The sequence below is a fragment of the Peromyscus eremicus genome, chromosome 19, assembly GCF_949786415.1.
Source record: "Peromyscus eremicus chromosome 19, PerEre_H2_v1, whole genome shotgun sequence".
NCBI lineage: Eukaryota > Metazoa > Chordata > Mammalia > Rodentia > Cricetidae > Peromyscus > Peromyscus eremicus.
Window position 1 is genome coordinate 1,621,754 of NC_081435.1, and position 69,506 is coordinate 1,691,259.

Sequence of the window (69,506 nt, forward strand, 5' to 3'; positions counted from 1 at the left end):
ATGTATACAGGGTTCTGCCTGCATATATGCCTGCAGGACAGAAGAGGGCACAAGATCTTATTATAGATGGTTGTGAGCCATCATGTGGGTGCTGGGAATTGAACTTAGGACCTTTGGAAGAGCAGCCAATGCTCTTAACTTCTGAGCCATCTCTCCAGCCCTTCTTTTGGTTTTTCAATACAGGGTTTCTCTGTGTAGTTTTGGTGCCTGTCCTGGATCTCGCTCTGTAGAACAGGCTGGCCTCGAACTCACAGAGATCTGCCTAGCTCTGCTTCCCGAGTGCTGGGATTAAAGGCATGCACCACCATCACTTGGCTGGTTCATAATAATTTTAGTTCAAATTTTAAATTATACATTAAAAAAATCAAGTGATCTACCCATTTGTACATAGTCTGTACTAACTGGGATCCAGGGGCTAATTATTATCATCATTCATCAAATTGGGAAGGAGACAGACTCAAGAGATAGGGGGATTGAAAGGCAGTTTTAGGGGGAAGATAAGATAAAAATACAGAGTACAGAGGTGGAATTTTCAAAGAGATAATAAAAGTATTATTTTTTGAAAGTGGTCTAGTAAACACTCATCATTTATCACAACCTGGTTTCCCTAAAGGCCTGACAGCGCTTGCTTACTCTTGAGGGATCTGGATGTTACAAAGGGACTCTCTCCCCAAACTCTTCCCCAGTGGACCTGCAAAGCCTAGGATTCTACCAATCACTCTGTGAAATCTCACGGATCACTGCTGCTTAGCCATCCACTGAACTAACACCCCACTGCCTCCTAGGAGCAATAAGCCTCTAACAGCTGACTGCTCTGTGCTGTCAGGGCAGGGAACAGGGAGAGCTGATGAGAGTTCCAGTTCTTTTTTTTTTATTAAGAAAAAATTTTTTATTCATTTTTCATACCAATCGAAGATCCCCCATTTCTTCCTCCTTCCCCTCCCCTCCAGCCTCCCCCCTCAACCCACACCCATTCCCTCCTACAAGAAGGTAAGGCCTCCCATGGGGTGTCAGCAGAGGCTGGTACATTTAGTAGAGGCAGGTCCAAATCCCTCCCCCTGCCTCAAGGCTGTGCGAGGTGTCCCATCATAGATAGGGGGCTCCAACAAACCAGCTCATACACCAGGGATGGATCCTATCCTACTGACAGGGGGATCCTTAAGCAGATCAAGCTGCACAACTGTCTCGCTATGCAGAGAGCCTAGTCCAGTCCCATGCAGGCTCCACAGCTGTTGGTCTAAAGTTCGTGAGTTCCCACTAGCTTGGTTTGGTTGTCTCTGTAGGTTTCCCCATCATGATCTTGATGCCCTTTGCTCATAGAATCCCTCTTCTCTCTCTTCGACTAGACTCCTGGAGCTCGGCCTGGTGCTTGGCTGTGGATCTCTGTATCTGCTTCCATCAGTTCCTGAAGAAAGAGAGTCCCAGTTTTTATAGAGCAGAGTATGGAATAGGGAGCTACACAATCTGTCCTGTGTTGTAGCTTTGCCTAGGGCGTTTGCTGTATCATAATGATTCAAAAGATGCCAACAGAGTTCTTTTCTTGCTTGTTTGTTTTTTGAGACAGGGTTTCTCTGTGTAGTCCTAGCTGTCCTGGAACTTGCTTTGTAGCCCAGGCTGGCCTCGAACTCACAGAGTCCTCCTGCCTCTGTCTCCCGAGTGCTGGGATTAAAGGTGTGCGCTCCCTGCTCAGCTTTCACCTTTGTTAGTGTATTTTGTTTTTGTTTTTTTTCTCATGTATCCCAGGCTGGCCAAATGTGCTGTGTGTCTAAAGATGACCTTGAACTCCTGATTCTCCTGCCTCTTCCTCCAAAGACTGGATTACAAGCACGAAGCCCCAGCCCAGCTTTCCACAGTATTATCTTAGGTATCCTTCCTTGGTTCTTGCTGTTTTAGAGCATGTGTGAGCCCAGCTTCCTCTGTAGGTCTTGCCCTGTTTCCCATGTATTTGGGGGACTTCCAGGAAAAGAGGGTTGCTGTGGCACATGATGAATGTCTTTCCTTAAATAGGTCGCTGATTCTCCCAGATGGGGAAGAAATATGGACTGCCCTGAACAAAACAATGGGAAACAGAAGCAGTAATGGTCCTAAGCTGACTTCAGCAAAAATGAAAGAAAGTTGACATTGTATTTGAATGAGCTCTTCAGGGTGGCCTTTGTTGCACTTTCTCTCTTTTCCTTCTGTGGTGTGACCTCATCCTTGCTTGTTTTGGAAGGCCATTCTATTTCTTTATGTTATACCTAGTCAACAACAAAGGAGACTGCTCTTTTTTCCCCACTAGGTGATATTTTGATTTTAATTTCTAAGTTGGCCTCATTTTTAAGATTTATTTTATTATTTTGTGAGGGGTGTGTGTGTGTGTGTGTGTGTGTGTGTGTGTGTGTGTGTGTGTGCCTGCATGAGTGTAGGTGTTCTTGGAGATCAGATGCATCAGATCCCTGAAGCTGGAGTTACAAATGGTTATGAGCTGCCTGATGTGGGTGCTGGGGATCAAGCTTGGATCCTCCAGAAGTGCAGGGTGCTCTCTTTGTCTTTCTTTCTTTCTCTCTCCCTCCCTCCCTCCCTCCCTCCCTCCCTCCCTCCCTCTTGCCTCCCTTCCTCTCCTCTTTATTTTCTCTCATGTATTACATCCTGACCTCAGTTTCCCCTCCCTCCTCTTCTTCCAGCCCTCCCCTCCCCAGTATGCTTTCTTAACAGCTGAGCCCTTCATTATCTCCAGCCCCATCAATTCTTCGTTTTAGTGACACATATTCATGTTACAGAGAAAACAACCCTAACACGACTTCAGCTTTAATCGCACATTTCTATGGCTGCTCATATGGATTAAAGGTTCTGGGAAGTTGTTCTTGAAACTGATTCCTTAACATTAAGAAGCCGAAAACAAAAGAGGGCTGTATCCTGTGTCCAGCAGAGGAAGTGGAAGGTATTGTTGTGCTTCAAGTACATGGTATGTAGCTCTGGCTGGCCCTGGAACACACTCAGTAGACCACACTGGCTTTGTACTTTCGGTGGCCCTCCTGCTCAGCCTCCCAAGTGCTGGATGACAGGCATGTTCCCCTACGCCTGGCTTCAGGTGCTGTGGATGTGTAATACATTCTTTATTTTACTTTGTTTTTGTTTACAGGGAGATGTGTGTCTACAGAGGCCAGAAGAGGGTGTCAGATCCATGGGAGATGGAGTTACAGGCAGTTGTGAGCTGCCTGATACGGATCAGGGAACTGAACTTGGGTCCTCTGGAAGAGTAACAAGTGTTCTTAACCAGGGAGCCATCTTTCCAGCCCAGCCCCAACAACTATAAATTTTAAAAGCTGTATAAGGAGATCATTGTATGTACTGTGAATCATGTATTATGAATGACCTTGGGATTCATGTTTTTAGCTTGGAGTCTTATCTAAACTCTTCCTCATCATCAAAGTCTTCAGCTCATCCCACAAGCATAAAGAGAATAATAATAAATGGAATGAAAAGATGAATGAGACATGTTGGATGCCCTTTAGATCTCACAGTCTTGGAGAGCCAGTGGACACAGTGACGATGAGTTGGTTGTCTTTTTGAGATTTGCTCTGTGTGTGGACTGACTCTCAACAGGTTGCTGGTCTCCTGTTTCTGCCTTTTTATCCATGAAATAGAGGCAGGATGGTGAAGAGATTGCCCTCTGGGCTGGAAGACTAGTGTGATCATTGGCCAAGCTTTTGAAGTTTTCAGGCCTTGTTTTCCTTCTCAGATGCTCTGGATAACAACAGAACCTAACTCACAGAACTCACAGAGCCATTTGGAGAATAACATTGAGATAATATTCAAAGAGCTTGGCTTATAGTACAATTGTTGGAATGTAAATGGCCCCTATAAGCTTATAAGGAATGACACTAATAGGAGGTGTGGCCATGATGGAGTAGATGTGGTCTTGTTGGAGGAAGTGTGTCACTCTGTGGAGGTGGACTTCAAGGTCTCATATATGCTCAACCCATGCCCAGTGTCTCAGACCATTTCCTGTTACCTGCAAGTCAAGATGAAGGACAGTTGGCTCCTTCTCCCACACCATGTCTGCCTACAAGCCACCATGTCACATCATGATGATAATGGACTAAATCTCTGAAAATGAAAGCCACCCCAATTAAATGTTTTTCCTTATAAGAATTGTCGTGGTCATGGTGTCTCTTCACAGCAATAGAAACCCTAAATAAGACAAATAGCAAGTGTTTGCTGCTGTCACCACCATGGATACTCCTATCTCTGGGTACCTGGGGAAACATTTTCATATCTAAAATGATTGGCACATTTGTCGTCGTTGTGAGGATAGCCTATTGGAAGGAAAACAAAACATTTCTTTCTTTTAAATCAGAGGGTTTAGTATCACACCGTCTAATGTAGACCCAATGCTTCAGCTAATACCTGTTATTCAAGATGGCGAAGAGATTGCAACGTTTAAGATCCCTCTAATGCATGAAGTCCGCATTTGCAAATTCTCTACATGCCCACATTTATCATACCCAGTGCTCTTCCGTTCATTGTCAGACATTTGCAGAGTGGTAAAAAGATTTGAGTTGTTGACATGCACGTTCACAGTAGAGGTTGGCAGCCTTCTGGTTTTCAGCTTCCACACTGAAAATAAGTGTCCCTTTCAGTACCTGTAGTGGTGCCATACTTTGTAGCTGAAGTTTTCCTGGTCTTGCCTGGCTCCCTCGGCCCTGCGGCTGCTTGGACCCAAGTAAACACATAGAGGCTTATATTAATTAAAACTGCTTGACCATTAACTCAGGCTAACTATTGACTAGCTCTTACACTTAAATTAACCCATAATTCATATTTATGTTTAGCCACGTGGCTTGGTACCTTTTCTCAGTTCTGCCTTCACATCTTGCTTCCTCTGTGTCTGGCTGGAGACTCCTGACTCAGCCTTTCTGTTCCCAGAATTCTCCTCTCTGCTTATCCTGCCTATACTATACTTCCTACCTGGCTACTGGCCGATCAGCATTTTATTTATCAACCAAATCAGAGAAACACACATTCACAGCATATAGAAAGACATCACCAGCATTTCCCGTTTTCTTTTTTTTCAAAAAGGAAGGTTTTAACTTTAACATAGTAGAATTACATATAACAAAACAATTATCAAGCAAGAATTATAGTTATAATATCTAGTCTACTTGTATTTGGCAAAATTAAAGAAGATATCCACTCTATCCTATATTTGTGAGTCTAAGGTTTCATATCTAATTTATCTTTTATCATAACTAAGGAAATTATAACTGTCTAATCTTCAACTACATCAAAGAATTCTGAAGGATATAATATTATCTAAGTAAACAGGAAGTACATTATAAGCAACTTTCAAAAATCTAGAATGACAGAGACAGCTGGCTGCCTGGACAGTCATCCAAAGTTCCTCGGTAAAGTTGGGGCATCTGTCTTCAGCCCACAGGTCTAGAGTCTCTCAGTCACTTCTCTCTGTGTCCTGTAAAATGTCTGGCAGTTTCCTCTGTGAAGCAGGAACCTGAAGGACCATTTTGCCAACAAAGTTCAGTGGTCACCTTCCTATGGGTCCTGCATGTCCAGTTTATACAACATCCTGTCAAACAGTCCAGGCAAGAACAGTTTCTTACTCAAATGACTATTTCTGCCAAGAAGAAGATAAATTCCATATAGAGTGTCTTCAATGCCCATCCTCCTCTCTGAAGTAAATTGGTGCTGCCAGGAGCAGACATGTCTCACTGTCCAGAAAGTCTAAACTTTTAAAACATTTTAAATGCCATATTCTATAGGTCCTTGAAGTGTTTGAAGATTACCTACCTAATTGAATTATATCTATGTATACCTAGAAAACTTAACATGACTATAAGTTTGACTATCATAGAAGACTAATTATTAATCTGTATTTTTTAATTATCCATTACAATCTAAATGAGTTACATAAACATAATACCTCAAATGAGAGTAGAAATATATATACAGTATAACAAAATTAAGTTTAAACTTGTATCAATAAACTAAAATCCATAGCAATGTAAAGCATTTCTAAACAAGTTGTTGCTCTTTAAAAGTAGGTTCATTAATCTACCCTTTCATCCTATCATATCTATATCATATCCCCTTTTCTTCTTTAGAAAGAGATTGCAGTTATAATCATCCTGCTTTAAATAAAAATATCAGTTTTCCTCTGTTCTACACCAGAGGGCTCTTCTGATTTGGGACACAAGAATCTCTCAATCTTTTCTTTTAGCAATATGCTTGGGTTTAGAGAAGGAGTGAGCCAATTCCATCTCCAAAGCCAGCTTGGTATATTTGGGAATTTGGGCGCAGCTTCTCATACTACTTCCTGCTGGATGAGAGCACTGTATTCTTAAGGGAAAACAAAGAAAATTTTAGAATTATGGAGTAGTCTGTAAGGCTGTATTGTCTAAGCCAGTTGCTTTGAAACTGTTCTGGATGCTGGATCATCTGGGCCATGGTTTCATCAGAGAACTTTCAGGGGGTCTTTGCTTGTCAAACCTGATGTATCTTAATCTGGAACAAATACATAGCCTTTTGCTTTCTGTGGAAACAAAAGCAGAGCCTCCTTTCCAAAGCAACATATCCTTAGATTCAAATTTTGAAGTCAAAGTACCTTTAAAATTTACATATTGGTTTAACTGAGCAGCCTTTACAATCAAATGTCTCTCTGCAGTTAAAAATCCCAAAGACAATATAATCCAGACTCTCTGTGTAATTTCCATCTTTACGTGGCTTATTTTTTATATTACTTTTACTTTTTCTTTAAAGACTTTATTTTTTAAACTATTTCTTTATATAACTGCATATATTACTTTTTTTCTCTCTTCCAAGCCTACGTACATTTTTACACACATTGTAAACTGTTTAGAGGTATATCCCATCTGAATCTGTCTTATTGTGAATCTATTGCTTTAAACTGCAGCATTCTCCACCCACCTCAGCTTCCCAACATGGCAGTGGTACATTTACCACCAGCTCTGGATCTGGGAGCTATTTGTACCATCAACTCTCAGAAGCAGTGGCTCTACGCTTCTATCAAAGCAGTGTGTAGCCCAGAAACCTCTCTCTCTCTCTCTCCCTCTCTCTCTCTCTCTCTCTCTCTCTCTCTCCCTCCCTCTCTCTCTCTCTCTCTCTCTCTCTCTCTCTCTCTCTCTCTCTCTTTCTCTCTCTCTCTTTTAGTAGTAAAAGCTAGATCCACCACGCACCATGCTGCACGGCTTGCAGAAACCTCTGTGTAACTTGGTGGGAATGTGCCATGCTGTAGCTTCAGTCTGCATGCTGCAAACCTGCCATAGAGTAGTTCAAGCTCACATGTTGCACCATCTCGCTGCCTGCATAAGACATGAAGCAGGAACCTGTTTTTGGCTGTGTTTAGAATTGCTTATTAAGTATTCCCAGGTTTCAGTTGGAAACTCGAGCTGTTGGGTGCCATTTGTAGCTGAAATTTTCCTAGTCCTGCCCGGCTTCACAGCCCTATGGCCACTTGGACCCAAGTAAACACATAGAGGGTTATATTAATTAAAACTGCTTGACCATTAACTCAGGCTAACTATTGACTAGCTCTTACACTTAAATTAACCCATAATTCATATTTATGTTTAGCCATGTGGCTTGGTACCTTTTCTCAGTTCTGCCTTCACATCTTGCTTCCTCTGTGTCTGGCTGGAGACTCCTGACTCAGCCTTTCTGTTCCCAGAATTCTCCTCTCTGCTTATCCCGCCTATACTATACTTCCTACCTGGCTACTGGCCGATCAGCATTTTATTTATCAACCAAATCAGAGCAACACATATTCACAGCATACAAAAAGACATCCCCAGCAATACTTCTGTGCTTTTGTCTTTGTGATTTTTCTGTCTAGTGTTCCTTAGTGCAAGAAGACTACAATGGGTCTTATAACACTTTTAGGAAATAAAGTGTCTTTACCTTGAAATAAGTTTAAAACAGGACTGTCAAAAATATTGTAATTTCAGACTTATAAAGAAACTTAATTTTTCTAGGTATACATGGTTATGACCCCAGCACTTGGGAAAATGAGGCAGGAGGATCAGAAAGTAAAGTTAACCCTTGACTATGTGGTGAATTTTATGTTGGCCTGAGCTAAATAACACCCTATCTAAAGAAGAGGAGGAGGAGGAGTGGGGGATGGGGAGGACAAGGAGGAATGTTTAAACTGAACCAGGTACGGCAATGTCTGACTGACTGTCCTTCTCAGGAAACGGGGGGCAGGAAGAGGAGGGGGATCAGGAGTTCAAGCAAGTTCTAGGCCAGGGGCAGCCAGCAGTTAGGGCTATTTGAGACTCCAAACACCAATAAAAGAATAAAAACACAGAGAAACGAGGTAATAAAGACAAACCTAATGTAGCTCCTCTAGCAACTGTATTGATGCTAACTAGGTTTGCAGGAAGTTAACAGAATGGACAGCAGTGGTAACCTACTCTCATGTGTGTTAGTTACCATTCTCATTGCCTTGATGGAATACCTGACAGCAGGCAGCACAGGGAAGGCGCATTTCCTTTGGTCTCGGGATCGAGGGTGGCCTGAGGTGGCTCACATTGCTTCCTAACTCAGGAAAGGCAGCTGGGTTCACTTTCTGGTTCCTCCCTTTTGTTCAGTCTAGGACCTGAGCCCACAGGATGGTGCAGCCCATACGCAGGGTACTAGTCCCCCTTCATGTCCTTTCTGGAAGCACCCTTACAGATGTGTGCAGAGGTGTGTTTCCACGGTGATTTCAAATCCAGTCAAGTTATTTGTTCAGGGTAAACATCATGGAATAATTGTATGCATAAATGTGCAGTGCTGTGCATATAAATATGTGCACATCTTGGAGGGTTTTAGCATTTATTATTTATTTATGAGTATGTATACCATGGCTCCTGAGTGGGCTACTTTCTTTTTTTTTTTTTTTTTTCTTTTATTGAAAATAAGTTTTTTTTTTTTTTTTTTTTGAAGACAAGGTTTCTCTGTGTAACAGCCCTGTCTGTCCTGGAACTCCTTCTGTAGACCAGGCTAGCCTCCAAGTCACAGAGCTCCACCTGCCTTTGCCTCCCCAATGCTGGGATTAAAGGCATGTGCCACCACCTCTAGGCTTTCTTTTTTTTCAGCCAGGCACTGTGGTACACACCTTTAGTCCCAGCACTGGACACTCCAGAGGCAGAGGCAAGTAGATCTCTGTGAGTTCAAGGCCAGCCTGGTTTACAAATCAAGTTCCAGGACAGCCAGGGCTACATGGAGAAACCCTGTCTCAAAAAACAACAACAACAACAAACCAACCAACCAAACAAACACAAAACTGGAAGCCATAATATAAGTGCAGACCCGTGCAGACTGCCTCACTCTCTGTTCATGTTGGTTTAGAAGGCCTTGTCTTGGTGTCTTCCGTCCACACTGGCTCTTACACTCTTTTCTCCTCTTCTCTGAGAAGGGATTTGATGGAGACATCCCATTTAGGGCTGAGTGTTCCAAGGTCTCTCACCCTCTGTGTAATGTCTGGCTGTGGGTCTCTGTATCTGTTCCCATCAGCTGCAGGAGGAAGCTTCTCTGATGATGGCTGAACAATTCAACGGTCCTGATCTGAGTATAACAGAAGGTCATTAGGAGTCATTTTATCACTATGTTTTTTGAGGGGGTGGGGAGTTGGGGGTTGGGGGGGATTATTTTGTTTGTTTGTTTTCTAGTAGCATTTGGTTTTACTCTGAGTTCCTGGGCTATCTAGTCTCTGGTTCCTCACCCAAGCAGTGTCAAGTACGGAATTCATCTTATGGAGAGGTCCTCAAGTCAAATCAGATATTGGTTGGTACTTCCACTCGCTTTTGTGTTACCATTGTCCCAGCGTATCTTGCAGGCAGGACACCATTGAAAATCAAAGGGTTTGTCGCTGCCTTTGTGTTTACATTTCTCTTTTGGTAACGTGCTGAGAATCTTCCTGTGCCAAAGATGTTAGAGCCTAAGGGTGAAGGCTCTGTGCAGACACTAGCTCAACTTCTCTGTGTTCAGATTGCTGTGTAGATGTTGACTTCAGCAGGGGGTCCTTGTGTCAGGCTGTGGAGAACAACTTATTGTCTAGGCAACAGCCTGGGCTGTTGGGGATTCCCATGGGACCTCTTTGGCCAACAACTCAATTAGATGTAACCCAGTCCCATTGCTGGAAACTTCATTTGATGACAACAGACAGCAGGTGAAGACTATCTGTCTCCCCCACTGTCTGGCAACTTCCTTTAGATCACCTTCATATATGTGTATATTTTAGATAGTTTCTACTGTATTAAGTTTCCATACTACCCCTCAAATGCCCCTTAATTTAAGCTGTCTTTCCCCATATTCCCTCCCTCAACCCTCTTGCCCCTCCCAACTTGATCCTCCTATTTCAGTCCCCCAATCCATAATTATCTATTCTATTTCCCTTTTCTAATTATATTTATCTCTACTTTCTAGTCCAGTGTTCTCAACCTTCCTAATGCTGCGACCCTTTGATATGGTTCCTCATGCTGTGGTGACTCCGACCATACATTTATTCTGTTGCTGCTTCATAACTGTAATTTTGCTGCTGTTGTGACTCATTATGTAGATATCTGATAGGCAGCATAGCGTGACCCACAGGTTGAGAACCACTACTCTAGTCCTTTACTGTATACCTACCCTCTGTGTTTCTATGACTGTAGCTTGCTTATTGTTGACTTAACAGCGCAGTTCCACAATTAGGTGTATATTTTTGAGACAAATTCTCAAATATCCCAGACTGGCCTCAAATTCCTTACATAGCCAAGGCTGACCTTGAATTCCTAATCCTCCCCAGTGCTATGATCATAGGTGTGTTTAGGGAAGGTGGGTGGGGAAGGTTCTTTTTTCTTTAAGGGCATAACCAAAAGGTTGTACACATTCACTGTGTATAGCCTAGTCTCTTTGCCCCCTTTTAATTTCAAGAAAATCTAGAAAATCTAGGATATATACATATATATGTATATGTTTTTTTGTTTTTCGAGACAGGGTTTCTCTGTGTAGCTTTGCGCCTTTCCTGGATCTCGCTCTGTAGACCAGGCTGGCCGCGAACTCACAAAGATCCGCCTGCCTCTGCCTCCCAAGTGCTGGGATTAAAGGCGTGAGCCACCACCGCCCGGCTGGAAATAGATTTTTTAAGTTGGGCTACAAAGTATGTAACTAAAATGTCTGCTGCAGGGGAATGTTTACCGATACAGGGCTAAGGAGAAGGTTGGACATGTAAAGGTGCCTGATGCCAAGCCTGAGTCCCTGAGTTTAATCTCCAGGACTCACGTGCTGGAAGGGAAGAAAGGACTCTCCTAAGTTGTCCTCTGATTTCCACTAGTGCACCACGGCATAGGTTTACACACACACACACACACACACACACACACACACACACACACACACAGACACACACACTAAAGAAACAAACAAGGCCTTGCTATGCAGTCCCAGCTGGCTGGAGCTGGCAAGACAGAGCTCAGTAGGTAAAGGTACCTGCTGACAGGCCAGACAGCCTGAGTTCAATACCTGGGACCTAATGGCGGAAGGAGAGACTCCACTCTTAAAGATTGTCCTCTGACCTCCACAACCATGGTAATGCAGACCCACATATATAGACACTCAATAAATAAAGTGTAATTTAACTTAAAAATGAGGGCATGCTGGAGATGCAGCTCAGTTGGTAAACGCTTGCCTAGCATGCACAGAGCCCTGGACTTGATCCCTGCTGTCCCAGAAGCCAGGTTCAGTGAGGCCCCCGTACTCAGAAGGTGGAGGTAGACGGATCAGAAGTTTAAGCTTATCTTTAGCTACACATGGAGCTTGAGGCCAATGTGAGCACAGATTAAAAACCCTGTCTGGAAAAAAACAAAATCATATTAATTTTTTAAGCATTATGGCCTTGAAGGAAAATCAATAGGGAATAGAGCAACTTAAGCCATAAATGTTGAAATTTACAGCCAATTAATCATTAGTTTGAATTGGAGAATTAACAACTATAGTCTAAACGAACCAGAAAACTATTTGAACGTCATCACAGAAACAAGGAGAGCTCTTATATACTGGGGTTAAGTCTGCACTAGAGTATGCTGAGTATTGGGGCTGTAGAAAGGAAGCCTTTGCAGGGTCCTAGACAATGACTACTGTGTCTGTCCTAATTTCTCAGGTGAGATTTTAGAAGGGGGAGAATTCTAGGACCTGGGGAAGCCAGAGCTGAGGAAGGAAGATGAGAAGTCTCGAGGTTGGTAATCCAAGTGTGAATGGCAGCTAAAGAGTCTCCTAGGACTCCAGTGCAGGCACCTGCCACTCACTTTCTGGGTGAGTGATGGCCAGGGCCTGGTGAGGAGGTGCACAGCCAGAAGCAAATGCACTGAGGATGTGGCTCAGTTGGCAGAGTGCTTGCCCAGCATGCATAAGACCCAGGATTCTCAGCTGGGTGGTGATGGTGCACACCTTGACCCCAGCACCCAGGAAGCAGAGGCAGGCAGATCTCTGTGAGTTCAAGGCCAGCCTTGTCTACAGAATGAGCTCCAGGAGAATCAAGGACAGCTAAACCTGCACAGAGAAACTGTCTCGAAAAACCAAAAATTAATTAATTAATTAAATTTTAAAAAAGAAATAAAATAATTAATTAAATAAGATAAACAAAAAAATAAAAACCCAGGTTTCCATCTTTAGCACCAAATTAACCAGACTGGTGGTACACATCTCAGCACTTAGATCCAGGGGCAAGATGATCAGGAGTTCAAGGCCAGCTTTGGTTACAAGTAAGTTCCAGGCCAGTCTGAGTTACTTGAGATTGTGTCTCAACAACCAACCAAATAAAACAAAACAGAAAACGAAAAAAAAAACAACAGAGGTCAAGGAAATGGCTCCACAGGTGAACGCTCTAGTTACACGAACGGCACGACTGCGGTGAGGGGTGGGAGGTGGAGATGGAAGAACCATCCAGACATTCTCTCTAGCTAATGCTTTCTCCCCTCCCCCTCATATACACCAACCAACCAACAAACAAACAGAGCAAGGTGTGATGGCACACCTCTGTAATTTTAGTTAGCACTTGGCCATCAGAGGCAGGAGGATTATTTCTAATTTAGGCCAGTATGGCCCACATGGAAAGTTCCAGACCAGCGAGGACCGCACTGCCAGACCTTTATTCCAGTTTTGTTTCTGTTGCTGTGATAAATACCATGACAAAACAAACAAACAAACAAACAAAACCACAACAACAAAGCACCAGGTTGGGCGGGGACTCTGTTTCCAGGTTATAGTCCGTTACCAAGGGAAGCCAAGACAGGGACTGAAGCAGAGCTCACGGAAGGAAGGCTGCCTTGCTCGGGAGCTCTGCCTCATCCAGCTTTCTTGTAAGGCTGTGGACACCTGACCAGGAGTGATGCCCACAGTGGGCTAGGCCCTCCCACATCAATCTAGACAAGGCCCCCAGGCCGATCTGATGGAGACAGTCTTGCATTGAGGGTCCCTCTTTGCAAATGTGCCAAATTGACAACCAGGATTAGCTACCATACCTTGTCTCAACGCCCCTCTCTTCCCCTCTCCCATAAGCCTTAGAATTTGGCAATAGGCTGTGTAGACATAATCCCACTACTCAGAAGACTGAGTCAGAAGGATATGTTCAAAGCCATCCTAGACTATTTATCAAATTCCAGGCCACACTAGGTTAAAAAACCAAGGTGGTGGTGGTGTGATATCTTAGTCTGTTTTCATCGTTTTAAAAACATTTTATTACATTTATTTACTTACTTGTGTGTGTTACCCTCCCTCTTAGTTCATTGCTAAAACTAGATGCCCGAGACTAGAGACTTTATGAAGAATACATGTTTATGTGAAAACTAGAAAGCCCAGGGGTGTAATGCTGGCACCTGGGGGGGGGGCACTTGCTGCATTATAACCTGTGTAGGGGGCTGGCTTGCTGGCTTGGGGCTCCTTCTCTTCAATAATGCTTTCATGGAGCCCTGCTCTTGTGAGCTATCTGTCCTGAATTATCTCTCAAAGGCCTCACCAAACACCACCAAGCACATGAGTTTGAGAGTTAGATTCCCAGAGGTATGTCTATGATGACATCTCTAGGGGCTGGTGATACAATGTGTGTGTGTGTGTGTGTGTGTGTGTGTGTGTGTGTGTATCGGGGGGTGGTGGTAAATGACAAACTCACAGGGTGGGGACTTCATATGTCTTAATGTGACATTCATTCATAAATGAGTACCTACTATGTGCCGGACTCCTGGTCTGGACTCTGGGAAATCCTTGAGCAGAAGAAACAACCACCTTAGCATCATTGAGCCTGAATTCTAGTATTACATCCTAATGTCACTGTTTGGGGCTTCAATTTAATGTTCCAAATCTCATTATACTGGCTTTGGGAGACTAAGCTGTGGCTTGGCCCTCACTGGTACATTTGTCTCTGTTCAAGGTTTTAACCTTAAAGTAAATTTTCTAGGCAACAGATTAGATTTAGAGATTTGAGAATTCTTCTTAGTTGATAGTTATTGTTTGCCTTAAAGAACACAGTTTAGTATAATATTTTTTTGTTTTTTCTTTTTTGAGACATAGTCTCATTATGTTGCTCTGGCTACCCTGGAATTCATTATGTAGACTATATTCTTTTTTTTTGTTTTTGTTTTTGTTTTTTGTTTTGTTTTTTCGAGACAGGGTTTCTCTGTGTAGCTTTGCGCCTCTCCTGGAACTCACTTGGTAGCCCAGGCTGATCTCGAACTCACAGAGATCCGCCTGCCTCTGCCTCCCGAGTGCTGGGATTAAAGGCATGCGCCACCAACCGCCCGGCGACTATATTCATATAGATCTGCCTGCTTCTGCACCAGAGTGATGGGATTAAAGTTGCGTGCCGCCGGGCAGTGGTGGCACATGCCTTTAATCCCAGCACTCAGGAGGCAGAGCCAGGTGGATCTCTGTGAGTTCGAGGCCAGCCTGGACTACAGAGTGAGTTCCAGGAAAGGCGCAAAGCTACACAGAGAAACCCTGTCTTGAAAAACCAAACCAAACCAAAACAAAAAAAAGTTGTGTGCCACCATGCCTGGATAGTATAATAAATTTTATAGTGAAACAATCTGCTGATACATCGAAGTCTTGTAACCTCATTTCTTTTATTGACTGATTTATTGATTGGTTGATTGATTAGCTTCATATAGATTAAGGTGGCCTCAAACACATCATGTGACCAAGAATGCTCTTGAACTGATCCTCCTGCCTCTACCTCACAAATCCTACCAAAGTCTGAAATCACTCGGAGTGCGCTACCACACCTACTCAGAGCAGCTCTGGAGCAAGGATTTTTTTGTTGTTGGTTTTTTTTTTTTTTTTTTTTTTGTTCTTTGAGACAGGGTTTCTCTGTGTAGTTTTGTGCCTTTCCTGGAACTTACTTCATAGACCAGGCTGGCCTCGAACTCACAGAGATCTGCCTGCCTCTGCCTCCCGAGCGCTGGGATTAAAGGCGTGCGCTGCCACCACCGCCCAGGGTTGCAGCAAGGATTTTAAAATTCTTTTAAACACATTTATTTGTGTATGCATGTGTGTGTGCAACTTTACACTCTCAGACACATAGCACGATGTTCTTGTGGAGGTCAGAAGACATCTTGTGGGAGTTCATTCTCTCCTTCTGCTGTGATGGTCTTAGGATAGAACTCAGGTTTTATTTGTCAACATGACTAGGTCTGGACTTTACTAAAATACAAGCCTCTGGGCACTCTCGGGAAAGAATTTCTTGATCTGATAATTTGAAGCTGGAAGACTTATCTATCCTAAAAGTGGACAGTGTCGGACAGGCGTGGTGGCACACGCCTTTAATCAGCTGGTAGATCTGAGTTCAAGGCCAGACTATTGTATATAGAGAGTTCTAGGACAGCCAGGGCTACACAGAGAAACCCTGTCCTGAAACCAACAAAACAGGAGTGGACAATCTCAGCCCTGATGAAAGGAAGTGAAGAAAGAGGCTGGGCTCTGTGCATAGGCAGGCAAGTCTGTCTACTGTTCCTAGTGCATTCTTTTGTGATATTAGAGTTACCTTTTTTGGGCTTCCAACGTACACTTAGGACCAGCAGTTCTCGAAGAATCCTCCATGTCTGCGTGTCAGATTGGGACTGTGGAGACATCCAGCGTTGTGGACTCTTACGAGGTTCTCAGTCTCTCCTGTTCGACTCATCACCGTTACTCGGACCACATCCTGTAAGTGAATCAACCAATACACCGTATAATATATATATACATCTACGTTTCTGTCTCTTCATCCCATTAGTTCTGTTTTCCTAGACAACATCCAACTCCATAGCAATCATCTTTCCTGGTTGAGCCCTCACGATCCCCCATTGAGCAAGGAGTTTTGGTTTTGTTATGTAGTCCACGTTGTGTCCTCAAACACTCCTTCTCCTCAGTCTCCATCAACACATTCGGGCTTTTTATGGCCTTCAGTGATCCCAGTCGGTTACATCTCATCTTTTCAAAGGCCTTGTCTCAGGTCTTCTTTGATCAACTTCCCTCTGAAGTCTCTGAGCCCTTGATATCCCTTTCCCTCACTTCCATCCCCGAGAAGCAGCCTGAAATAGACGTTCATCATTTTTCTTGCCGTTCAAACGGCCCACTGGGTATAGAAGATACTCTTATCACTTTTGTACAGATGAAGAAAATGAGAATCAGGGATAGTAAGGGATTTGCATAAGGGCTCACAGCCAGAGAAAGGCAGCAAGCTGTCTCTGGGATTTGAACTCATTACTCTAGGCTTTCAACCTTTATGTTGGTTACTGTGAGCTTTATCACTTTCAGATGCTGGTTCACATAGGCTCTTTTCTATTCACTAGCTGTTTCCACAGCTGCTTGGTACACATCCAATTCTTGACAGAGAGGTGCCTTTGAAATTTGAAGGCAGAGCCCAGTGGTGATACACACCTTTAATCCCAGCAGAGGCAGGGGGATCTTTGAGTTCGAGACCGGTCTGGTCTATATAGTGAGAGAGTGAGCTCAAGGACAGTCAGAGAAACCCTGTCTGAAAAACAAAACAAAACAGAAAGAAGGAAGGAAAGAAAGAAAGAAACAAAGAGAGAAAGAAAGGAAGGAAGAGAGAAAGAAAGAAAGAAAGAAAGAAGGAAGGAAGGAAGGAAGGAAGGAAGGAAGAAATTTGAAGACTGACAGCTTTATTTATGACCTACCTTGTGGTTTTGGCTAGACTTTAGCTGGGTGCTGCTGTGGGGTAGTCTTCATAAATGATGTAACATTTATACTGTTTTTGTTGGATAATTACATGCCTTTAATTTGTGGTACTGTAAACAGAGTAGTAATCCGACTCAGGATGTGCCAGGAGAAGCCATTTGATAGCAGACTATCTTCAGAACTTCTGCAGAGGCCAGCACTATGGTCAGAAAGAAGCGACTTTGTGATATACTAATGGTGTCACCTGACTAGAGCGGTAAAGAGTGCCTTCTGGTTTTGTTTTGGTTTTCTTTCCTTTTGTTTACTCTTATTTTCTGTGCATTGGATGTCTATGTACTACACACCACGTACGTAAGGTGCCCACAGCGGCCAGAAGAGGCTATCGTACCACCTAGGACTAGAGGTATAGATGGTTGTGAGACATCCTTCATGTGGGTGCTGGGAACTGAAACTGAGTCCTCTCTGCAAGAACAGTCAGGGCTCTTAACTACAGAGCCACCTTCATGGCCCGGGTTTTTGTTGCTTTGTTTTGCTGACAGGGTCTCACTGTAGTCCTGCCTGTCCTAGAACTGTGTTAACCAATCCGTCTGGTCTCGAAGTCACAGAGATCCACCTGCCTCTGCCTCCTGAGTGCTGGGATTAAAGGTGTGCGCCACAGCCTGGCTCCCCCCCCCCCCCCCAAGGTTTTATTATTTCTTCCTCAGACTTATTTTTGCCTGGACTCAGACTTGGTAGTGGGAGCTCCCAGCAAGGACAGCGACATCTCTTGGCCGTCTCTTCCGGCATTTTTTTTTCTTTTTTCATTTTCTTGGCCAAAAGTTTGTCACGTTCTTCAGCCTCTTCCTCGTTTGTTTTTAGATTGTTTCTTCAGAGCATTTGTGTTTCAGGACAGCTGGAGTAACCAGTCACTGAATCTTGGGGACTTTGGTTCTGAGTTTCTTACCTTCTTTGTTTAAGGGCCTTCTCACACATGTTGGCAGACGCGCTCTTTAGAAAGATTGGAAAGTTTTCGGACACCAGGAGCACTGTCTGTCAGTTCAGGAATGACTTCTCTCCTTTAATGATAACCAGGGCGAGAGCACCCTACTTTAGTCACCGCTGCCTTCGTCACTTTACCTCAGTTAGATTTATTTAGTTGTTTGATTGTGGCTTGGTTGGTTTGTGGTGTTAGGTATCAAACCAAGGGCCTCGAGCATGCTAAGCATGTGCTCTCTACCACTGGGCTACTCTCCCACCCTAGAGAATTCTGATAATTTAAGATAAATGAAAATGTTAATTTGAAATGAAAACGCAATAAATAAATAAATGCTTAGTAACTACACCTCTCACAGTATCCACACTAAGAACAAAGGGTTTCCATCTTTGGTGATCACATTTAGTCTGTGTTCTCTGGTTTTGCTCACTTATATTTATGGGAAGAAAATAAAGCATCTAGAAAGCATCTTCCACCGGAAGACATTTCAGTGATATGGGAACCTGAGTCTAAGTTAACCGAGCAGCCTTTAGAAATGAATCATTCCTTTGTTTAGCCCACTAGTGTAGTATTTAGATTAACGTCTAAATCTGTAGTGGACCTGACAAGAGCTAAAGAGCCAGGCCAGATATACGCATGCTGTCTCCATGGAGCCTAAAAGAAGGCATGTGGAAGTAGGACCCTGGTCATTAGTCTGTGATGAATGTTTGTGCAAAGCAATATTTTTACCATTTTATGGATGGAGCAACTGAGGCACCTTGAGGTTAAGTGTCTTGACCTTGATTCCATTGCTGTTTAGTAGATTTAGAAAATCCAGCCCTGCCTCCAGCTGTCTAGGACTCTGCATCCCATCTTCATCTTAGCCAGTTCTGCACATGGCAAGCTCAGGTCCTTCACTTCTTACCCACAGGTCTTGGGGTAAGAAGGGACTGAGGTTTGCTAGAGTAGCAGAGGAGGCAGGGGTACCCTGGCATTCCCTGGCCCTCTTGGACTAGCTGCCTCTTCTGATCCCTGGAGGCTTCTGTCCATGAGGATTCAATCAGCCTCAGCTGGCTGGCTGGCTGGGGTGGAGGGCAGGAGGACTGTCTGTCAATCCTGGGAAGCTGCAAGCACTCAGGGTCTTGAACTTTATCAGGTTTGAATGTGTGATTGTGAAAGTAAAGAGCAGAGAAATGACAGCACTCAGTAAATCAAACAGAGAAGACCAGGACTGTGGAGGACCAGAGGAAAACAGCCGAGAGCTGGCCGAGAGGAGAGAGACTTCCACGCTCACTCTGGATCGGCCCTGAGGATACGTCTCTTTCACTATATCTTATCTAGAGAACAGTATGCTTTGTCGAGGGTTGGAAATTGTTTTAGAACACACAGTGGAAGGAGGAAGAAGAGAAGGACCAGAAAGAAAACAAGGCTGAAGATGTCTAGAGTGGCCTGTGATGGATACTGTGCTCTCGAGACTGGTGTAACAGCCTTAGCAGCCTTAGCACATGCCTAGCATGCATGAGGCCCTGGGTTCCATCTTCAGCATTAAATAAAGAAAAAAAGGGGGTGGCTGGAGGAGGTAGGAGAGGAAAAAGAAACTCACAAAACAATAATGAAAAATTAAAGTGGGATAAATCTCCTGCAATACTAAACTAGAAGACAGAAAGTTTGAAGTTCCTCTGGCCCCCAATCTATCCCCCACTCTCCTTTGCCTTTCTAGTGGCTGGGTCTAATTCCCTTCTATCTCCAGAGAGGAGCTGTGGTGGAGGACTGGGATTCTTTTTTGAGATGCCTCCAGATTGCTATCTTGGTCCTGCAGAAGATGTTGGAGTCTGCTGCTGGCATTTGCAAGGGGGGCAGAAGGAGGAATGTCTCCTCTTCAAAGGCACCAAAAGTCAGCAAAGGGCCCATGTTTGTCTCACCCCTCACCCTCTTCCCCCCCATAATGCAATAAATAAAAGTCCTGGTGCTGGTACACAGAGGTCTCAAAGCAGCTCCCTAAGTCAAATAGTACTGCTTTCCTGGGAATTCATTCAGTACAAGGGCAGTTAGGTCACATATGAAATGTGGTGCCCTATATGTGAAGGTGTTAGTAATAATTCATACAACTTACCATGTACCAGCATCACTGCCGAAGTTTTTAGTCTTTGCAATGATCCCCAAAGGGAGTTCCTCTCTCCCTCTGTCTCTCCCTCCCTCTTCTTTCTTTTTCCTTCCTTCTGTCCTTTCTTTCTTTAAATTTTTTATTACATTTGTGTGTGCATGTGCCCTCACGTACATTAGTGGAGGTTAAGGGGAAAGTTGTGGGATTTGAGTGTCTTTCCTAGTGCGTCTCAGGTCATTGGTTTATCTGGTTAGCAAATGCCTTTGCTCTTCCAGCCCCCACCCCCACCATGCTTTGTTTGTTTGTTTGTTATTCTGGAGACAGGGTCTTACAGTGCAGCCTTGGCTGCCCTGAGAATTGTAGTCCTCCTGTCTCAGCCTCTGGGCACAGTGGATACAGACATAGTCAGCACACCCTGCTTGGTTTTTAAGCTTTTTTGTTACTGAAGAGGGAACTGGAATGGAGAAGTTGGGTGACTTGCCCTCCTCACACAGAAAATAGATGGTGGCAAGTATTAAGATCTGGCATGGTAGCCCCAAGTCCTGGGCTGGCCCAGTGGCTCTTAGAAATTCCCTAAGTATATGAGCTAGAGGAACTTGCAGACTGGAGGATGACTGTAATCTAAGCACCCTTTCAGAGAAAGACACATGGGTGCTTGTGGGACTTTGCCTAACCAGCTCTAGAGAGGTGCGGACCTTCTAGACTGTAAACACTCGTGAGCTTGGAGCTGGCTGCCGCCTCTATTCTCCCTGCAATGCGTACTCAGGACATGTTCTGTTGGTGAGTGGCAGGAAGCTGGAGGGCTGTGCAGCGGCAGACAAACCCTTTGGTCCTAATTCTCCGCATATTTGCTACATAGCTGAATGGAGAGGTCATATTTCTGAGTAGTAACTTTTCGTGGTCACTCCCCCCTCATTGACTCAGGGATGGCATTTATAATTTAGCAAATCTCTCAAAACTCATTTTTTCTACTTCCCTTTCAATCGCTTCCTGGCCTTAACAAAAGAAAATAAAAGGGCAAATGCTGCTCAGCAGGGAGGAAGGGCTCAAAGCCACAGTTCCGGGGCAGTGGGATCTAAATCCCAGAATTCACGGAGCCTGCACTCACTCTCAGGTGCCCGCAGGTCTAGCTCATCCCACGGGATGGGAATGTAGGTCTCTTTCTTGGGAGCCGAGTTTCCCTTTTCTTTCCGAGGCTTCCATTTCTCCCTCTTCACAGGCTGGTTAGAGGGTAAGGCTACATAAAGAGGGTGTTTGGGAAGGAAACTATTTGGAAGGGATAGGAAAAAGGGGTGCCCCTAAGCTCATACCCCAGTGTGATGCACAGAATGAGTAGCCTGGGAACAGACAAGCCCTGTCCTGGGACTCCAAAGGACTCAGCTGTGCCTCCAGCCCCACAACCTTTCAGCCCTTCTATTTCAAAGCACCAGAAAATATCAGAACATTGTCTGACCACCCCAGCTACCCTGTCAGTGCTTTCAGAACCAGAGTCTGAGAAGCAGGTACTGCTTCACCCTTTGAGAGGGTGGTGGTGACTTTGGCTGGCCCACAGTCCTGGGCTTCAAGTAGCCTTGTAGGCTGTAATTAATCATGACTCTAAATACTGCATTCGACCAAACCAACCTTGGGGAGTCTACACTCTTCCTGGGTTCAATCCCAGGGTGCAGATCCACCACCCCCAGGGGGTCAGCTCTGCTCACGACCCCAGGAAATGAGTGCCTCTCTGCTCCTAAAATGAACCGGGGGGGGGGGGGGCGGGGGGTAGGCAGGAGTGATTAGGGTTTGCATTTATTACTTAGTATTAGAAAATAATAAAAAACGACAGGACAAGACTACACTTGTAATTCCAATACTCCACAGGCCTGAGGCTTGAGGATCATGAGTTTGAGGCCAGCCTGCCATACATCATGAGAGAATTTGTCTCAAAGGGAAAGGGTTGGGGGAGGGGCAAATTTAAAGCTACTTTGGGTTTCCTTGGCCTTGGTTCTTCCGCAAGCTTCTCAGGAATGTTTTAGGTCCCACTGCTCCAGGGACCTCAGTGACCCCCTCCCAAGGCCTAGCATCTCCAGGCCTGGGACCCTAGACACCTAGACATCGCCTCAATTGTAGCCACAGGTCCCAGTGGACCTTTGAGGTCCTGATCGCAGGGTGTGGGACGCAAGCAGGCTGGGGAGGGAGCCCGGCGCCGGCGTGGAATGTCTTTATCGGGATCCGAGAGCCGCCAGCTCCGCTTCTTTAAGCGATCCCAGAGAGACACCTTTCGATCTTTTGTCAGACATCTTGGCCCTTAATAGCTAAATTTATTTGGTTTAAAGCGGCGATGGGAGACGTGGGGAGGGAAGATCTTTCGTCGGTCATTGGGTGGCCCAGATAACAAGCTTTAAGAGAGAGAGGGAAGAAGAAAGTAAAAAGGTTAATGGCTGAGGGTGGGCCGCAGACGCCCAGCGTGGGGCTTTTACGGCGACCCTCCCTGGCTCCCCCCTTATCGCCACCGCGACTTACCGCCGCGTAAGAAGTACATTAAGTCACGTAAACAGCGCCCAGAGAGGGATGCCACCGCGTTGACCTTTCCGGCAGCCGAGAGCCCACCGCGGCGTTGAGTCGGCGGCCGCCGGCCGGGGTCACCGGGTCTGGGAGCGCGCGGGGCAGGATCCCTCGAGGGTGTGGCTTGATTCCCAACGCCTGAGGACGGAATTGGGGAGACCTTCGCTCTGCCACCGCCACCTGATTGCGTCTGGAGCAGTTTTGTTTGTTTTTAGGAAATTAAGAATAAACGGGAGAAAGGGAAGGGAAGAAGCGGGGTTAAAAGAAAGGAAAAAGGGGAAGCAGGAGGAAGGAAGAGAGGGAGGGAAGGAAAGGCTAACCCTGGTAGATGGCTGGCCTTCCGAGTGGGGACACACAGTCAGTGCCCCTCTACTGGACTGGGACACTGGGGAGAATGGGGAGAGCCAAGATGACCTGTGTCGTTGGGTGAAAGAGTCCCCAAGACAGTAATAAATGTGGTATAGTGGACAAGGCTTTATATATGTGTATTTTCTTCTCCTTTTGGAGTGCGTGGGAATCGAACCCACATCCCTGCACAATAAATAACTTGCCAGTGAGTTACAGACTCAGACTAATATTTTTTAATCTGATGTTCAAACCATATTTAAGACAGAAATAACAGAAATATAGTGTGTTCTTCCCCTCCCCTTCAGAAGCTTCGTGAAATGACGAGGTAATGAGCTTGAGTTTGCAAGGCTAAAGGTGTACAGCGACACGAATCCAGGCCCGGGTCTGCGGTGCCCGGAAGCCCTGCGCCACCGAGTCCCCAAACACCCCTTCCGTTTCAGCTGTAGAGCCCCCGCCCCCTGCCCAATTGGCTGCTGTGTTCCTGCTGGATTTGAAGGGCGAATGGTGGCGTGGCCCGGCCCAAATAAATGAGCCTAGGGGGACAGGCAGCGCCCCAGAGCCAGCCCTCTTTCAGGGGTAGGAATAGGGTCCGGAGGGCCTGCTCCTCGGGCCCAAATAGTTCGGTGCGATTTCGTTCAAGATTAGCAAAGCCGGGGAGGGAAGACAGGAGGGGCCGGAGAAAAGGAATTGAAAAGAGAAAACAAAACAGAAAAACACTGAAAAGAAACTTTCAGAAGCTATCTGGGACATGATGGGGGCCACCTCCAGCTCTTGGGGTTCCCTAGTTTGGGGTGCTTCTCTCCCCTGGGATTCTGCTGGCCTTCCATTCCCCTACAGCGTCTAGCCTGAGGCCAGTGGGGACGGCTTTGAAATGTGACTTTGCCTCAGGGTGTCGTCACCAGAGTTGGTGAATCCGAAAAAAGCCAACTGGAGTCTCCAGACAGCTCAGGCTTTTGTCTTAGTCAATCAGACGGGCTAAACAGTTTTATTTTTACGTTAACTGACATGAGGAATTATTTCTCTAACCTATTTCTCGTTCGGAATGCCAGGTTTTTTTTTTATTTGTTTTTTTTTTTTTAAAGGTGAATTTTGTGGCCCTGAGAGGAAAAAGAGTGATCTATCTTCCTCCTTTGTTTGGGGACACTACTAAAATGATTGGGGATGTGGAGGATAAAATTGTGGGTCCGTTCCCGAGCCCCTAGAGCCCGAACGTGGTCGAATCTGTCAATATGGGTCGGCTCCTCACCTCTGTCCCAGCGGCGCCGGGGGCCAATGTGCTCCCCAGGCTCGGCTGCCTAGCTGCGTTCCAGAAAGCAGATCAGTGGGGGTGGGGGTTGCTATTGTCCCAGGAAATTTACGCAGGATAACCCCGAACTTTCCAATAAAAATAAAAATAAAATAAAGCCCCGGACAAGAATCAGGCTCGCGCTGGAGCTCGATCTCCCTCAGCCCTGAAGGCCATTCACAGCGAGGACGCCAAATATAGTTAGCCGAATCATTTATTATTTTTTTTTAGCAAATATGAACTGTCGAAATTGCTTTTAAGATCAAACTTGAGACATTATTTCGGAACAATTGGACTCAAAAGAAAAATGTCCAGAGTTTTAATGAATTGCTTACAAATGAACTTCGCAGAACCCAGTCCGTTTAAAAATTTGGTCAGAACTTACCCAACAACCCAAAGCAAGCCGTTGGAACCTGCGGTGGGAATTGGGCCGGCCCGTGCCAGTCTCTTGTGGTTGTAACTTTCGATCGAACACTGGTTAAAATTTAAAGCCTCCGAATCCCACTCCAGCCTCTAGCCTCTCCGTTCCAGAGTTTTCTATCTTCAGCCTTTCAGAAAGGCAGCCGCGCTGAAGACACAGTGACCGGGGGAGGCAAAAAGGAACGTGGTAAAGTGACGCCGTTAGACAAGAACGGTTTATAGACCTTCTCGGTAGCAGGTCTAAAATTCAGAAGTGTTTGGCCGCAATTTACAGTGAAGAAAGAAAACAGAGAATTCTCGGTAACTTCCTGGATTCGGAGTCCCCCTCCCCCTCCCAGCAAGCTCTGTCCCTTCTCCCCCAGCGCACAGGTACAGTTCAAGGAAAGAACTCCTTCTCAACGAGGTCTCACACCCTCCCGAGATCGTATTTTACAGCGCACCCACGTTCAACTCTGCTTGGACCCCAATCCTTTCTCCAACCGGAAAAATAACAAAAATAAATATCAAACGAAACTAAAACAACAAAAACAGCTCAAATGCTTTCAGGAAGTTCTATAGAAAGCATTTACTTTGATTTACCTGGGGTGTGTGTGTAAAAATCCATTCCGGTTAGAGAGTTCCTCCTGTTCAACTATCTTTCCTCAGCCTTCCAGTGTCCAGCTTGTCGGAAGGAATCCTTTCTGTGAGCCCGCAGGAACAAGACGTATATCACTGCTGCCTGGGACGAGCAGTGCACGACTCGCTGCTGACAGATCGGCGCTGATAACCCCGCCAATGTTCGTTTCCAGTCCTTGGCCCGCTAAGGGCCGTATCAGTTTGTACACAGTTGTGATAACCATTTGGAGGGAGCGACTAAGGGGTGTGTGTGAGAGACTTGGGGGTGGAGAAACAGCTTTTCTCTCTGGGTCCCTAGTCGGTACCCGGCTCCTTCCCGACGCGTTATCTTTGAGTTACCTGAAGTCCAGGGAAAACTCAGAGAGAACGCCGCAACCCGAGGGGTGTCCTGGGACAGGACAGTTTGTTTTCCTCCCGCCACGGTCCCCAGCACCTCATAGATTTAACCTTTCCGCACACCACGACCCAAAGGTTAGCTAGGGAATGTTGTCCCGAACTCTACAAAACCTCCCAGGAATTTAGTATATGTTTTAAGAGCAGGGGCGAGGCAGGAGTGTGCGCAAGGGCACCTTTCCCAGATGACACCTTAGATCCCAAACGACCCCCACAACCTAAGCATCCCGAAAAAGGGTCGTTGAGAAAGTTTCAGGTCGGTGACAAGCAACTGCGCGCGGGGAGGAGGGTTTAATTTGGAGGGGCAGATGGGAGGGCCAGTTGGGCACTTTCCCCACCGACTTTAGGGGCGCGCTGACCTAGGGGGTGGCGCGCCGGTCCGTTAGCGGCGGCCGTCAGTGCGGGGCTACAAAGATGCAGCTCCCCCCGTGCCAAGTTTCCCTCCCCCTTCTGTCCCGGGTGCGACTGTGTGTGTGTGTGTGTGTGTGTGTGTGTGTGTGTGTGTGTGTAGCTGGGGACCCGGGCATGAGTTCTTTCACTGATGGATGAATATGGGTCGCCTGCCAGGTCTCCCCCTTAGTGTCCCCGAGCTGGGCGCCCCTGGGTGCACTCCCCCCCACTCTGGGGACGGGGCTAGCTGCTCAACCCACGCCCGCAGGCTGCCTAGCGCTTATTGTCTGCTAGGGCTGCGCGTTCCCCTCCCCCTCCCGTCCCCTCCCCACCCACTTTTTTCTCCTCCCCTCGATCCCTCCTCCCTCCCTTCACCTCCGCACCCAGCAGCTTGTAGAGAGCAGTTCCGACCCACAGCCTGGCACCCTTCGGCGAGCGCTGTTTGTTTAGGGCTCGGTGAGTCCAATCAGGAACGCAGGCTGCAGTTTTCCGGCAGAGCAGTAAGAGGCGCCTCCTCTCTCCTTTTTATTCACCAGCAGCCACTGGCAGACCCCGGACTCGCGCTCTCCCGCCGGCGCCCTCAGCCTCACTCCGCGCCCGGGAGCACCCTCCGCCGTGGCTGCTCTTCACGCACGTCGCTCGCCCGAGGTTCGGCTGCTTCCTCTTTTGTTAGCCCCCTCTTCCTTCCAACCCTACCCGTCGCAGGCCCTTGGGCCTCTAGCTCTCCGGCCTTTCTCTGGCCGAGGGTGTTCCCCTCCTTCTCTCCTGGAGGATTGCAGGGACTCCCAGGGTTCCCGGGATACCGCGGACCAGCGCCCCCCCCCCCCCCCATCACCCCCTTGCTTATCTGCCCGCAGCCTTATCTCCGAGTTATCTCAGCGCCAAGGGGCGGGAGCCCGTAGTCTAGTGGGCAGAGAAACTTCTTTCTTGCTATCTTGCCCGGGTCTGTGTGTGGGCATTAATTTTAGTGTGGTTATCTCGAATGAGCAGAAGCGATTTGGAAAAGCAGTCCCGTAGAGGCCTGCCTGGCTTCCCACCCCCTCCGAGTCTCCCTGTCATTCTTCCTGCTCTCCCCTTTGGGGTGGCCTCGGCTCCGGGGCAGTGTCACCCCCTCCCCTCCTGCGTTTCCCCCTCCTTTTCTCTGCGCTCTGCTCCACCCTACTATGTCCAATTCCGGAACGATCTGGCCTTTCCCCCGCTGGGGTTGACTATGGGGTGGGCCGGGGGTGGCCTGGCTGGCGTGAGCGCGCGCGCTGACGACTGTGACGCGCGGTCTGTGTCTAAGGTGTGCGGTCAGTCGGCCTAGACGCGGTTAGGCGTGAGGCTTTGCCCGGTGGGTTTCCCGCACTACTTCCCAGGCCCCAGCGCCTGCCCTGGCGTCCCACGTTCTCTGGGCTGGTGGCTTTTTCTGGAGCTCGCGTTGGATCTGGTCAGCGAGGTCCGGGAAGCTTTGAGAAAAAGCGGCGGTTTCGTTTTCGGGGACAGGTTGCTTTTGCTAGCTATTTTCACGCGCTGAACTCTTTCTCACAGAGGCATCCCAGGAGAGGGGCACCTACCGGGAAGCAGGATGAGACAGCATTGACACGAAAATTTTTTCGTGTCATTGGTCTAGAGTTAGCCAAGCTGGGACAGAAGGAAAACCTCGGCCAGCTTTGGTCACTCCGTGGATCTGGCGCGCCTTGCTGAGGAAGGATGCTGTGGAGGGGTGGGCTGGGGGAGAGCAAGGACACGAGTCTTGGGTGACGGGGGAGGACACCCTGGTCGTCGAGAACCCTGGAGTTGCTACGCAGATTTCATTCCCTGTTTTCTTAATCCCCTCGAAACATTGGGCAGAAGCAGGATCTTTAAGGGATGCTCTAAGCTGGGAGTGAGAGATTGAGTGAAGCATGTTTTAGACTGTCCACGCTTTTGGTAAGCCCACTTTATCTGTCTTCCTGTCTTGTTCCTCAATCCCACCTCAGGAACCAAAAGTCAAGTTGGAGCAGCGCCGGACAGTGGATGGCCTTGACTGACGGCGGCTGGTGCCTGCCGAAGCGCTTCGGGGCCGCTGCTGCGGACGCCGGCGACTCTGGGGCCTTTCCGGCAAGGGAGCCCTCCTCTCCGTCTTCCCCGATCTCTTCCTCGTCCTCCTCCTGCTCCCGGGGCGGGGATCGCGGTCCCTGCGGCGCCAGCAACTGCAGGACGCCGCAGCTCGACACCCAGGCTGTGGCGGGACCTCCGGGCCGCTCGCTGTTGCTCAGCCCCTACGCCTCGCATCCCTTCGCGGCTGCCCACGGACCTTCGGCGCCCGGGGTCCCTGGCCCCGGGAGCGCCCTGTCGAGTTGGGAGGACTTGTTGCTCTTCACTGACCTCGACCAGGCCGCGACCGCCAGCAAGCTGCTGTGGTCCAGCCGAGGCGCCAAGCTGAGCCCCTTCGCGACCGAGCAGCCCGAGGAAATGTACCAGACCCTCGCCGCCCTGTCCAGCCAGGGGCCGGCCGCTTACGACGGCGCGCCGGGCGGATTCGTGCACTCGGCGGCTGCGGCGGCCGCGGCCGCGGCTGCGGCCAGCTCTCCGGTCTACGTGCCCACCACGCGCGTGGGTTCCATGCTGCCCGGCCTGCCGTACCTGCAGGGCGTGGGCAGCGGGCCCAGCAACCACGCAGGCGGCGCGGGCGCTCACCCGGGCTGGCCCCAGGCCTCCGCCGACAGCCCCCCGTACGGCGGGGGCGGCGCAGCCGGCGGCGGGGCAGCGGGGCCAGGAGGTGCCGGCTCCGCCACGGCGCACGCCTCCGCGCGCTTCCCCTACTCGCCCAGCCCGCCCATGGCCAATGGCGCCGCGCGGGACCCCGGGGGCTATGTGGCTGCGGGCAGCGCGGGCGCGGGCAGCGTGAGTGGCGGCAGCCTGGCGGCCATGGGCGGCCGGGAGCACCAGTACAGCTCGCTGTCCGCGGCGCGGCCGCTGAACGGGACGTACCATCACCATCATCACCACCACTCGACCTACTCTCCCTACATGGGTGCGCCGCTGACGCCCGCCTGGCCAGCAGGACCCTTCGAAACGCCGGTGCTGCACAGCTTACAGAGCCGTGCGGGAGCCCCGCTCTCGGTGCCGCGAGGCCCCAGCGCAGGTAAGGATCGCGGAGTAGTGTGGGGGTGCCGGCCAGGGACGCTGGCGCGCAAGCCAGTGAGGAAAGGCTGTTTACTAGATGTCCACCTGGCCCCAGCACAGATTTCTTTGTAAGTCAGTGGCAGGATACTCAGGCTAGCAGCGATGATGTGGGGATACTCTTGTCCAGGAAAGTGGGTGAATGAATGCACAACTATTGCTTCAGGGCCTTGGGAGGGCACATGGGGGCAATTGAGAAAACATGCGCTTTAGCTTGAGAGATATGTGGGTTCAGAGCTCTGCATGTGTCCTGATTTGGGTGAGATTCCAGGATTGCGTGCATCAGAGAGACACGTGGACATATTCAGCCTCATAATTCAGTGCCTAAGTGAGGAGCTTCTTTGGACGATAGGACAACCAAAGCCCTAAGATCTAGGCATCCCGATCCCCTCAAGCAAGAGACCTAGCTGTGACTTTAAGAATTTTAAGGTTAGCTGGTGGACAGGGCTTTCAGTGTTTAGCCCGTCAGGTAACATCACCCTCTTCAGTGCCAGGGACTATTTGTCAAGAGAGAAAACAACTACCTTAGAAACACCTTATTTTGGAAAGTGGCCCCGCTGCTAGCAGGGGCAAGTATGAGCCAGGCTTGCTTTTTTGCCTCAGCCATCGCGTTTTAAGCCCCGAGTTCGTCCATAGGTCCTCCTCGCTTGGAGTTTCACCCATTTCATAATTTTTTCTATAAGGAAAACTGATTTTTTTTTTTTTTTGAGGGCAGTTAGTCAGCCTTAGGAGGAACGGAGGGACATCGGTCCATGGTGTCCTTCCTCCGAATCTTTGTGCATCATTCTGGGAGCCCCTTCCCCACTTCGGTTAGGGAGTCCTTTCAGGGCCGCTGACCTGTTAGACTCAGCTTGGGTTCAGAATCTCGTGGTTTGAAAGTGGAGAAGTTGATCTAAACAGAGCCTCACTAGTCACACTGGGAGAGGCCAAGAGACCTGGAAAGGAAGTTTTCACAGAGTATTTCAGTCACCCCCCCTTACTCCAGCACCTTTACTGCCAGGCTGGAAGAGAGGGCCAGGAAGACCCTGCTGATGTGCCCTGGTGGCTTGGCAAGGCTTGATAGGGTAGTAGGCTGTCACCCTTCCTACAACGTAAAGACCATGTTTGGCTCCCAAGGGTAGAGACCTGGAGATTAAGGGAGTTGTGGCTTGGGTGTGCCGATTTTGTCAGGAGGTGGGTAGGAATCCCAAAGAGTTTGTGGGGGCAGGGTGCTTGCTGTTTGAGTGCACCCCACTGCTCTGCCTGATGCTTGACACACCTTAACATTCTCTCTAAATTCCTTTTCTCTAGGCTTGAGCCCTGTCCCTTGACTGAGATAGCTTGGGCAGAGACAGAATCCCATCTTTAGATGTTGAAAGCAATGGATTCCTTTGAGAAATGCAGTGACAGGCACCACAGAAGTTTCTTTCGGCTTTGAACTTAGTCTATATTTTCCTCCATTACCCTCTCACCTCGCCCCCAGCCTCTGGGTATTTATTGCAGAGTTGGAAAAATCTGTAGACTCAAGCAGGTTTTTTTTTTTTTTTGGAGGGGGGAGTTGGGTTGGATTGAAGAGATTTAGGGACATACTTACAGGTTTTGCAGTCTGCTAAGAAAAGAAGCAGCAGCACTAAGGCAGAATTGGGTAGGAGGGTCGCCCCAAGTTCGATCACAGGGGCATTGCTGTTCCTTCACCTTACTCCTTCTCCATCTCTGCCAGGATCTCCCTGTGTAGCCCTTGGCTGGCCTTGAATTTGTGGCCATCTTCCTGTCTCTGCAATTATTATTATGTTAAACCACATTTGGAGGTAGACTCTTAAGTTTGAGCAAACACCAAGGCTAAATCTTGAGTGCTGTGCTTTATCAATCTGCACAGTAATAAGCTCTTGCAAGTCTACTTCCTACCCCTTCCTTCTCTGCCTGGTGGAGAGATCTGAAGTAGTTCACACCGAGATGAGCTGTGGTTCTTACTGCCCCATACCTGGGCCTTCCTAAGCTCCTACTGAGCAGAGTTCATTCCTTGGTTCCAGGAACCACACCTGCTAGGAGTCTGTCACTTCCCAGGAGCTCCCCAAGGAACCACTTAGGACAGAGGTGCCAACTTCCAGCACAACCAGATTTTATAATTACAGTGCATTTTCTTTTGTCTCTTTAGAATTATTGCCGTCTGGCCCTTGTGGAGAGGCAGAAAAGGAGTGAGAGAATTTTTATTTAGCTAAAAAAAAAAAAAAAAAACAAACCAAAAAACAAAAACAAAAACCTTTCTAGAACTTGAAATTTTATCTCTGGGGTTCCAGAGGACTGTGTTCTACCTAGGGCATCCACAGTCTCTAGGGAGCCTTTTTTTATTGTCCCTAGCCCAGTGAAGGAGGCCAGACTAGCTGGGTTTTCCAGGGAATGCCCCACTCTGGAAGAGGGGCTCTCGGATAGGTAACATTTTAAAGTCAACAGCAAAGACAAATGCCTTGTTTAACTTCAGTGTCCTTGAAGTCCTGAGTATTTTACTGATTGCCGTGGTCAATAGTGGCTTTTAGGGCGGAGAAGAATAAATCTTTGTGATGTGTTTTAAGTTCCAGTGTCCCCAGGATAACTTTGAACTCACTTGTGTGGGATGTTAGTTTCCTTTAAATCTAATACATAACTCTAGAAATGAAGGACACTTTTTTTTTTGGTAAGGTAAAAATTAATGGTGAAAGCATTTTAATGCTAAAACCATATTTAAATATCTTTACCACATTACTGACTGTAGACACAAACTCTGAACATCAGGGAAGCCAGGGGTATAGAGGTCTGCTGGCAGGATACTCTTCAAATAAAAGGCTAAAGTGCGATGTTTATTCACTTTTATAAGTGACTCAACTGTTTCTCGAAGAATGTCAAATTAGAGCATTCAAACCCTCTGTAACAGAGAGGGCTCCACACAGTAGACATCATCTGTTTTTGCAAAGTCTATGTGTAATAGCATTTAATTTTAGAGAACTGAAGTTCTTTCACACTTAACCTCCTTGCAGGGAAATAGCAAATGTTATAATTTCTGTTAATTAAGATTATTTTTTGATTTGTTTTTAATTAGCTTTAGGTTAATTTCAAATTCCAAAAGCTAATCACATGATCTGAAAGATGGAAATCTATATTTAAAATACACATTTAAAATAGGCAATTTGTTAAGAAAAGAACTGTAGAGCCATATTTAAAATAGATTTTAGATAGAAATCAGAATATTTCAGTGTTAGATCCTGATGACATGAAAATAAAATGTAGTCTCCATACTGAATAACAAGCCTTTTCCCTCCCGGAGAAAAACCTTCATTTTCTTATTTATAATTATAATTAATAGATATGAGTGCTAATAACAGTATTTTTAATATTTTTTAATGGAAGAAAAGACATGTAAAATGAAATGTGATGGGCACAAAAAATACTTTTAAAAATTATTTGAGATAACAAATGGGCGGTGATTCTTGGGTATTAGTGGTTTTAGGGGAGGTCAGCAACCCGTGAACGCTGCGCAGCTCGCTTGGGTTTGGTCAGTTGCATTTTATAATTAGGACGACCTTAGTTTTACCTTAGACAGTCCCGGAAGAGCAGTAAGGCGACCCGAGTGATCTTCTCCAGATCACGTCATTCACAGGGCCTCTGACTTCACTGGGGTTTCTACTGGCCCCCTGGGGTGACTGGAGTGTGGGACAGTGGTCAGCTGATCCAAGGCCACCAAGGTCTCTTGGCGCCTAGGGGACCCTGAGGCGCGCCTCCAGCTTCTGATCACGGATCTGGGGACATTGGAGTGTGGTGGGCGCAGGGCGGGTGATCTCAGCGGCCTCTGGTTCTCACTCTCCCTACAGACCTGCTGGAGGATCTGTCCGAGGGCCGCGAGTGCGTCAACTGTGGCTCCATCCAGACGCCACTGTGGCGACGAGACGGCACGGGCCACTACCTGTGCAATGCGTGCGGCCTCTACAGCAAGATGAACGGCCTCAGCCGGCCCCTCATCAAGCCGCAGAAGCGCGTGGTGAGTGTCACCGCAGGGTGGGACCCGCAGCACCTACCTCCACTACCCCCCACCCCACTCCCGCGCCAGAACCCGAAGAGAAGGAAAGGCCTTTTTCCCAAAGGCTGAAAAGCAAAGTGTGGCTGGTAGCAGTCTCTCTTCCACTCCCTGTACCAGGGATTGAAAACACTAGGCAAACTCGTGTCTGCTGCTGAATTGCATCCTCAGCCCCTGTGCTGCCTCTTTTTATTTTACTTTTTAAAGTACAGATATATATTTACCTTTCTTGAGATATTCTTGGTCAGTGTACAGAATGGGTACTCAAGAAATTGGGGCTGCAGGTAACATTCGCAGAGCAAACGTAGGCAAGGGAAGATGGGCTTTGTGTCCTCACAGCTGATTTCAATACCTGACCAGTTAAAGGAAGGACTGAAAGCCCCACTCTTCTGCTCTTCCGTGGTCACCACAGCCTAGTTACGCAGTTCTGCCTTCCCTCAATGGGCCGGCTGCCCTTCCTTGGAGAGCCGTATTTAGCTCCCAATTCCTCTGCCTTTTAAATTGCCTGGAGTATGGTGAAAATGTATTTGCTCAAACATTAGTTATTTTGAAATCTGGCTGTTGCAGAGAACGGCACAGAACTTGAACTTCTCAAATTGTGAGCTTTCACCAATTCAAACATATTTACCATCTTTTAAAATAAGTATGAGGAATTTATAATTTTTCTCGGATGAAGCTCGTGTAATCATTTGTTAGGATATTTAAAGCTGAAATGAAAAAGGAAAAAAGCATTCATGAACTGCACCTTAAGGCCAAGGTTTGTCTAGCTCCAACGATAGTGTTCTAAATGCCATTTAAAGTAGATGCTTTGCAATTAGATGCCAGACATCTTAAGGACCCAGGTAATTTATTTAATTGTTGCACTCTAATTAGCAGAACAAACTCTATACATGTTGTTTGTGTTAACTAGATTAGGGCGAAATTGCATCACAACGTAAGTCTGACACCTTAAGGAGAGGCAATTAGTTTTATGATTGTTTTGTTTTTAATGCATTTAAAATAAAGTAGGTAAGGTTAATTTAAGTGGAATGTGCTTTGTGCTCCTTACAATCTCCCCAGTTTAGGGTTTTCTTTAAAAGGTGTGCTTAAATTCAGGATGTGACCATCTCACCGGCTTTCTTAATCCTTCTGTATTTTATTAAAAAGAAAGTAGTTAGAAAATATTCCAAGGAAGTTCTTGCTTTCATTTACCAGACAAAGCATGAACAATGAAACTGCTTTCTGGAGGGAAAGCTTTACTCATGCAGAGTCCTAGTTGAGCTCTGAAAGGTAACATTTTTTTTTTCAAAACTGAGCAAAAACTTGGTGTACTTGTAGCTTTTTAGGTTCTTGTTAAATTACAGATTTGATCAACTAGCAACTGTAATTAGATAGCACCATTTATTTCATGCATTTACCAGTAAAAATTGTTATCCACAAGAAAAACAATTTAAATGTTTGTGAATCAATTAGTTTTCTTTCTGTGGCAGGTGTCTTGGCAGTAACCAAGGTCAGCCAATACACTTTGTGAATGAGTTATAAACGATACCAATTGTAGGGTGTGCCGCTATCAATTAGTTCTCCTTGTGGGCTTATAGTTTTGGTGGGTCTGGCTTAGTTCTCAGAAATAGAATATTGAATCCCAGTTTGTTAAGCCAGCAGGACAGAACCAATCACCGTGAGTTTGAACTTGTAATACACTGCAAAATAAGAGATTTATGGTGTAGCTTGAATTCCTTGTCAGTGAGGAATAGAACTGAGGTTGCTTGTTACAAGGAACTTTTATAACCTGCTCACCTTCATTTCACATGTTTATGGAGACTGCCTTCACTTATGATCTGTAGTTGACAATCATAAAGCTCTTTGTTATAATGGCAAATTCTGATAACAATTTTGCTCCACATTGGCTCCAAATTCCACTGGAAACTGTCATAAATGGCTCGTTCATAAAACGGTCATCTTCCCCCCCCACCTTACTAATTTCATATTTATGGAGAGAAAGGAGTGCTCACCTGGAAATTTTTCTCTAAATCCCACAGAAGTGGGAGAGAAAAGCAGCTGTTGGTGTGAAAGGTTTTGCTAATATTTTTGCTGTTGTTATAGCAAAGCAATTTCTCAAGTAGTTCTATCAGCCAAGTATGTTAATTTTCACCAAATTCTGAGAATTATTAGCTCTGAGTTCTTAGAAGTGTTGCAGGGCTAAAGAGTTCATGAAAGTGCCTGTGACTTTACAACTCGATCATAAAGGATGCTAACTTACTAGAGCAGATAGGAGGTCAAATGCAAAATCCTGTTGGATCACTCATATTTGTCTTCAAAGAACTTGGAAACCTGATTCTCTGACCTATGAATACCCAATAGATACCCAACATATCTTTCTCTATTCTTTATAAAATGAATTGTTAGTTTTCTAAAATGAATTGAAACTGGTAACCGTTGGAGTTCGTCACTTAAAATTTGCTTTGATTCTCATGTTTTCAATTAATATATATGCATATATACTAATATACATTAATTATATATAGGATGTGGTCTTGGCACAACTTGTTTCTAGTAATTTTAAAGAATTTATATTTGGTAATCTAAAAATAAATCATATTTTGTCTTTCTTCGAGAGGATTATATTGTTTTCACTTCCCTGCCTACCCCTATGTAGGGATTTGGAGGAAATATATTCCTTCAGGAATGTTAGAGCCGTAAAGGGTAGCATCAGATGGGGCTTGCCCTGGTGGTACCAGTTAACTATTTACATGAAGAAAAATTGGGACAAATGAAAGTGTGCCAGCGTCACCATCTACAAGGCAGTGTTAACATTGAAAGCACGTCATCAAATGAGTCTTTTGTAAAGCAGGCACAACAGGATTCAGGCACCAGGTTGACAGTTACAGGTGTATTTCTTTACTCAGATCCCCAGCTTTTCTTTCTCACTCATCTTTCTTTCTATTTTTTCCTTTATTTTTTTCTAGACAGGGTTTCTTTGCATAGCCTAGGCTGGCCTAGAACTCAAGAGACTACCTACCTCTGCTTTCCCAGTGCTGGGATCAAAGGTGTGCGCCACCCTGGCCTGGCTCTCACTCACTTTTATGGTTTCTGGTTGATTTTTTTTCTACATATGCCTGAAAAATAGATGTAGTTATCCCTAATTCTTAGATGTCCTAAGCTGTTTAGCAACACTGGTGGCTTTGATTGTGTTTCGTGACTCACATCTAATATTGTGACAATATTAGGCTTCAGGTGGTTGTATTTTTGGTATGTTCTAGAATTTAGCTCTGTTTGGGGCAACTTTCAGGAAATCTAACTCCCCAACAAGAATACATGGAAACCTGAATTCTTGGAGGAACAGCCACCATGAGAACATGCATGATTCTGTGATAGCTTTGCATGGTCAGTGTACAATTGCTTCCAGGTTATTTTATAACCCTCAGTAACAGGCGAGGGGAGAGAATCTCACCTGTGGGATCAAGCACACTACGCAGACCTCAAGATTTTTGGTCCAGAAAGGTCTGCCTAATTACACTTGACAGATTTTGTTCTGAAGGGACACTTCATGTATAACTAACTGGAATCCTGCTATTTTTTTTTTAAATAGGAACAAGATGTACATATAGAAGCATTAAAATATGTAAAGTCACATTTCTCTACTTTGTGTCTTGTGTGCTGTTTTCCAGCCCTCATCACGGCGGCTTGGATTGTCCTGTGCCAACTGTCACACGACAACCACCACCTTATGGCGCAGGAATGCCGAGGGTGAACCCGTGTGCAATGCTTGCGGACTCTATATGAAACTCCATGGGGTATGCACTTATTTCATTTACGAATATAGACATCTTGCACCTAGACTGTGTATTTTCAATTATAAGGCAGAATCAGCAAACGAAAAAAAGGTATAAAAGGATACGAAAGTGAAAAACTGAGTGTGTATTGTGTATACGCTGCATTGAATCCAAGCTGCTATTAATGTAAGCTGGCTCTTTCAGCCACCGGGGAACCAAGAAATAAAATGCACAACCAACTTCTGACACTGACATTTTTGGTAAAACATTTCAATTTTAGAAATGTAAAAATGAGCCTGGTGTAGTGATGCACGCTTTTAATTCAAGACAGCCAGGGCTACACAGAGAAGCCGTATATCAAGAAGAAAAAAAGAAAAAGAAAAAAATGTAAAGGGTACACTTTAGAACTGATAACAAAATAATGATTACTATAGATCTTAAACTTTAAGAAATTTGAAAAAGTTTTTTGTCTGAAGTTATATTTGATATCTTCAGTTAGAGCCTATACTTCATTAAAGAACTGTAGAAGTTATGGTAAATCTCAGTCTTTGGTTGGTTTTTGAGACAAGGTCTCATTCTATAGCCTAGGCTGACCTTAAACTCACTAGCCCAGGGTGCTTCGAGAATCCTCCCGCCTTAGCCTTCTGAGTGCTGGTGTTCTAGCCACCAGCCTGGCTAATAATTAATGGCTTTGTCTTACAGAGGAAATAACCTGTGTTGTAGGGACAAAGTATTTGATCTCTTTTAAATAAGGATATTAAAAGTAAAGATTCACACAATAAATATTTTCTCTATAATTAATGTTATTTCAGATATAAACAAAGTTGAAAATATTAAATTGTCCATAGTAAACTACATTTTTTTTCTCCCTGAAAGAATCTCTATTTTTTGGGTGGGGGAATCTTTATGCATTTAGAATATATATAATATATATTAATAAATATTAGCATATATATAAAAATTAGGATGAAATCTTGCCAAAGTCTTTAGCTAACAAGTTTAAAGCTGGAGCTGTAGCTCAGCATGCTTTCCTAGCATGCCTGAGTCCTTAGCGCTGAAGAAATGATAACTCATTCTGTGGTGCTGGAGATGGAACCCGGGCCTCATGGAGCCCAGCCATCATTCTGCCACTGAGCTATAGTCCCAGGTTCTTTCAGACGAGGGCTTTCAGTACTAAAATCATATCTTTTGTCTGTGTTTCCTTCAGTACAATATACTTAGGTCTTTTTGTGGACATTTTTTAGGTGCCTCGACCACTTGCTATGAAAAAAGAAGGAATTCAGACCAGGAAACGAAAACCTAAAAACATAAATAAGTCAAAGGCTTGCTCCGGTAGGTATAATAAAGTGCTTTTTACCCGGAAAAGGTTTTCCAGCTTTGACAGCAGAGGTGCTCATGGCTCCTCTCTTGCAGGTAACAGCAGTAACTCTGTTCCTATGACTCCAACTTCCTCCTCTTCTAACTCAGATGACTGTACCAAAACCACATCTCCTTCAACACAACCGACCGCCTCAGGGGTAAGTGTAAAAACAGCTGAGCGCTCCTGAGAAGATTGTCTTAAATTTTATCTTATCAGCAGTATAATAATCTGAACCAACAGTTTAGTGAATTGCTACCTAAGAATAGTTTTTAGAGGAAATTATATTTGAATGTCAACAAAATGGCAAACACTAAAGTACTTTACAAACCTCTTAATTAAGATCCAGCATTTTTAGTGGTTAGATTAGTCCAAGAAAGAAGAGTGGAACAGATTCAGATTGATTGTATTTACTTTTTTCCCCCATTGTTTTGTTGTTTTGAGACAGGGTTTTTCTGGCCCTGGCTGTTCTGGAACTCTCTTTGTAGACCAGACTAGCCTCAACTCAGAGACCTGCCTGTCTTTGCCTCCTAAGTGCTGGGATTAAAGGTGTGCATCGCCACTGCCCAACTACATTTCCTTCCTTCCTTCCTTCCTTCCTTCCTTCCTTCCTTCCTTCCTTCTTCCTCCCTCTCTCTCAGTCACTATGCATTCCTAACATAGATTAGAAAAAGACAGGGAGGCATCTATCCAGCCCAGTTTTATTCTCTCAGATCCGCACAGGCAAAGGTCCTGGGCCTTTGTTCTCACTGCTCTTCCTGTAACCCGTGCCCTCCTGCTGGGAGACCCTGCTGACTTCCAGTGGTCACGAATTCTGATGGGTTATTTCAGCAAGTGATGCCTGCCAGCTTCTCTCACTGTGATGGGAACTTGGTTTCACTCAGAGCATTTTCTCAATTGTCTTTCTAACTCCCTTGGCCTCCCTCAACTCTCAATGTCCAAGTTCCACCAAAGATTTTTTTTTTTGTTTTGTTTTTCGAGACAGGGTTTCTCTGTGTAGCGCCTTTCCTGGATCTCGCTCTGTAGACCAAGCTAGCCTCGAACTCACAAAGATCCACCTGCCTCTGCCTCCTGAGTGCTGGGATTAAAGGCGTGCGCCACCACTGCCAGACTACCAAAGATTTTTAACAGGCAGGACACACTAGGTGATTGAATTGATCTGAGATACACCCCCAGCCCTCAGGTGTGACTCTACAGATGTGTACATCCAAGATTCTTCCCTTTCAACTAAGACTACTAGGAAGAAAACATTTGTTTACCTAGTAGCCATTGGCTATGTGTAGTTTGGCCCTGGGTCGTTTAGGGAACTTCAAAATACTGCAAATTTCCAAACCCCACCCTGGATTTTTTTAGTCAATTTCTGGGTGTGGGGCCTAGAAATTTGTGTTTCCATACAACAGCCAGAGGTAAAACTTCAGCTGCCCTGGTGGGGCTTGGGGACTGCAAATGGGCTTTCTGTCTTGGTCTTACCACAGTCACAAACCCAAATTAACATATTTAAAACACTACTCCACATCACTTCTTTGTGGACCAAACTCCTTGGATGAAAACAGATTTAAGTAATCAAACATTCTGGACGTGTATGGAATTGTCAGAGTCGAGGAAACTGTAACTGGCGTACAATGCATCCCTTTAATATTGGTTGAATGGACGCAGTGGGAGACTAAGGCTAAGATGAGAAAGGCTTTTACACTGCATTTATATTTGTCTGAGATAGCGTCTCAGGCCTGTGGCAGAACTCTGTGTAGACCAAGCTTCCTCAAAGAGGTCCACCTGCCTCAGCCTCTGTTGGGACTAGAGGTGTGAGCTCTGCTGCTCAGCCTTCCAGCTGGTTCTGTTTGCTGCAAATGTTAGGTTAAAAACAGTTTTGAGCTTTTATAAATGTGAACAGTAGTGTGTGCACACGTGTGAATGCACACCTCTGTGTGTGAGAGCATGCACGTGTCACGCTTGTGTGTGTATCTGTAGTATTGCAAGCGTGCATGATATATGTGTGGGATATTCATGTGTCCACGATGTATGTATGCCATCGTACACATGTAGAGAACAGAAGACAGCTTTGTGGAGTCTGTTCTCTTTACCTTCTTGTGGGTTAGAGGGTAGAATTCAGATATCCAGGCACTCAGCGGGCACCTTTACCTGCTGAGACATGTCTGGCTCCTGGATAAATTAAATTGGATTGTTGCATGCAACTCCAATCATCTGAAGTGTAAATAGATTTTGTTACTTGTGGGGAAATGAAAGGTTAAGATTATTTAATCTTCCTCCTACCGCCAGTCTTCAGATTATGTAGCTAAATGAAGCAAAATGATGTTTTGGTTTTTCTGGGGTATTAAGGAGCAGCCAGCCCCAAGTTACTGTGGTGAAAGCAGTGTCCAGTTTGTGTGGCAAAAGCTTAGTTGGAATGTTAATGTGGAGGCTTCTGTGCTTGCTTGGGGAGCAGTATTACTGTGAATGGAGTCTTTTGCTCTTGTGATGGAAAATTCAAAATTGCTCTTGATAAATCTAATCTGTTGGAAAGAGAATGAAAAGCCGAAAAAGGAACCTAACTGGATGAGGGTCCTAGAACTGTGGGCTGGTTCTAGGCTTGCTGTTAGTGTCTTGGGTTAACAGCGTGAGACCAGCACCTTACTAGAGACTGGGAGGCAGAGCAGTAAGGGTTTTATTGGAGACTCCTGAGAGGCCCTTTACAAGGCTGCAGGCCTGGAGGCTCCACACTCTGGAACTGCCATGGGACCTGGAGAGCCTGTGGCAGCTAGGGTGAGCTGTAGCCCAGGGCTGATGAGGTTGGAGCTCATTGACAGCATCTCCCATCTGCCCTGGGTGGGGTTGATCCTTCACTCTACTCTTGGCCAGCCTCCTGTGGAGAGTACTAGGTGAGCAGACTTTCTTTGCATGGCAACCCTACCATAGCGTCTGACCTGGCTGTGAGGAACCACACCTACCTGGCCGCTGCTGTACTGCTGGCCATCTTGGGCTATTGTCTTAAGGAGTAATTGGAAGAGGTTTGGGTGCTTCCTCTAGATTATTAGCAGGGAGGGCTCATTGGTGCCTCTTGGCCCCTTAGCACTTTCCAATGCCTTCTCTGGCTGCACTCAACTTTTGTGTGTGTGGAATGAGTGGTCAGTGTGGCAGCTGAGCAGTTGTAGAGAGGATGCTGGGAGTCACCTGTGAGTAACTGGCAGAAATTTTTTTGTTTGTTTGTTTTGTTTTGTTTTTTGAGACAGGGTTTCTCTGTGTAGCTTTGGAGCCTGTCCTGGAACTCACTCTGTAGCCCAGGCTGGCCTCGAACTCAGAGATAAACCTGCCTCTGCCTCCCAAGTGCTGGGATTAAAGACGTGCGCCGCCACCGCCCGGCTGGCAGAAGGATTTTTAAAGGGCGGCTGTGTTGACAGAAATGTCTTTTTCCTGCCTGGGCCACAGTGTCTGTTGGTTAGCAGCTACCTCTGACTGACCCTCCACAGATTCTAGGAAATACTGTAGCTGAAGAAAACATGAGATTCTTCATACAATGTCTTCACCGGCTTAGGGCACAAATCTCAAAAGAATGGGTCCCCCCATTGATTGAGTTTCATTGCTGTCTGTGATGATTGATAAAGTAAGAACTCACTGTGTGTGTGGTGGTGGTGGGGTTTGTAATGAGACAACTGGACTATGAAATGAAGGGAAATCTCAGGCATAGTCTCTGTAGATGATGGGGCTGGAGAGATGGAAAGGACATGTCTGCCTTTCTTTGGCTATGAGACAAGGAGGTCAAGCACTGTCACTCAGCTGCAACACCCCCACCTCATCTTCTCCCTAGTCTCCCTTCAGGAAACCAGTGGTGGCCGAGCTGGTGGCATTTCTAGCTGGCTTCTTACATGTAGACCATTTATATGGGCACCAGGTTCCTGGGATCTCTTGGCCAAGGGATCCCAGGACCAAGGGGACCAAGGGACAGCAAGGCTGCCTTGTCTACTGCTGCAAACATGAGCCATACCCCAGGTCCTTTCCCAGCAGCCATGGAGTATGGAAGGAGTTCAGGGTAGGTAGGCAGGCTTGCGTGATCAGTGGTTTTCCGGCTGGCCGTCGTACTGCCCATCCTTTACATTTTTTTCTTATTATTTGGGAGTACTAGGTTTTGAATCCAGGCCCTTGTGGATGCTAGGCAAGTTTATATACTGTGTGATGTCCTCAACCCTTTTTCTTAAACAAAAATATTTATTTGTTTATTTTTTATTGAGGCAGGGCCTCATTGTATAGCCCTAGCTGCCCTGGAACTCCCTGTGTGGACCAGGATGGCCTTGAATTCACAGAGATCCACCTGCCTCTACCTCCCAAGTGCTGGGGTTAAAGGTGTGGGCCACCATATCTGGCCTTTAAAATGTGTTTAAATTGTGGCATCTTCTTAAAGTTACCGCCTTCCTGGCTAGACAATAGCCTGTCTTACTATGGCCAGATTTTTTTATTTGTAAGTTTATTGAAAAATATTTAATTGACCTAAATTGACACCAGAATTTGGCATTTATTCTCCATGGAATATCTGAATACTAAAATCTGCTGGACATGGTGGTATTTGCCTTTAATCTCGGCGTTCAGGCTGACCTCTGAGTTCAAGGTCACTCTAATCTACATAGAGAGTTCCAGGTCTGTTAGGGCTACTTAGTGAGACAGTGTCTTTAAAAACAGTTTGTTTTGGCTGGTGTAGGGGCGCACATCTTTTTAATCCCAGTACTCCAGAGGCAAAGGCTGGAGGATCTCTGAGTTCAAGGACAGCCTGGTCTACAGAGTGAGTTCCAGGAGAGCCAGGGATACACAGAGAAACACTGACTCAAAAAACATAACAAAACAAAACAAAAAACCCAAAAAACAAAAGCAAGCAAACAAACAAAGTCCCGTTGGCTGAGTTATGTAGACTCTTTCATTACTGTTATTTGGGGCAAAAGGTTAACAATTCAATCTCAATGCTTGTTAGAGACTTACTACATCCTGTAAGTAGTCTTTTCTCCCCTCTACTTAAAATGCTAACACTGGAAAATACTGTATGTGTGTATACATGTGACACTCATCTGCCTAGAGTAGTGACCCATACCTGTAATGTGAGGCAGAAGAATCTCCAGATTGAGGCCAGCTTGGGTTATGTAGAGAGAATTAATGTGTGAGCATAAAGAGTCAGTGAACATTTTGGTTGCCTAAAAACAGTATCAGTAATTACTTAACTTGATATTATATTGAAACTATAATATTAGAGTCATCATTAAACTCGGAACACTGCACTCTTGTTGGTAAATATCCAGTTGGCTTCTTTCTGCTTTGCTGGATGTTGTTGGGAAGTATTTCGGAAAAGGTCTCCCACCTGGAACTGGTCATATTGTGGAGGTGGTGGTGGAGTGGCAGGTATACACATACATAGAATTTCTCTGCCAGTCAGATTTGAAAGTGCCACAATAGGCAAGGTAGTAAAGGGACCAAAGGAAAGGGCAGAGCTCTGGCTGGAGAGCTGGGAAAGGCCTTCTGGTGTAGAAGAACCCTGAAGTAACTGAGTAATGTTTATTTATTTAGTTTCTTACAGACTTTATTTTGTGTATCGGTGTGTTTTTTGCTTGTATGTGTGTGCCTGGTGCCCAGGATTACTGAGGTGGGCAGAAGAACGTGGAATCTCCTGGAGTGGAGTTGCAGACAGTTGTGATCTGCCATGAGGTGCTGGGAATCCTCAGTCTTCGGGAACAGTCAGCGCTCTTGGGTGCTGAGCCATCTCTCCAGTCCCTAGGTAGTTAAGACAGGCTTTCATGTAGCTCAGCCTGTGTAGCTAGTGATGATCTTGAACTCCTGATCCCAAGTGCCCGGATTACAGGCATGTGCCACCATGCCTCACTAGTTGGGTAGGATTCTTTTTCTCATTTAAAAAGATTAGTTCTTTGACACTTTATAAGGTATTTTGTTCAGTATTCCCACCCCCAGCTGGGTGAGATGTTTGTAGGAAACGGAGGGATAGACAGTCAGTGAGATTGGTTATCCAGTAAATGTGCTTATAGTCTAGCCTGATGAGCTTGAATTCAGCCCCAGGGATGCAGGTGGTGGGTGTAAAATAAAAACTCCTTAGAATTGTCCTGATTTCCACACTAATGAGGTGACATTCGCACGCAAGCATCCTCTCAGTAAATAAAATAATTAAGAATTAAAAAACCAAAATATAGATAGAATTGTCCAGGAAGGAGGAGCAGCTATCATGATACCAAAGGTTGACTGTTTGAATTTGGTGGGGCCAGAGTGCAGGGGTTGGATGTTTAGAAGCCAGGGCCACGAATCAGGTTTCTTTAAAGAAAAAAAAAAAAAAACTCAAAGTAGATTTTAAAAAATAATTTCAAATCCCTGTCAAATCAGCAGTAAGGAAGGCCCAAACTGTGTACATCTGTAAATTATGAACTAGCTAACCCCGGCACCCATGACAGCTGTGTTTTCTGTCTGTATGTTAGAATCCAACAATTACCATATTTTGATCGGGAGTATTTTGATAATTGAAGTAAACAATGCCAGCATGCTGCTGCTTGCCTGTGTCGCTGGCCTGGTTCCTTCTCTCCTGGAAACGTATCATGTGCCCTAAACTAACTCCCTTACATTGTAGTTTCTCAATCTCAGGCTTGAGTGTGGGGAGGGCTGGGAGCACTGTACCCCCTAACGAATAGTTCTGGCATGTTGGGTGTATTGGGGGACAGGTTTCCTCTTCTGTGCTTCTTGGTGCTACAAAAAGAGGTGGAAGAGCCTGAATCTCATAGTGGACACCGTCTGGGGCTTGGTGTCCTCCCCTCTTGGATCAATTTTGGAATATTCATAGGTGTCCAGTGTTCCTCTCTCTGGTACTTCCAGGGTGCTCTGTACCTCACTGGCCCTCCTTCCTTGATGTAGGCCTCCCAGAGCTGTGGGGTGATTTGAAAGAGTTAACACACACTCCTAAGTGTTTTTCATCAGCGGCAGTGACTTCAGGACAGGCACTCTTTAGGATGGACCAGACAGAACATGCATTGTGAAGCCTTCAGGAGAAAGTACAGATACTGGGGCAGGTTAATATTTCAGTTCTTTTCATAGACATTTTTAAGAAGATTTATTTATTTTGTGTGTATGAATATTTTGCCTGTGTGTATGTGTGTGCCTGGTGCCTGAAGAAGCTGAAGAGGGCTTTGGATCCCCTTGAACTGGAGTCATGGATGGTTGTAAGCCACCACCATGTGGGTGCTGGCCATTGAACCCCAAATCTCCTGCAAGAGTAACACGTGCTCTTAACTGCTGAACCACCTCTCCAGCCCCTACCTTTCTGTGACACAGTCTCGTGTAGTTCAGGCCGGCCTCAAACTCTTCTGTGTATCTGAGACTGGCCTTGAACTTCCAATGCTTCTGTCTGTTTCTGTCTCCCGGGTGCTAAGGTTCTGTATAGATATTTGCAACCTACGGTGAAATTAGAAAACATTGCTTCCGTTCCTTAGTTTATGATTCACTTCTCAGCTGAGAATTTTTTTTCTTTTAATTTTTTTTTTGAATAGGGTTTCTTTGTGTATCCCTGGCCTTCCTGGAACTCACTCTGTAGATCAGGATGTCCTCAAACTCAGAGATCCAGCTGCCTCTGCCTCCCGAGTGCTGGCATTACCATAGTGAAGTTTTTTTTATTAGATTTTTCTCTATTGTGTTGGAATTACTTTAGGTTCAAGATGTTATTGTGGGAACACAGACTAATAGTTCACTCACAGGACCTGGAAGGCACATCCATGAAGGACTTAGCCTGTCCAAATCGTGTGACTTGCTTTTGCTGGCTCTGGGCAGAAAGGTGTCACTTTACCCACTTCTCTTCCCACCCCTTGGTGTTGGGGACCATACTCAGGGCCTGGAGGATGCTGGGCAAGTACTTAAAACCTGAACTACAACACTAGGCCTGCTATTTTCTTTTTCCTTTTTTTGGGGGGGGGGGCAGCGGCATTCGAGACAGGGTTTCTCTGTAGCTTTTGAGCCTGTCCTGGAACTCACTTTGTAGACCAGGATGGTCTTGAACTCACAGAGATCTACCTGTCTCTGCCTTCCAAGTGCTGGGATTAAAGGCATGCGCCACCACCGCCCGGCATGACTATATTTTTAATTGTTGTGTTTATGTGTATGTATGGTTGTAAGTGTGTGTGTGCCGATAAAGGCCAGCAGAGGGTGTCAGAGCCTCTGGAGCTGCAGGGGATTCTGAGCCAACTGATGTGGGTGCTAGGAGCTGGGAACAGAGCTAGATGGTGGAAAAGTAGTAATTATAACTACTGAGTCATTTCTCTAGCACGACTCCTATTTATTTATTTATCCATCTAGATAGAGTGGGGTTTCCCTATGCTGGTCAAGCTGACCTTGAACTCTTGTCTCAGCCCCCTGGGTAACTGGATGCCACACACGACCATCACTAGCTCTGCCTTCCACAAGAGCCTCAGAGAGTAACAAAAACCAAATCCTTACATCAGTCTTGTACTTTTTTTGTTAAAGAATTGTTTTATTTTGTGTGTCTTAGGTCTGCCTACATGCTTGTATATATGTGCTGGTCTGAAAGTCAATTCTCCTACCTCAGTTACCCTAGTGTTAGGATTACAGACTTGAACTACCTCCCCAGCTTGGATCTCTGCTGTTTCTACTGGAAGTGAAGCTTTTTTTTTTTTTTAAATATGTATATGGGTGGTTTGCCTGCATGTATGTGTGTCTGTTTACCATTCATGGAGCTCAGAAAAGAGCATCCAATCCCCTATAACTGGAGTTATGGATGTTTGTGCACCACCATATGTGTGTTGGGAATAAAACCTGGATCCTCTGCAAAAGCAACAAGTGCTGTTAATTGATAAGCCATCTCACAGCCTATGCGCCCACTTTCTCACTTACGAGTTAGTGGATATAGAGGGGTGAGAGTCTAGTTTCCATCACATACCCTCTATGTCCATCACATATCTTTTATGTGCTGGGTACCTTTAATCACCCCTCTGAGCGGGACATAGAGGTCGGGAAGAGGCCCAAGATCCTGTGGCAAGGTTAATGGTCATGCATTCGACTTGGGACAATCAGTTCAACTACTACAGCCTTCAACATTGATTTCTTCAAAATCTTTAGATAAAAGAAATAATGTTTTCTTACATTTGACTGGTTTTAATGAGTAATTTAAGAATCAAATCTCTTCCCACTAAAATACATGGGAAAATAGTGACCATGTATGTCTCTGTGCACAGCTAAGCCTGGACTAGGTAGCTCTGGATGACTGGGAACTTGCTATGTAGACCAATAAGCTCCATCTGCTTCTGCCTCCCCTGGAATCAAGAGTATGTGTATGTGTGCATGTCCACTCCAGGCACGTGTGTGGGTGTGTGCATGTGAGTGCAGGTGAGTCCATGGAAGCCAGAAGAAAACATCGTTTTCCCTGGAGCTGTAGTCAGACATCTGTGAGGGCCAATTTAGGTCCTGGGAACCAAACCTGGTTCTCCTGCAAGAGCAGTCAGTATGTGCCTGTAATCATCGAGCCGTCTCTGCAGCCCCATTTAAACATTTTCCTGCATGGACGGATGTGTCCGCTTGTGTGTACACATAGGTGTGTATGTGCCAACACAGGTGTCTGTGGAGGCCCTGGACCTGGAGTCATGGATGTTAGGGAGCTGTCTAATGTGGTTTCTGGGATTGTAACTCTGGTCCTCATGACATAGCAACAAGCACTCTTAACTGAGCCATCTCTCCAGCCCATGGCCTTGAATTCTTCGTCTTCCTGCCTCTTCCTCTCAAATGCTAGGATCCCAGGCATGCATCTATAACCTTTGTTGCTGTTTTTGTTCAGTACTAGGGGTTGAACCCAAGACCTCTAAGCAAGGGCTTTACCGATAAACACATCCTCTTAATCTAAATTTAAGCCAACATTGCACATAGAAAATAAAAGGAATTATAGTACTGAGAGCACAGCAGGGAGATACAAGGTAGAAATAATTATCATTTTGTTATTTATAAAAGTAAAATTGATTGTGTTATTAAACAGCAAATTGCTCTTTACTAATTACTAGTTCAGATTTTTATGACAGTGCACGTGAACGTGTGCATATGACCATGGTGTGTGTGTATGGAGGTCAGAGGACAACTTGTGGGAGTCTTTCCACCATGCAGATGCCACGGATTAAACTCAGACTGTCAGGCTTAGTGGCAAGTACCTTTTCCCACTGAGTACTGAGCCAGCCCTCCATTTTATGAAATCATTAAACAGACATTTTCCAGTAGGCTAGTGCCCATTTTCAGTTTCAGCGTTTATACTCCCCAACACTCTTGTCTAAAGAATGAAAAAAGAGTTAAAAAATCGTTAATCTCTCACAGTGGTCATGAGCATTGGGCTTGGGCACAGTTACTGCCTCATTTATAAACCAGGATGCTGACTCCATGAGGTCACAGACCAAGCTGGTGTGGAAGCGGGGACTGGAACCAATGTCTCCTAAGGCAGGACTGTTACTCCTCCCAGGGAGTTGGCCAATCAACTCAGTTATTAATATCCCACTTGCCACATGCTGCAAACCATGAGTATAAATATTTTGTTGGCCTTTTATCTTCACATTCCCTACGTACCAGGCACCCTCTCTTTGTCTAAGCCTTTCTAGTAACTTTTAATCCTATCTGAACACACTGGCCTTCACAGAAAATCACCCTAGCAGAGATTGTTCAATAATCGGATTTTTGTACTTTCATTTTCTAAACTGCATGAGTGTGTGTGTGTGTGTGTGTGTGTGTGTGTGTGTGTGAATATCCACAGCTTTGAGGGCATTTTAGAAAGCAGCTCTAATGCTGTCTGTAATGTGGGTGCCCACCCAAGTTACCACACAATTGAGGCTCATTTTGTAAGTGACCCTTGCTACTCAGAGCTCTAAAAGCCAGAATTAGGTAGAGAGCAAGTGCAGGCAGATGTCATTTGCTTTTTCAAATTACAGACTAAAGATTCTATTAATTAAAGATTTTAATCCAAATTAAAGATTCTTTATCTTTTTTTTTTTTTAAATCCCTGCCTCTATAAAAATATACAGAATTGTCACAAAACATGAAATAATGTTACGGGAAAACAAGGCTAAACACAAGAAATCTGGCTTAGGGTGGTCTGAGATGTTATTGCTAAATGAATCTTTGAAGAAAATGAATTCCTTTACTGGAATTGAAGTAATTTATTATGTATTTCATGGGTGTCTGCCAAAAGGGTTACTAGCAAACTGAAGACTTAATGGGTCTAAATTAGACACAGTCTGATGGCCCTGCTCGAATTTAGGTTTACCTGTAATGGGGCTGAATTAGATTCAGTCTGGCACCCTGAGTATGCTTAGAGTTTCCTGTTGTTTTCTCTGAACTACCAACTCTTTTCAGGCACCTTATAGACAGGAGTTGTCAGGCTTAGAGGCTTGTAATTCAGCTGCTGTCATATCCGGCTTTAGGAGTCTGCTTGTGACAGAGTCTTACATAGCCCAGGCTGGCCTTAGACTTGCTGTGTAGCTGAGGCTGGCCAGGAACTCCTGATCTTCCTGCTTCCACCTCCTAAGAGAGGTGACAAGAATCTGCCAGCACACCCATGTGATGTGATAAACAGAATTCCAGGACAGTATCTGGTGTTTCTGGGGGATCGACTCCACAACCTGCATGGCCAGCTTTCACCATGGTTACAAGCTGTATTTTATTATATAAAGCACCAAACTTTATGTTTAATGTTGTCATTGAATTTAGTGCTTGGTTTGCCTGAATATGATCTGAAATTTATTTTGGGGTTCATGGATTAGCTGCTGGGAGGAAACAGATTCAGGCAGCCAAGCACTAGCTGCAGCTCCCTGTGACCATAGGAAACTGGCAAGGCTTATCCTCCTATGAGGGAAGAGTAATTCTTCCCATCTGGCTCTTAGGAGTTTTGTGTCGCATAAATGCTACAGATTGCTTTGAAGCCCAAGAGGAGCAGCAGCACTTAATAGAAGCCTGAATGTTAACAGCAGAGCATTTTCTTGGAGCCCCACCCCCAAGACACCCGAAATAAATCTTTACTTTCTAAAAGGGAAATGTAAAGATGTAGGGTTCCTGGTTATCTGAAGTAGCCATATTTTCAAGATTTTTATTTCTCTGATAGCATTTTTACAGTGCGTGTTTCCTTAGTTCCTGCCTTGGTGGCTGTGCGTCTGGGTCTGGTCTTCTGGCCTCGGCTGTTTTTTCTTGCCCTGAGCACTGAGGCTCAGAGTTTAGGATCCTTACCCAGCTCCTGAAAAGCCCATGAAGATGATGACTCATAGGATTTAAAATGTTAGCCTCAGGGTCCTGTACAGCGTCGTTTGATGATTAAAATAGAATAATCCATTCTGATTTCACACGCCTTTGATTTAGAATGTTTCCGGATTGACTTGAAGTTAAGGGACAGACCCTGGCAGTCTATATTTACCTGTCAGCATAGTCTTGAACTGGCTGCCTTCCCCACTTCATGCCCCCTTTAGAGTGGGAACACAGGTACAAAACAACATGCTCCTTTGCCCGGGATGGATTGTGGCTACAGAGTCATTTCCTCTCTAGAAAAGGGCCACAGCATGGATATACCCTGGGTCCCAGGGCAAACAGTGAAATTCCAGGAAGGAATCTGAAACACTGAGTTAGGTTAGCAGTTAAGGTAACTGGCTGCTTTCTGGGAGGGGAGATGTTCATACTGGTTTGCTTTCTTTTTTTTTTTTTTTTTGGTTTTTCGAGACAGGGTTTCTCTGTGTAGCTTTGCGCCTTTCCTGGAACTCACTTGGTAGTCCAGGCTGGCCTCGAACTCACAGAGATCCGCCTGGCTCTGCCTCCCGAGTGCTGGGATTAAAGGCGTGCGCCACCACCGCCCGGCCTGGTTTGCTTTCTAATGCATGCTGTTATGGAGAATTTGAGGGCTGTGCTGTGAGGGACAATTCTCAGATGTCCTCATGGAATATGTGTTCCTGTACCTTTCACATGTCACCTTGGAAACTTATTGAGTCACCGAGTCTTGTCCTATTTTCTCTCCATGTGAACCAAAATGATCCTTGCTTTTCAAGTGGAAGTGGAGGCTTCCAAGCAAGTATTTTCCCTTCACTGGGATTCATACATAAGTTTTTTTTTTTCTTTTGCAGAAGGGAGCTGAGTCCACAGGCGCTTAACCTAGAGGTTGTAAAAGCAGAGCTTTGCCGGGGAAAGACTGGCTTCCCCTCACACAGAAGTCCTGACCACAGACTCACTCAGATGCATAGGGAGGCAGATCGGGGTCCATCAGAGACCCACCCCGAGCATGACTACCTGCCCTACACCTTTCCTGGGCACAGCAATTCCTTTCTGCAGAGAGTGGAGACACTCCAGCAGAGCTCCTCTGTGCCCTTTGCAGGCCTTTCATACTGGCCTCTGCTTGGGATGGAGCTGAGATGACATTGAACCCCTGAGCCCTCTGACCCTCCCTCTTCCCAGTGCTGGGATTACAGGCAGCACCACTGTGCCCAGTTAGTTTGTGTGGTGGAGGGCTGAACCTGGGGTTTCTTGCATGCTTGGCAAGCATTCTTTGGCAAGCTATCTCTTCAATATCTTCACTTGGATTTTCTTACCAAATTAAATTTAGGTTGCATATGGTAGCATGATTCTGTGATATAGCCCTTGTGAAGTGGGGGCAGGAGGACAGTGAATGAGATCAGGGCTAGCCTGAGCTCATAGCACAACCCTGTCTCAAAAGTGTGTGTGTTTATACATGTGCACACATAATTTCATAAGCCGGAAAACTTGGTTTTCTGTTGCTTTGTTTTTTTTTTTTTTTTGAGATAGGGTCTCACTATGTAGAACAGGTTGGCCTGGAACTCACGGATGCCTCCCCAAAGGCATGTGCCACCAGGCCCAGCATTCTGCTCTTTTTAAAATCGGAATTGTTTTTGTGTGTGTATGCACAAGTGCACACCTCCACCCAACCTGTAGAGGACAGCTTTCAGAAGTTTTCTCCACTTTTCCATGAGTTTATAGATTGAACTTAGGTAGCCAGGCTTGCTCAGCACATCGACTTTCTTTTCTCTTGTGTTGCCTGCCTGCCTTCTATTCCCATGGAGGCTCTCCGTAGTTTCCATCACGGGAAGCAAAGAAAGGAGTGTCAGTGCTGGGAGCCAGCCTGGTGAGCACTTGACTGCTTGGGTGCATCCAGTCAGAAGTCTTTATTAACCTTCCCATTGATGTCCAGAGGCAGAGATGGTTTGTTCTCAAAGGAAGCAAGCGGTGAGGTGAGCTGAGCCTGCCTCACAGGCAAATGGACATTTCCCATGCTGCCCTCTGTTGTAGCTCGAGTGCTCTCCGGAGCCACTTCTTTCCAGGGCCAGTTTCCAGCCTGGCTATGCTTCTGTCTCCCACCTACCCTGGCCTGCAAGCTATGCTAAGCTCTGGCTGAGTCTGGTGCTGATAACACGTTCTTTCAACAGGAAGTGCCTCCATTTTCAGTCTGTGGGAGGGTGGAGGGCAGATAAGCTGTGAATGGAAACACAGACCAGATTTCTACTCCACCCTCATTGCACTTTGATCTGGGAGCGAGGGGGGAGCTTCTGCCCCGGGAAGGGAGAAGGATGGCTAGGCTCTGGGTATCCCTAAGTGCTCTTCTCTGCTCTCCCCAGGAGCATTTGTTTCCATTCCAGAAGAGTCTTGTGCTATGCCGAGAGGCCCACCATTTGATAAAGTCCTTTGAAGGGCTTAATTAGATGTGGGAAAGCGTTAACTCATGGAAATTCTTTGATTTGTTTGTTGTGATGTAGGGTCTCATCATGTAGCCCTGGCTGGCCTGTAACAGAGGAATAGGCTAGGCTGGCCTCTCCTACTCAGGCCCGACTGCCTCTGTCTCTTGTGCTGGGACTAAAGGCATGTGTCACCACCAAAATTCTTACCAGATAATTGTTGTTGTTGCTTTTTTGTTTTTGTTCTGGATTTTTTTTGTAAGAAAGTGTCTCAGTCTAGATTAGCCTCCAGTCCAGTATGCAGTTGAGGAGGATGGACTTGAATCTCTATCCTCCTGCCTCCACCTCCGGAGTCCTGGGATTACAGAGGTTCACCACTGTGCCCAGCTCTTCTTTCTCCTCCTCCTCCTCCTCCTCTTCTTTTGTCATCTTTTGAGACAAAATCCCAAGCTTGTCTCTGCCCCAGCTTCTTGAATACTGAAATTATAGGTATGAGATACTGTGCCTATGAGAGAGAGAGAGAGAGAGAGAGAGAGAGAGAGAGACAGACAGACAGACAGACAGACAGACAGACTGGGTCTTACTATATAGTCTATGCTGGTCTCATAGTCTCCATCCTTCTGCCTCCATTTCCAGAATGTGGAGATAACTGGCTTGTCCCATACTTTGAATATGTATGGGCATACTGGTTCCAAGGGTGTCGTTAATGCTTTCTGATTTTTTTCTCCTCAGATGGTCCATGAATAAGACCTATGAGGGAAAAGGATTTGAGATGAAAGCCAGTGATGAGCTAGGTTTCTTCAGGAGAGTTAGTGACTTTTTCTGCAATTAAACACCAGCTGTGACCGTCATTCCACGCAGGACGCAGGTGTTTCTCAGGCTTGGGCGGTCAGGCCTTGGGTTTATGCTGAGCGGATGGAGAGGGCTTCGGGGATGCACTTGGACCCTCTCATTGCCCGCCCTTCAGCAGTGTCCTCACTCTTTCTTAATCCGTTCTGTGGACCTTTAACTTAGGCCTCTGGTTTCCGAAGCAGTGGCTTTTGTTCTTTCCTGTTCCATTGCAGTAGTTAAAGGAAAATACTCAGAGAGGAGAAACTGGCAAATAGGCCCGGTCCTCTCAGAGGTCCCTCTTCTGTCCAGGTTTCCTTGTGATTCTTATTATGCAGGGGACATAGAATTCATGTCCTGATGTTTTTCACTCACCATTGTGTGATGGGATTTTTTCCATCTTGCTACATGATCTTATTATTTTTAATAATTGCGTAATAGTTTGTGGAGCGGATGACCCAGCTTTTCCAGACCATTCTGTATTAGATTGTTCCCAGGATTTCAATTATTTTAAGTACGCCAGTAATGGATGGCTTCCTTTGTAGCACCTTTCCTCTTTTTTGGATTATTTCCTTATAATACATTCCCAGAAGTGAAATTACAGAGTTCAGCAGGGCATAAACTTCTCAGTGGCTTAGGACACTACTGTTAATTGCCTTTTGTCAAAACCAAAATGTAGCCTTATGGGCCACAGCAAAGGGACTGGCATGTACCCGACACCAGCCTTTGGTAGACTTGCGAAGACGTCATTTTCTCCTCTGTGGTGACAGGAAAAGGGTCTCAGTGTTACATACACCACTGGGGTACATCTGCAGCCCTAGACTTGTTGTGCTGTGTTTCATGTTTAAATATTATGCTCTTAGGGCTGGCAAGATGGCTCAGTGGTAAAGATACTTGTAGCACAAGCCTAGTGGTCTGAGTTCTGTTCCTAGAAAGCATACAGTTGGAAGGAGAGAGATAAAAAAACGGATTCCATGAAACTATTGTCTGCCCACATACACAGTGTGTCACGAGTACACTCTAAATCTCTCTCCCTCTCCTTCTCCCTTCCTCCCTCCCTCCCTCCCTCCTTCCCTCCCTCTCCCCCCCCACACTAATACTTATATTAAAAGGTTATGAAGCCTTGGGCACAAAGTTCTCTTGTGTTTTCCAAGAGACCCAAAGGGCTGATATTTTTCAGGTGCGCACATCGCCTGCATTTTGGGGTTTGTTGGCCCCTTTTAGGACCGTGATCTTACCTATGTAACTTAATATTCATATAGAAGAGTTACTACTCAGAAACTTGGAATCATTCTTCAGCTATGAGAACAACACTAAAGGCTGTTTCCTTGGAGGTGGGGATGTAGCTCAACGTGTGGTATGTGTGTGTCATGTGTGTTTGCATATGTTTGAATATGTGTTGATTTTAGTGCATGGGAAAGCCTGAGGCTTCCTCTGCTGTTTCCACTTTCCTAGATCCAAGATCACAGGCAACCTGCTTGGGTTCTGGGGACTGAACTCAGGTGTACTTCAACTAATCTCTCCCTCCCTCCCTCCCTCCCTCCCTCCCTCCCTCCCTCCCTCCCTCCCTCCACATCTTCCCCTTCTTCTCCCAGTCCCACCCTCCCTCCATCCCTTCCTCTTTCTTTCTTTGAGAAAGGATCTCATTCTGTAACTCAAGCTGGCTTGGACCCCACTAGTCAGCCTCAGCTGGCCTCCAACACACAGCACTCCTCCAGCCTCAGTCTCCCAAGAGCTGTGCCCAGCTCAAAAGATTGTCTTTTGAGGCATGATCTATTTTTAAAAATGCCAGGAGCCAAGCCCCTTTTGGGTGGCTGTCTTGCATTTCTCTTTGTGAAGAGCTGTCACTAAAATTAAAATGTATAGCCTTTGGGAGGCAGGTGCAGAGGCAAGTAGAGGTCCATAAGCTTGAGACCAGCCTGATCTAAATAGTGAATTACAGGCCAACCAGGGCTGCATAATAAGACCCTTTCTCAGACAGACAGACAGACAGACAGACAGACAGACAGACAAATGCATAGCCTGACCCTTGGCTTTTATTCTCACTGCTTTTTTTCAAGGCCAGCCTGGTCTACAGAGTAAATTCCAGGACAGCCAGGCCTACACAGAGAAACCCTGCCTGGAAAAACCAAAATGAAATAAAAGAAAATAGATATCTAAATGCACCTATGTGGACATTGTTATTAGTTAACATGTCTGTACATAAAGTTTCTGTAGTAGGTACCCAACCACAGTAAAGACTACACACATAGAAAGTACTGTTATTAAGTTACTGTTGTTAAAATGCTTTCCCCAATTCTATCCCTGATCCCGAGTGACTATACAGCAATCATTGTCTGGGAACAAAAGCAGTGTATCCCTGGCTGGCCCGACACGCACTCTGTAGACCAGGCTGGCCACGAACTGCACTATCTATTTATTATTTGTATTTATGTGTGTTGGTGTTTTGCCTGCATGTATGTTTGTGTGAGGGTGTCAGAAGCTCTGGAACTGGAGTCATAGATAGTTGTGAACTGTCATGTGGGTGCTGGGAATTGAATGGGTCCTCTGTAGGCTTCTAATTTGGCACAGACCCCTTTTTTGGAAGATCCTTGTTTCACTAACAGTGGTGGGCAGGTAGGATGACTAAGTGAGGAAAGGCCCAGGGTGGTAGGAGAGGACCAACTCCTGTAAACTGCTCTGTAACCTCTGCATGCATGCGATGGTGAGCACATTCATTTGCATACATGTGCAAATGCACACATACACACGCACATGTACATACATCAGTAAATAAATGTTACATATAAAGATCTTCTCCTGTGAAATGCTCACACAGCAAGGCACCATGCTGATGTGATTACAGACATGACCTCCTGAGCCATGCCTAAGCGAGGTCATCAGTATACAGAGAAGACTGAGGGAGGTGGCTGCACCCTCTAGGTGACCCACCCAGAACTTTGGAATTCAACCCGTCCCCAGTGAGCAGGCTGATTTAGGTCCTAACCCAGAAGCCTTTGGCCCCTGTGACTCCTTTTCTGACTCTTACCTTCCCATTTGTCTTAAGCTGTCAGCTAGAACAGGCAGCTGTGCTGCTGGCCTAGCCTTACATCCTGGCTCCTGGATGTACGATTGATGAAAAGTTGGATCTCTGTATGTCATCTACTCCTGTTGTGAAATGCCTTTCTAACACAATGGATTCTTTGATAATTGGCTCCCAGTCTTTGTGTCACTCAGGCACTTAAATGTGGATCCATCCACCCTGGATTTGCTTGTAATGGAGTATCTGGATTAAGATCTGAGGTTACCCCTCAGAGTTACGAGTGTCATGTTATCTGCAACATTCAGTTCTATGACAGCATTATTGCAGTTATTTCAAGAATCTGTATTAAATTTTGGATATTTCAAAGCTGGGCATGGTGGCACATGCTTTAATCCCAACTCTTAGGAGGCAGAGGCAGGCAGATCTCCGAGTTTGAGGCCAGCCTGGTCTGCAAGGTGAGTTCCAGGACAGCCAGAGCTACACAGAGAAACCCTGTTTCAAACAACAACAACAAAACAAAACAAACAACACAAAAGAAAACAAAAATTTGACATCTCAACAGCTTTGAAGTTTGCTCTCTCCCCACCCTGCATCTTCCTGACATATGTGGATCTATCTAGATCCAACGCTTCCAGAGCACCTACGTACACTGCAGAATGTCTTTATGCTTACAATATTTAGACTAAAGTCTGAGTATAGGGGTTTCCTCCCTCCCTCCCTCCTTCCCTCCCTCCCTCCCTCCTTCCCTCCCTCCCTCCCTCCTTCCCTCCCTCCTTCCCTCCCTCCCTCCTTCCCTCCCTCCCTCCCTCCTTCCCTCCCTCCTTCCTTCCCTCATCCTTTTCTTTTTCACATTTAATTTCGAGTTTGGATGTTGCTAAGTTGACAAGACTGGCCTTGAACTAATGACATCTTTGTGTCTCCCTCTCTTTCCTTTTTCTCCAGGGTCTTATTTTATAGTCTGGGCTGACCCAGGACATACTATGCTCCCCTGGCTTGCCTTGGACTCACAGTATCTCCCTCTCTCCATCTCTTGGGTGCTGAGGTTACAGGCACTCACTGCCATGCCTGCCTCCAGACCTTGAACTCTCAGTTCTCCTGCCTCAGCTTCCTGAGTAACTGGGAAAACAAACCTGGGCAACCAGGCCAAGTTATTGCTGGCTTTTTGTCCACCTGAAGTTTTGCTGGGAAAGAGAAAGATGGGGACCTGTGGACAGTTGGGTTTGGTTTGTCCTGTTGCAAAGTTTGGGTAAGGTGAGGGCAGGTCACATGACTGGACCAGTTGGGTTCTCTCCTAGAGCACAGCCTTCTAGTTCCATGCAGGTCTGTAAGGGCTGGAGAACAGGCAGATCCTGCTTGAGAAAAGGAGTCCATTGAACTGCACTGTGTCCAGGCCACACAGAGCCTAGCACACTCCCATTCACCATAGCTGCACCTGGCACCTCTGGTTTCTGAGAAATAGCCAGAGCATCAGTGTGGCTGTTTGAAAAATTTAAGGGGTGATGTTTCCAAAAATATTATTTGAAAAGTTTTAAGGAATCATAACCTGTTTCAAACAAGTATTCAGTATGGAATAGAGTCCTAAAGCTCGGAAGAACTTAGGGTGCTTGGGATTTGGGAAGAACAAAAAGGTGTGACTAGAGCGTACATACATGGTTGTGGCTGGAGTTTTGAGAAACTCTTTCAACGTGACTGGTGCCTTCAACTGCACAGTCTAAGCAGACTCCAGTTATCTGGGGTTGATCCTATGACATTTGGTAATGTGTGTAGATGCTCTGGCAACATTTGATCCAGGTCCACATGATGTTTTACCTGGTTTGTTTCCACTGGTCACTTGGACAGTTGGAGTCCTTCAGGCCCCCTCCTCTGTCACCTGCATCTGTCCAGGGGGTCACTGAGTACCATTCATTCTGTGTTGCCAGGACCGGGTGGACGGCACTGGCTGGCAGAGCTCAGCACAGTGGATGCCCCTTGCTCTGGGCAAGGAAGTGCAAAGCTGGCTTTATTCCTCCTGAGTTGTTCTCTGGGACAACTCTGGCCTTAGCTGTGCTAACCATGTCATTTGTTCCTAGATGTTGAGGCAGGAGGATTGGGCCAGTTAACAAAGCGATGTTTAACTATTTCTCTTTCTCTGTTCTCCTCTTTCTTCTACAAGCCGGGTGCCTCGGTGATGTCTGCAGTGGGAGAGGGCACCAACTCCGAGAACAGTGACCTCAAGTATTCAGGTCAAGATGGCCTCTACATAGGCGTCAGTCTGTCCTCTCCTGCTGAAGTCACGTCTTCTGTACGGCAGGATTCTTGGTGTGCTCTGGCCCTGGCCTGAGCTGGTGCTGACAAGGGGCCAGGCGGGCTCTGAGTCCTCATGCCACTTGTGTCTGAATTTGTCCAGCAGTCCAGATGGCAGCAAAAATGCAGACGTAACATTCCTTCGATGCATGATTTCTGTGCCTTTGTTTTGAAAGAGATATATTTCCCAAGAAGCTTGCTGAAGTAAGAAGAGATGGCCCCCTGCAGGAAGGGCCAGTACAACAGGCACGTGGCCTGCTCCCACCAGCCTGGGCCACCTCCAGCCAGCCTGCCTCTGGGTCTGTCCCACACCAGTGGCAGAAACTGGGACAATGACTGGGGCCTTGTCTGCTAAGGAAGACTGAGAGATTTAAAAAAATGTTTTATGCCTATTGCCCCAAATCATGTGCTTGTTGTGATCAACCTCGGTTATCCCAGAATTTCTTCATCCCTGATCGACATTAGCATTTCACAAGCATTCGTGGAGAGGAGCACTGAAGCCGTTTGGTACATCCTGGGGGGCTGAGTGCAACTCTTGGGTCTATTAGTCTGCAAGATGGAATTATACCGGGCAGATGCTGACTGACTTTTCTCAGCGTTCATCTGAGGTCACTCGGAATTTGTAAACAGGGTAGCAAACAAGATATTTTTCTTCCATGTACACAATAATTTTTTAAGTGCAATTTGCGTTGCAGCAATCAGTGTTAAATCATCTGCATAGATTTAACAGCATTTTTATAATGAATGTAAACATTTTAACTTAATGGTACTTAAAATAATTTAAAAAAATGTTAACTTAGACATGCTTCTTACACCCATAGCCCATTTCTGTATTCCCAATTGTTTAAAAAAAAAAAAAAGCAACAACAAAAAAAGATTTCAAGAACAAATCTTCTCTCAGGAAAATTGCCTTTTCTCCATTTATGAATTTTTATACAAGAATACCAACACAGCCCCCTTTCTTTTACTGAGGAAAAAGTGCTGGAAATTGCAACAAACCTTTACTACCTAAAGATTAGCATTTGTAAATACTCTAAGCATCTGTGAGCACTCTTGAAGTCTGTACCGTGTGACTAACCCACAGGTTGGTTTACATTATTTTTTTTTTTAAATGGGATGTTGTATGGAACCCTATTTCACCAGAGTTTTAAAAAAATAAAAAGGGTATTGTTTTGTGTTCTGTACAGTGAGTTCCTTCTTTTTCATCGTAATTTTGCTGCTGTGTGTCTCTATAAATTGTCACATAAAACAAAGTGTGTGTCGTGTTTGCAACCTGCCTTGAGGTCCTTATTTCCAAGAGTTGTCCTTTGGGAGCCTTGTGCACCTTGGTTTATTTGAAATGGGCACACCCAGTGAGTCAGCACTTCCCAGTGCAGCAATGACATTGTCTGAGATTATGAGCATTCTGCTTAGGACCACTGCTTAAAAACAACATCCTAGCTAGCCCAGGAGTTCCTTGTGAATGAATATACTCTGGAGCTCAAGACCAGGACACTCCTGTTCCTCCCTTCTGCAAAGTGTCACAGAATCTCAAAGCATGTCACTAAGTTGCCCAGGGGGCTTTGAACTTGCAACCCTCCTGTCTCCATCTCCAGAGTAGCTGGGGTTACAGGCCTGTGCCACCAGTCCCAACCCAGATCTTTCAAAAACAGTCTGGTGGTCAAAATTTGGCACCTACAACTCTATCTGCTTGAGGTTTCTGGATGGATTGTGCAGGGGAGTGTTCAGTGACTGACCTCTGAGCTGGCAACTTCGTGCCCCTGGGTGGTAAGAATCTGGTACAAGAAGGTGTTAGACACTGTGGGTCAGACAGAGCAGAGAGAATGCAGTGTGCTGGCTGGTTCAACATCGTGAGTTTTTGGAAGGCAAACGGCACAAGGCAGTTCATAGGAATGCAGGATAATGGATCCTGCTTGACGGCCCCTAAAGGACAGGGTCACAGGTGAGCTGAATCTCTCCAAGGAGCAGCCAGGCTCCCTGAGGTCCTGCAGTGAGTGCTTCCACACCTGCAGGACAGAGCAGCCCTGCACTGTTTTCTATGGTGGCCCCAGGGCTGACATCATTAATTTAGTTAAAGAGATTTTTATTTGGCTTGGTTCTTCTTTTTTAAGAATGTTGCAAAAATGGCTAAACTATAGCAATTAAAGATAAACGGTTTGGTTAGCAGAAATGCTTCCGTTTCTGTTATTAATGGCTGTCTCTCTTCAGATCTGGACATCTTGCAGCTTTAGAATGAGTTACGTCCTCCATGAAGATGGCAGTGAGTCTCAACAGCTCCTTTCGCCTGCATTTGTGTCCTACAGTCCCACTGGCAGATTGTATCTGAGGCAATAGTGGGCCTGTAGCGCAGTTTGGGGTCCCCAAGTCTGAAGGGCCCTCCAAACCAGGGAAGCTGGTGGAATTGCTGAATTCTGTCCCCTTCGGGTCTCCTCCCACCCCAGGCGCTGGCCTTTGGAGTCCAGGGAGAATGTATCCCATTGGGTTCAAGAGCGTGGGGTGGTAAGACTTGCCGCTGCCCCTCACCATGAACCTGTTTGGTCTGGGGCCTTTCACAGAAAATTTACACATCCATATGGACCCAGACGGGAAAATGGAAAAGTCTGGCAGCCGCTGGGTCTGCAGAACTAGGAAAAAACAGCTTTGCTTTGCTTGGCTCATGGCTTCAGTGTCTTTTAGTGTGTTTTTTATTTCTTACAAACAGCTAATTTTTCATTGTTTCCCTTCTGTGTCTTCTTAGCTATTACAGAGTTCCTCTCTGTCTCCCCGCCTCTGTCTATGGGCTTGGTCCACATTTTGTAATTGCTGTTCCTTTAATAGACTGAGGAAATACAATTCCACTCAGATAACGCTTGCTGTGTTCTAGTTTCTACACAAAGTACTACACCTTTCATGCACTTTATACTTAGCTATAGAAATAGTTATTTTTGAGACAGTCTCATGGCCAGAAATTGCCTATGTAGCAGAGGCTGGCCTTGAACTGATGCATCTGCCTCTATCTCGTGAATGCTAGGATTAACAGGTTTGTGCCACCAAACCCAGCTTGCTGTGCTACAGACCAAACCCAGGCTTTGTGTGCTTTACCTGCTGACGTATACCCCCAGATATTTAGCTATGTTTTTGTCAATTCTTTTCCTAACATTCCAAGACCAGCCTAAGGAAATAGCAAATTCGTGTGGCACTTCTGAAGTGATGCTGTGTGTGTGTGTGTGTGTGTGTGTGTGTGTGTGTGTGTGTTGCATGCATGTGTGAAGGGGTACAATGGCTGCTGTGTACACATGTGGAGACTGGAGAGCAACTTCAGACAATTTCTTTTATTGTTAGGGAATGACCTTATAAAACAACTTTAGCTTTGAGGCAGCGTCTCTCATTGAATCTCGAATATAGCAGCCAGCAAACCTGTGGGATCTTTCTGCCTCCGCCTAATGATGGGACACACAACCACCTGAGCTTTTATGGGATCCAAACTCAGATCTTTATGCTTATGTAGCCAGCATCTTACCAACTGAACTGTCCCGCCCAGCCTGTGTACTGGTTTCTATACCAAGTGCTGCACATAAACCAATTTGTCTCAGATTAAGTAAACTAGGCCCATGATCCCTGCTTTACAAACGTGCCCGAGGAACAGGCAAGAGAAGCGACTCACACGAAGTCTACTGTCTGGCTCCAGTGTGCCTCCATTTAATTTGAACCCTATGTCTTTCCATCTCTACTTAAAGGTGGCTTGCTGGCCATGCTGGGGCAGATCTGTAATCCAGGCACTTGGGAGGTGGAGGCAGGGGGATCCAGAAGAACTCAAGGTCAGTCTTCTCAAGTTAGAGGCTAATATGGGCTATATGGAATAATGTCTCAGAAAGCCCAAACCACACTAAATGGAAACAAACCCCCAAACCCAAAACAACCAACCCCGTAAACTAAATACCAGAGAACATAAAGAACACCTCACTGGTGCAAAGTCTCTCCGAGCTTTGTTGTGTCAATTTTTTCCCCCGGAACACGTCTACAAGATCTTGGCGGTGGTGTCTCGGTCTCTGTCTTCTCTGATGAGTGTCTGCTGCATTTTCCATCACTGTTGCCATTATTACTTTGATAATTGTGTGTTGCCAATGATGCTGCATGCAGGAGAACTGCACACAGTACTTGCAAAAATTGCACTGACCCTTGGGTCCCCGCCCACCCCCCTCACCATCTGGATTTACAGGTTTTGTGTCAGGCTAAGGAAGCTACATGTTTTGGCCTTCATGTTTGTTAACTTTTTGTTGTTGTTGTTGTTATTTTGCTTTTTAAGATGGGGGTCTGTCTATTTAGTCCTGGCTGTCCTGGAACTCGCTATGTAGAGACCAGACTGGCCTCGAACTCACAGAGATCTGCCTTCCTCTGCTGGGACCAAAGGTGTGCACCACCATGCCTGGCCCCTAGTGTTTCTTGACTAGGACAAAACTCTGGAGTTAGAAGCACTGGGAGATGGCTGATCGCACATCTGTGCTTTGGCCGTCCTGGTCCTCCCTCAGCTGTGACTCCTGTTTTCTGTTCCTTGTGGTTCCTTCCATTCATTTCCTTTTTCGTGTCCACTTCTTTTCCTCTTTCCTCCTCCTTCCCTACCTTTCCTCTTCTCCTTTCCCCTCCTGATTCCCCCACTGCTGAAGGGTTGGCCTCAGGCTCCTAAGCACTGGGATTGCAGGCGTGAGCCGCCATGCCTGTCTTACTTGTCCCATAGATGAAGCGCATCGCCTGGGGATGCGCAGATAAGCACCCATTTCATAGCTTTGTGTGTGGCAGGAGGCTCAACGCTGCTTTGCTTTTTCTTTTTTCACTCAGTGTACGTGTGCTCCTTATTTAACCAGTCCCCTGCTGTTTCACTTTCAGGTAATGCTGCAATTGATACCACGCTTTCGTCATTTCACAATCGGCAAGTGAGCTATCAAACACACTTCCAGCAGTGGGGTTGCTGTCGGGCAGTGGTGGTGCACACCTTTAATCCCAGCACTCAGGAGGCAGAGGCAGGTGGATCACTGTGAGTTCAAGGCCAGCCTGGTCTACAGAGTGAGTTCCAGGACAGCCGGAGTGGTTACACAGAGAAACCCTGTCTCCAAAAACCAAAAAAAAAAAAAAAAAAAAAAAGGTATGATTGCTGACTGAGGGGTTTTGAGAGCTGTGACTCCAGGCGTGGATGGCTATCCCCTGTTGTTGATGCACTGCTTAGGATGGCTATCCCCTGTTGTTGATGCACTGCTTAGGATGGCTATCCCCTGTTGATGCACTGCTTAGGATGGCTCTGTGCCAACAGAGCCACATCCCAGCCAGACTTTCCCTTCCTAGCTCTGCCAAGTTGCTCTTACAGAGATCATCCCAGTTTATACTCCCACTGGCGGTGAACAAGAAGGTCTGTTTCCTCTCGGTCAAATGAGCTTGTTATCAAACAGTCTGATCTAGTCTCCAGTATCTTTGAGTTTTGTTTTGCGTTTGTCTTGTTGTGAGTGAGGTTGAATGCCTTTTCCTGTGATTGAGGTGATTAAAGAGCCTTTCACAGCGCTCTTACTGTTTTTGAGACAGAAACTCGATTTGTAGCTCTGTCTAGCCTGGAACTTGAACTTCCTATGTAGGTCATATGTGGGCCTACAACATATGGGGATTTTTCTGCTTCTGCCTCCTGAATGCAGGGATTGCAGATGTGTGCACACATATCCAGGTAATCTTTCCTTTCTCTTTCTACAGTGCTGGGGATAAAGTCTATAGCCTCATGAATGCTAGGCAGGTGCCTTACTATGAAACCACACCAGAGCCTGGACCTCCTCTCCCTTCCCCTCCTCTCCCCTCCTCCTTCCTCCCTCCCCTCCTCTCCCCTCCTCCTTCCTCCCTCCCCTCCTCTCCCCTCCTCCTTCCTTCCTCCTCTCCTCTCCCCTCCTCTCCCCTCCTCCTTCCTCCCTCCCCTCCTCTCCCCTCTTCTTCCCTCCTCCTTCCTCCCTCCCCTCCTCTCCCCTCCTCTCCCCTCCTCCTTCCTCCCTCCCCTCCTCTCCCCTCCTCCTTCCTTCCTCCTCTCCTCTCCCCTCCTCTCCCCTCCTCCTTCCTCCCTCCCTTCCTCTCCCCTCTTCTTCCCTCCTCCTTCCTCCCTCCCCTCCTCTCCCCTCCTCCTTCCTCCCTCCCCTCCTCTCCCCTCCTCTCCCCTCCTCTCCCCTCCTCCTTCCTCCCTCCCCTCCTCTCCCCTCCTCCTTCCTTCCTCCTCTCCTCTCCCCTCCTCTCCCCTCCTCCTTCCTCCCTCCCTTCCTCTCCCCTCTTCTTCCCTCCTCCTTCCTCCCTCCCCTCCTCTCCCCTCTTCCTTCCTCCCTCCCCTCCTCTCCCCTCCTCCTTCCTCCCTCCCCTCCTCTTCCCTCCCCCCTCTTTCTTTTCTTTTCTTTTTTTCCTTTCAGCTTTGTATCCCTGGCTGTCCTGGAACTCAGTCTGTAGACCAGGCTGGTGTCAAACTCAGTGCTGGGATTAAAGGTGTAAACTACCATGCCCAGCTCTTCTCTTCTTTTTTTGAGATATAGCCCAGGCTAGCCCGTCACTTACTATGTAACACAAATTCACCATCTCCCTGCCTTACCTTTTTGGGTTCTGGGATTACAAGTCATAGTACTATGAACACATTTGTTTTTTTCTTTCTTTTTAAAAGATAGTTCAATTTATTGGTGCTTATGGATTTAGAGTAGCAGTTCTCGACCCGTGGGTTTTGACCCGCTTGGAGATTGAGTAGATTGCCTAACACCACAAAAACACAGATATTTACATTACTGTTCATAACAATAGCAAAATTACAGTTATGAAGTAGCAACAAAAATAATTTTATGGTTGGGGTCTCCACAACATCAGGAACTGTTTTATTTTATTTCAATTTTTTTAACTTAAATTTTTTTTCATTTTACATACCAACCACAGTTTCCCCTCCCTTCCCTTCTCCAGCTCCCTCCCTCTCCCCCACCATTTCACCCCCATCTCCTCTTCAGAGGGGGTAAAGCCTCTCTTGGGGAATCCACAAAGCATGGCATATCAAGTTGAGGCAGGATCAAGCCTCTCCCCAATGCATCAAGGCTGAGCAAGGCATCCCACCATAGGGAATGGGCTCCAAAACGCCAGTTCATGTACCCAGGATAAGTCTTGGTACCACTGCCAGGGGCCCCACAACAGATCAAGCCACATAACTGTCACTTACCTTCAGAGGTAAGTTTGTTCCCGTACAGATTCCCCAGCTGTCAGTTTGGAATCTGTGAGTTCCCAGTAGCTCAGCTGAGCCGTCTCTGGTTTTCCCCATCAGGATCTTGACCCCCTTGCTCATAGAATCCCTCCTCCTTCTCTTCAACTGAACTCCAGGAGCTTGGCACGATGCTTGGCTGTGGATCTCTGCATCTGCTTCCACCAGTCACTGGATGAAGGTTCTATGATGACAATTAGGGTGGTCACCAATCTGATTACAGGGAAAGGCCAGTTCAGGCAACCTCTCCACTGTTGCTAGGAGTCTTAGCTGGGGTCGTCCTTGTGGATTCCTGGGGATTTCCTTAGTACTGGGTTTCTCTCTAACCCCATAATGGCTCCCTCCTCTCTCCCACTCCGTCCCTCCCCCAACTCGGCCGTCTCAATCCTTCATGTTCCCATCCTTCATTCCTTCCCCTTCCCCACAAGTTTACCCAGGAGATCTTAACTATTTCCCCTTCCTGGGGTAATCCATGTGTGTCCCTCTTAGGGCCCTCTTTTTTTTTTTTTTTTTTTTTTTAATCTAGCTTCTCTGGGACAGTGGATTGTAGCCTGGTTAATCTTTGCTTTGCGTCTAATATCCACTTATGAGTGACTACATGCCGTGCTTGTCTTTCTGGGTCTGATTTACCTCACTCAGGATGATTTTTTTCTAATTCCATCCATTTGCCTACAAATTTCATGGTATCTTTTTTTTTTTTTTTTTTTTTTTTTTTTTTTTTTAACCTCTGAGTAATACTCCATTGTGTAAATGTACCACATTTTCTTTATCCGTTCTTTGGTTGAGGGGCATCTAGGTTGTTTCCAGGTTCCGGATTTAAGAATAATGCTGCTATGAACATAGTTGAGCAGGTGTCCCTTGTGGTATGATTGAGCATCCCTTGGGTATATGCCCAAGAGGGGCATTGCTGGGTCTTAAGGTAGGTTGCTTACCAATTTTCTGAGAAACCGCCATATTGATTTCCAGAGGAGATGTACAAGTTTGCACTCCCACCAACAGTGGAGGAGTATTTCTTTTGCTTCACATCCTTTCCAACATAAGCTGTCATCAGTGTTTTTGATCTTAAACATTCTGATAGGTGTAAGATGGTATCTCAGAATAATTTTGATTTGCATTTCTCTGATAGCTAGGGATGTTGAGCAACTCCTTAAATGTCTTTCAGATGCTTCTTCTGTTGAGAATTCTGTTCAGATTTGTAGACCACTTTTTAATTGGATTGTTTGGTATTTTGATGTCTAGTTTCTTGAGTTCTTTATATATTTTGGAGATCAGCTCTCTGTCAGATGTGGGGTTGGTGAAGATCTTTTCTCATTCTGTAGGCTGTCATTTTCTCTTATTGACCGTGTCTTTTGCCTTGCAGAAGCTTCTCAGTTTCAGGAGAACCACTTATTAATTGTTGCTCTACGTGTCTTTGCTATTGGTGCTATATTCAGGAAGTGGCCTCCTGTGCCAACGCTTTCAAGGCTACTTCCCACTTTCTCTTCTATCAGATTCAGTGTAACTGGATTTATGTTGAGGTCTTCAAACCATGTGCATGGCAATAGATATGGATCTATTTGCATTCTTCTACATGTGAACATCCAGTTATACCAGCACCATTTGTTGAAGATGCTTTCTTTTTTCCATTGTACAGATTTGGCTTCTTTGTCAAAAATCAGGTGTTCATAGGTTGACATAGATTAATGTCAGAGTCTTCATTTTGATTCCATTAATTCACATATCTGTTTTTATGCCAAAACTAAGCTGTTTTTATTACTATAGCTCTATTGTAGAGCTTGAGGTCAGGGGTGGTGATGTCTCCAGAAGTTGCTTTATTGTACAGGATTGCCTTGGCTATTGTAGGGTTTTTTGTTTTTCCATATAAAGTTGAATATTGTTCTTTTTGAGGTCTGTGAAGAATTGTGTTGGGATTTTGATGGGGATTGCATTGAATCTGTAGATTGCTTTTGGTAAGATTGTCATTTTTACTATGTTGATCCTACCTATCCAAGAGCATGGGAGATCTTTTTATTTTCTGATATCTTCTTCGATTTCTTTCTTCAAGGACTTAAAGTTCTTATCATACAGACCTTTCACTTGTTTGGTTAGAGTTATCCCAAAGTATTTTATGTTATTTGTGGCTATTGTAAAGGGTGTTGTTTCTTTGATTCCTTTCTTAGCCCATTCATGATTTGTATATGGGAGGGCTACTGATTTTTTTTTGAGTTAATTTTGTATCTCACCACATTACTGAAGGTGTTTATCAGCTGTAGGAGTTCCCTGGTAGAATTTTTGGGGTCACTTTTGTATACCATCATATTATCTGCAAATATCGAAAGTTTGATTTCTCCCTTTCCAGTTTGTATCCCTTTGATCTGCTTTTGTTGTCTTATTGCTCTAGCTAGAACTTCAAGTACTATGTCAAATAGATATGGAGAGAGTGTACAGCCTTGTCTTGTTCCTGATTTTAATGGTATCACTTTGAGTTTCTCTTCATTTAGTTTGATGTTGTCTGTCGGCTTGCTGTATATTACCTTTATTATGTTTAGGTATGTTCCTTGTATCCCTAATCTCTCCAAGATCTTTATTATGAAGCGATGTTGAATTTTGTCAAGGGCTTTTTCAGCATCTAATGAGATAATCATGTGGGTTTTTTTTCTTTAAGTTTGTTTATATGGTGTATTACATTGACAGATTTTCATATGTTGAACCATCCCTGCATTTCTGGGATGAAGCCTACTTGATCATGATGGATGATTTTTTTGATGTGTTCTTGGGTTCAGTTTGCCAGTATTTTATTGAGTATTGAGTATGTTTATGAGGGAGACTGATCTGTAATTCTCTTTCTTAGTTGCATCTTTGTGTGGTTTGGATATCAGGGTAACTGTGGTCTCATAAAAAGAGTTTGGCAATGCTCCTTCTGTTTCTATTGTGTGGAACAATTTGAGGAGTATTGGTATTATTTCTTTTTTGGAATTCTGGTAGAGTTCTGCACTAAAACCATCTGGCCCTGGGCTTTTT

At 45.7% G+C, this 69,506-nt stretch overlaps 1 protein-coding gene and 2 long non-coding RNA genes across 5 annotated transcripts; 1 reads left to right on the top strand and 2 right to left on the bottom strand.

Annotated features, from left to right (window-relative positions):
• Positions 1 to 21,976: 21,976 nt before the first annotated feature.
• Positions 21,977 to 23,032, bottom strand: LOC131896073 (uncharacterized). Its single transcript, XR_009375359.1, has 2 exons — positions 22,707 to 23,032; positions 21,977 to 22,582 (listed from the first exon to the last, which is right to left on the bottom strand). It is a non-coding gene; the product is annotated as an uncharacterized LOC131896073 (long non-coding RNA).
• A 1,656-nt stretch (positions 23,033 to 24,688) lies between these two features.
• LOC131895601 (uncharacterized) lies at positions 24,689 to 26,523 on the bottom strand. Its single transcript, XR_009375231.1, has 2 exons — positions 25,381 to 26,523; positions 24,689 to 24,949 (listed from the first exon to the last, which is right to left on the bottom strand). It is a non-coding gene; the product is annotated as an uncharacterized LOC131895601 (long non-coding RNA).
• A 32-nt stretch (positions 26,524 to 26,555) lies between these two features.
• On the top strand, positions 26,556 to 59,427 carry Gata6 (GATA binding protein 6). Of its 3 annotated transcripts, none has more exons than XM_059246084.1 (7): positions 26,556 to 26,847; positions 28,161 to 29,308; positions 33,168 to 33,334; positions 37,018 to 37,143; positions 38,367 to 38,454; positions 38,536 to 38,639; positions 59,151 to 59,427. In XM_059246084.1, the coding sequence occupies exons 2-7, from the start codon at positions 28,198 to 28,200 to the stop codon at positions 59,316 to 59,318; spliced, it is 1,764 nt and encodes a 587-aa protein (XP_059102067.1). In that variant the 5' UTR covers positions 26,556 to 26,847; positions 28,161 to 28,197; the 3' UTR covers positions 59,319 to 59,427. The 3 variants fall into 3 exon arrangements, with proteins under 3 accessions (XP_059102067.1, XP_059102068.1, XP_059102069.1); XM_059246085.1 differs by lacking the exon at positions 26,556 to 26,847 and adding an exon at positions 27,479 to 27,684; XM_059246086.1 differs by lacking the exon at positions 26,556 to 26,847 and adding an exon at positions 27,479 to 27,637.
• Positions 59,428 to 69,506: the final 10,079 nt, after the last annotated feature.

Coding starts and splice junctions, on each gene's coding strand:
- Gata6 (XM_059246084.1), top strand. CDS start 28,198: ATGGCCTTGACTGACGGCGGCTGGTGCCTGCCGAAGCGCTTCGGGGCC. Junction 33,335..37,017: donor TCAAGCCGCAGAAGCGCGTG/GTGAGTGTCACC, acceptor GCTGTTTTCCAG/CCCTCATCACGGCGGCTTGG. Junction 37,144..38,366: donor TCTATATGAAACTCCATGGG/GTATGCACTTAT, acceptor GACATTTTTTAG/GTGCCTCGACCACTTGCTAT.